This window comes from Castor canadensis, chromosome 1, assembly GCF_047511655.1.
Source record: "Castor canadensis chromosome 1, mCasCan1.hap1v2, whole genome shotgun sequence".
Classification (NCBI taxonomy): domain Eukaryota; kingdom Metazoa; phylum Chordata; class Mammalia; order Rodentia; family Castoridae; genus Castor; species Castor canadensis.
In genome coordinates, this window is record NC_133386.1 from 185,726,073 (window position 1) to 185,798,161 (window position 72,089).

At 38.3% G+C, this 72,089-nt stretch overlaps 2 pseudogenes; one reads left to right on the forward strand and one right to left on the reverse strand.

The window, feature by feature from the left end:
• Nucleotides 1–40,677: 40,677 nt before the first annotated feature.
• On the reverse strand, nucleotides 40,678–41,669 carry LOC109676660 (olfactory receptor 4C16-like; annotated as a pseudogene).
• A 24,968-nt stretch (nucleotides 41,670–66,637) lies between these two features.
• Nucleotides 66,638–67,764, forward strand: LOC109676661 (olfactory receptor 4C6-like; annotated as a pseudogene).
• The last annotated feature ends 4,325 nt before the right edge of the window (nucleotides 67,765–72,089 follow it).

Consider the following 72,089-nt stretch of genomic DNA (forward strand, 5'->3'; position numbering starts at 1 on the left):
ATTTTTGTATTACTAATGTTTCTACAGAGGCACAGAAGATAATTTCATAAACCTCGGCAGCAAATAACTAGCTTATTCAAACTTGACTTCTGCCAATCTTCTTATAACTGAAGAGTATTAGCACACTTTATACATAGAAGGCACATAAGAAATATTGCTGGATTTTCAAATTAATAAACAAAATAAAATAATATATTAAATATTTCAAAATCATTTCTACATTTTATATTATATAGCTAAGATTCAAGTACAATTCAGACTCAAATTAATCCAGAATTAAAGATTTATATTATATGTAGTGTTTTAGTGCATTCCTCTAAGAACTGCAACAGCAACAGAATAAATTAATAAGAAAATCTTTGTTATACTAATTATACCATAATGATAATAAACAATACAAGTTATTAATTCTTAAGTTTTTCCTGAACTACAATTATACTAGTGTTTTACTCTTTACATGATTCTATCATTATCCTTTGTATGTCAGAAATATTGCAAGGAGAAATTATTTTTTTGAATATCAAATTTAGGAATGTTGGCATGTGTATGCCAGTAGGCCCATATACTTGGGAGGCTTAAGCAGGAGTTCCTGTCTTAAGATATGTTTGTGTATCAATAGGAATAGAAACAGGATCAAAACCTAATTAGAAACACATTTAAAGTATGTGAAAGACAAGTTTTATACGAGCTACAAAGCCAGTCCAGTGATGCACTGTTGCTTACCACATCAGACTGTGCAGCTAGCATACCTAAGTTAGAATCTCTGGTCTACTGTTAACGAGCTGTGTGAATTTGGGTTCAATGCTTATCTCACTAGAATTCAGATTCTTTATTTTTACAATAAGAACTTATACTTTATAATATACAAAAAGGGATGCATTATATACACCATACACCATGATAATTTTAAAAACCTTCTGAAGCAGTTTGTCAGTAGAAACATAGCATAAAGCATTTGAAAATGTTTGAAAGACAAAACATTGAAAACAAGAGCCAAATACAAGAGTAATTCATTATGCAAAACTAGGTGAAACTGAAATTTCTGATCCTTGTTGTAGGTCTTCATCCATGGATTTTGCTTATTCATCTGTACAGATAATTTATTTTAACTGACTCAAGTTATATGATAAATATCATATATTCAGTTGGAATACATAGTCATTTAAGTGGATATAAATACTTAAATTTTTCCAAATATTCTTTTTCATATTTATGGAAATGTCATCTTTTCATAGGTGACAGTTTTGGCCATTTTGGGCACATTTAGTAGAAAGAGTAAAACCTGTCTTCATTTCAGAAATAATGAGCTATTCATTCTCTAATTCTGTGGTGAAGCTATATTTCAAATATACTTTATCATGTGATAGATGAGAACCTTTAGGCTTAATAGTTATTAATAGATTTATAACAATAGATGGCCTTAGAAAGACACAGGATAGTGAATCTGGTCAATTATGAGGGATTAATTCTATAAATTTGGGGGCAGAATTGAATTTTTATGGAATATAGACTAGCTGATTCATCCAAATGTGGAGACTGTGTATTCCTCTTTCCTTCAGTTGAAGACAAGTTTCTATTGATATGTCTCTGTATTCATTAGTCTGCTATCTTAACCAGAATACAGAAAGTCTTAGATTTTTGAAGCTGATGAGAAAAAGTTATTTGGACTCTCTAAACATATATATTAATTTGGTGTTTAATATGTGAGTAGTTAGGCAGTATATTTCTATTGTGTTTTGAGAAAAGTCCTACAAACTGCTACTTTTTATATATGCGTAGCAGTATGTATTGCTTTGAATATGAAATGTCTCCCACTGACTCACTACAATGAAGTCTTACTGAAACTAAAAATCTGTATCAGAGATGTAGGATCATTGATGTGACTACCTGACCATATGGTATAGAAGTCTTTGAAACTGGTTTGCAGGAAAAATCTGGAAAAGTTAGGCAAAGTGAGCTAGAGAGTGGTTCTGGTGAGAGCTTTGAAGCACAGAATGTCAACAGAAATATTCTCTACAAGCACATGTGGCCAAGTGACCATCGACTGAACACTCTGGAACCATAAATTAAAAGACTTTTCTTTCCTTTAAGTTTTATATATCAGGTACTTGGTCACAGCAATGATAAAACTGAATGGCACACAGTGGAAAACACAATCATGATGTGTAATTGGTGGGTGACATCTGGGAAGCAGAAAGAAGAAATAGTACAATTCACAGTGAGATTTTACTTAAACCTGGGACATACTAAATGAAGTAGTTAGAAGTAAGATTTATTCTTTATTATTGCAGCAACTCCCAGAATTGCTGTTAGAGAACTTTCTCCCTCTTACAGAATTTACTATGAAATCTAGCTTTAAAATTAAGTTTGCTTTGTTTGCTTGTTGGGCTTTGATAGTTTTGATTTTTTTCATTGTTTCTATTGATATTCTGTATATCTGATTAAAGTATCTTTATATTCTATTTCTTATTTTCCCATTAGCTCTGCTTTTCCTCTTTTCCTTTCCTATGCAGTCATGATATATTAACCATGACCCCTACTTAGAAATCATATCCTCTCCATCATCTCTATTGCCCTTTCCCACTTATATTTTTATTCTGTCTTCAATTAGAACTTCTTTCTCACTCATATTTTGGCCTATCTCTATCTCTTTCTCCATCCATAATCTTTCTTTACTACCTACATTTTTAATTTAGTCTGTAGATCATCTTTTTTTTTCCAAATTATTGCTGCTTGTTGCTTTGTTTAATTTCCTTTACTTCTCTTCCTCCTTTTCCACTTCACAACATTAACTAGAGCTTTCCTACCTACATCACCTCAATTTCTCATAAACCCCTATTAGTAAGCTAAACTTATAAAAGTAAACAAACTGTATTATTCATTAGTGTTACCTCACCCATCTAATTCCCATTAACATTTCTATTAATTTAAGTCTTCTTTGATCATGAACATTCTTCTTTACCCCTATACTTCTCTAAATATACTAGAGCAGAAACAATGATTACACTGCATCAGGGTTTACATAATATCAATGATGGATGACACACGCAGGTATTTCAGGTGCTCAGGGTTATTGAGCCCACTCTGAGAATGAATGCACAGGCAGACTCCAATAGCAGAGGTCAGAAAAATTTTATTTGTAGAGAAGAGAAGAGAAAGACTGCATATTGGAGAATGCAGGAGGACCTGGAAACCAGTGATCCCATGGGTCACTTTGGGGATTGGGTTTTATAGCCTTTTTCGCATTGCCTGAATGCAGAGATGTCTCTCAGGTCAGACAGATTTCCTGCGAAGGAGAGGTGTCTCCTTGATCACTTATCACCTTTTGGGACCTCCTGCAGTCTGTTCTTTATTCCTTCATTCCCCCCCGCCCCCAATGGTAGCCCTCATGGCCTAGCTATGGTGGAACTCTCAGGTCAACATTTTCTCCCTCTCTCTCTGGCTTGTTAAGGAGGGTTTCTTCCTTGGGAAACTGAGGAAAAGCTCCAAGCCCACTCCAGCTGTATGGCAGGCAATCTGAGGAAACTCAGATGCCAGGCAGAGGTTTATATTGAACTGCCAATGCTACGTGGGCGGAACTCGAGTTCAGTGCACCAAAGCTATTAGGAAAAACACTGCTCTCAAAGAAAGCTCACGAGAAAACTCACGTCCATAGAGCAAAGTTTAATGGCAGGCCTAAACTGCCACGCTGGCCAGGGTAAAGATGGTGCAGCCCCGAGCCCGGGCGAGCAGTAGCTTTTATAGAAGGGGGAGGGTAAGGAAGTTATTACAGGTGCAGTAGTCTCTGGTAGGGGTGGGGCTGTCTTAGAGCACAGGAATTTGTTTAAGGGCGAGGTTGCCATTTTGGCTGATTCACAAAATGGTGACATTATTGTTCTATCATTCCCCCATTTTTTCTTTAATAATGATGAGGGTAGGGGCTGAGGATCAGGAATTGGGGTGAAGCATCGATCTCTTTAACTGATTCCTGCTGGCAGGGGGCGTTGTATGGAGCAGGATCCTCAGGCTCCTGTGGTGTCCTGAATGGGGCCTTCACAGTAGTTTTCAGGGTGGTTTTGGAGAGGTTGGTATCCCTGGAAGTACAACTGGTTAAATTTTTGATTAGCAATAACAGAAATGCAGTATGATACAAGGGAAGAAGCTTAAGAATAGGAGAGCAGAACATAGGCATTAGGATGGGCATTGGCCAGAAGAATCACTGTGAAATGTTCTTCCCTGGACAATTTTAAGAGTCCTCCAGCTACAGAGAGAGAAATGGGTGGCCATACACTATCTAAGACCCAAATAGGAATATTAGGAGGAGCATTAAAAAGGGGTCTGTTCAGGGACTACATATCTAGGGATCTAAATTCTGCAAAATCCTGTAACTGCCAGGAAAGCTGTAAGCTGTCTTATGGTATGGGGGTTGGGAAAAGAAGATTGGGTTGATGCATTTATGACTCAGGGAGTGAGTCTGTCCCTTTAAGGCCACACCTAGGTAGGTGACCTGTGGGAGGCAGGGGCTGTCAGATTTAAATGTAACACTCTTGGATAAAATAGAGCTTTAGCTCATTATTTGATATAATTGAAACTTTTAACCTTTCAAATGTTTGTACCATATTTAGATAAAGTATAATATATAATATAAATGTTACAAGGTGGTCATTTAAGACACATAAGCAAATATGTAAATAAGCTCTGACTTAGTAGTACTTAAAAGCTTGACAAGATCAGCAGAAAACACAAAAAATTTCTTTGATAAAATCTTTCTCTGTAATGGTTTTTTGTAGATGTTACTTAGAGCAGAACAATATTAGGACAACCTTGTTATTTTATAGACATAGAGGATTTGATTTTAGTTTGACATGACCCTAAAAATCATTTAGGCAACTCTTAGATTATATTCAAGTTTAACTTTATCACACACTGAAGTTTCTTATTATGCACTTTTAAAACTTACTTAGATCTGTATATAACATACTAAACATTTTGATGGCTTGTTTTTATCCCTCCTATTTGAAAAAATCTTTAGGATAAACCCTTTTTTAAAAAATCCCTTCTCATCCTAAAAAACTTTCCTTTTTTCCTTTAATTTCCAAAAAATACATTTATTACCTATCTATATCCTTTCCAGTTGTTTACTTTGTAACTTGTATTTTAAAACTAACTTTTATAAGAATTTTTAATTTATTATAGGGGCTGGAGTAACTAACTAGTAGCCCTTATTGTTTTTAGAAATAGGCATAAGGCCTCATGTCCCTCAGGCTTGAGGGGACATTGTTTTAGGTGTGGAAACTGTGAGGGATTTTTGAGTTTTATTTGAATAGAGAGGGCCATCCTAGCTCACCCTACACTCATCTCATCAGTCCACACTGTGGAATCTCTTTGTTCCTGAAGGAGGGGGCAGCAGAGATAGCTGCCTGGGGGGAAGAGAATTTGAGCCTTTAATTGAGATAGTAAATCCCATCCCAGAAGGGACACTGGTACTATGGGGAAAAAGTGACAGAAAAGGAGGTCTCCCCAAGAGCAGGCCAGAGGCCAGGTAAACTATTGCTCTAGGAGCTAGCCAGATTTGCCCCGAACGATAACTTCTGTCATTGGACCGGGAACCAGGAGAAAAAGGTAAAACAGAGAAACAGGCTCCACTGTCTAGGAGGAAAATGGCCTTTTGTTTTCTGCCAGTATGGCTCCTCAACATTGATGCCAAGAAGTGGAGTGTGGCCCGGAGGCTTGGACCCATCAATCCATAGGAAGGTGGCACCTCGTCTTCCATCTGGTGACGGGGGCACTTAGACTTCCAATGCTTACCCTTGCAGAGGGCAGGGTCCTGGTTGGGGGCAGGACTGTCTCCCGGGCTGTCCCCCCTTAAGCATTCTCTGCAGAAGTGCCCCTCCTGTCCACCATGGTAGCAAGTTCAGGATACAGGCCCCAGTCAGGTGAGGCCCTCTCTGAGAGCAGCAATGAGGCCATGGTGTCTCTTAACTTTTTCTCTCCTGTTAGTAAGGTCCCGGACATACAGACATAGCCATAAATACAGACATGGCTAGCTATATTACTTGGTTCAATGACTTTTCCCTTCAGCCACTGTCTGAGTTTTTACGAATATCTGGGGCTGACTGTTAGAAATTTATCTTTGAGGAGAACCTCTCTCACCTGTGACTCTGAGTTCACCATGGCATGCTTTCTAATAGCATCCTTAAGATGCTGTAGAAAGGTAAGAGGATTTTTTCTCTTTAAGTTGTTGCTGTAAAGTAAAGTTGTTATTTTACATTGACACCTGACACTCTGGAGAGCAAACCTCTGAACTGTTCTGGGCCTCAGTTTCCTCGCTTGAAGAATGAGGGATCCGGTTTAAGTTAAACTATGTTTTTCTACTCTGAGATGGCTGAAGTGACATTAATGCCACTTATCTTCTTTACCATTTTTTATTTTTTTAGTAACGCTGGCCACTTATCTTCTTTACCATTTTTTATTTTTTTTAGTAATGCTGGGGAATTGAACCCAGGGCTTTGCACATGCTGGGCAGACATTCTTCCATTGAGCTACTTCCTCAGCCCCAAATATTATTATTAGTTTTTTTTTTTTTTACTTTGGCTGTACTGGGCTTGAACTCAGGACTTTCTGCTTGTAAAGTGGCACTCTACTGCTTGAGCCACATAATCCTTTCCAACCGGAGTGGCCTGGGCCCGAGCCCATTGCTTTTCTAAATAGAGAAATTTGTATAGGGGACCTCAGTTTACTTTTTTTTTTTTTTTACTTTTATAGAAAAGGTCTAATTGGTGTATGGTATTGTAATTTAAGGAACCCTGTGAAGGCCACTTCTCTTGGTCACCCAAGGCATACTGAGGCCAGGCCTCAGTACAAAGCTTCCAACATCTACCAGCCAGAAGACTGGAAGGTGCAGGGATGCAGGTCCCATCTAGAAAGAACAAAACATTAGGACCCTGTTTTTTAGCTAACAGCAGGCAGCCTCTTTAATAAAGGCTACCTTTTTAACAAAGAAATCATTTGTAAAGTTAGAGAAGGGCATTCAGAGGGCATTTCAGGCCAATAACAGTGCCATACAGGACAACTAGTGTTAATATTTGGAGAGAAAAATTTATGCTGAGGCCAAAGGTATAGAAAATTCTAAATGAGAAATTTGGAGACCACAGTAATGTCTATTTTGTTATTTCTGGATCTATAACCTCGAGCTAACAATTGGCTTACAAGGGCTGGATCTGATGCCCTGAGGTGTGAGGTGGGGCTAGGAGCAGGACTTGTGCAAGGTGCCACTCCCTCTACACACACCTGGTACAATTGACCCTGACAGCCTAGGCCTGATTCTGTGGCTTGTTGCCCATCCTCCCTTCCTGTGTACTCTCCATGTGTTTATTCTAGGGGAAGTGGTGGCAGGCTGCAGTCATCGCCACATGTGGCTGGCAGCCCAGGGTGTACTGGGTCCTCTCTATGGATTTTTCTAGCTATGGCAGGCATTTTTGCTGTGTCCAGGAGCTGGCATCCTGTGCACAGGTGCACCTGTTTGCTTCCCCTCCTCCCCTTGTGGGGGTGGAGTTAGAGTGTAAGCATGGCAGCAGCAGTTTTTTGTAAGCACTTTTGTGAAGTGGCTGATTTAAAGTTACTTTAGACTGAGAGGCCTGGCAAACTAGTTGGAATAACTTAAGTCATAAGGTACCATGCTACAGGTTTTTCATGGGAGGCAGGGTCCCAGTAAGCCCAGGGAGGGGAAGGCAGACAGAGACAAAGGATACGTGGTGGGACCATGGAGGAGGCAGAAAGGTGTGCTGACATCTTAGGTAAGGGAGGGGAAGGCAGAGCCTGGAGGCATGACACATGCTTAAGGGATTAGCCATCACCTGTGTCTCTAGGTTTCTCCCATTGATTGGTACTGGCAGGCTTTCAGCAAAATGAAACCTCCACTCCCCAGTTGCCAAATAAATCTGGGGCTTTATCTTAGGAAACAGGAAGGGAGCATGAGCTCTCCAGAACTGGAACTGCATTGAGGCCAGAATTGGCAAGGAGTGGCTTGCTTAACTCCATGAAGTGGAAAGTTTTTCAGGAAGATAGGAGGAGATAGGTATGGTAAGTAGTGCAAGAAGTCTGCTTACATGGGGAAGGAGGAGGTTTGGGAGAGGAATTGGCTGATTTAGAAACTGGTTTACAGGCTAACAGAATCTGCGCAGGGGAACAGAAAGTACAGAGGGAGGGTTTGATGTAGAGATAGGGAAGGGATTGGATGTAGGAAAGTTCCTTCCATTTACCAGCATGCTCACAGAGATTGTATAAATCCCTTAAAATATTGGGATTGAAAGTGCCATTAAGTGGCCATTTGGAGGTATTGTCCAATGGATATTGGGGCCAGGCCTGATTACAGAGAAAAATGAGCTTTCGTGGCTTAAGATCAGGGATTAGGCAGAGGGGCCCAAGGTTGGCCAGGAGACATCCAATTGGGGAGTCTGAGAATTTGGGATGGTCCAACTCCCATGGTGAAGGCCTGACCTGAGGAGAGATATGACAGGCGTCCCCGAAATATTAGGTCCTCAGGAGAAAGAGAGAGAAATGTGGAAAACAACCCCTAGAAGGAACGTCTTCACTACCAGGGCATCCACAGTCTGAAGTGACGTACTCAGTTCCTGGGACGAGAGCGAGCTGCGACCTAGCACTAGGGTTTTCGAGGAAATGAGAGAGAGACCACAGCTCTGTGTGCGAGGAGGACTCACCGAGGGAGAGAGGACCTTAAGGGAAGATTGGCCCGTGGTGGATGGTGGTTGGAGGCACGTTGGGGAGGAGGAATTTCCCTGTGAGCTAGTGAGAGAGTGATGCTTTCTAGGATCAGGGGCTCCAGTAAAGCAGCTCAGATCCCAGAGGAAAGCCGGGAGAGCAAGGTCAGTGTTAGGAACGCAACCCGATCCTGGGTTTCAGCACCAAATGTTAGGAAAAATTCCACTCTCAAAGAGAGCTCACGAGAAAACTCACATCCATAGAGCAAAGTTTAATGGAAAGCCCAAACTGCCAGGCTGGCCAGGGAAAAGATGGCGCAGCCCCGATCCTGGGCGAGCAGTGGCTTTTATAGAAGGGGGAATGTAAGGAAGTTAGTACAGCTGCAGTAGTCTCTGGTAGGGGTGGGGCTGTCTCAGAGCACTGAAATTTGTTTAAGGGCAGGCAGGACTGCCATTTTGACTGATTCACAAAATGGTGACATTATTGTTCTATCAAAAGCTTTTTCTTTTTTCCTCTCCTTAAATTCTAACTCCCTCTTTCAAGATCTGACCAGCTTAAGGGGAGGTCCAAAAACAGCCAGGGGAAAGGAAAGTTTGTCTTCAAGCCACAAAAGGTGTTCTGGCCAGGGCACTCCCTGGTGTCACCCAAAGGCTGGAGATGCAATTTCCTGACCCACCCTGAGGCTCCAAAAGTAGCTAAGTCTTGGACCCCTCCAGCCATGTCTGCAGCAAACAGACAATCAGATCTCTTACACTTTTTTCATGGTCTTCGTGTCCCAAAAATGGAAGTCACCTCTTGCTTCCAGTTCTCCAGTACTGCCTTTGGTCAGGATTGACCTGGACAGCAAGGATGATCAATAATCCCTCATGCAAGGAGCTTGGAAACTCTCTTTTTCCCCAACCCTCAGCCTCTCCTTCCCCTTTCCTAGGCAGTTCAGGATGAGTGTCCCCCTCCCTGCCTTTGCTGTAATAGCAGAGAGCTTCTTTCTTTAGGGAGTTTGGGAAAAATCCTTACAGGCACCAGAAAGTGCTAGTCTCCAATTTAGGCTTAACTGTCTTTGTCAAACATCAGGTTAACTGGTTAAACAGTTTCTGCAGCCTGCCTTCAGGGAAATTAAAAAAAAAAGAAAAAACATTTAAAAGGCTAAAACCTCAGGTCTCCATTCTTGCCCCTTACCAGAGCAAAAGCTTCCAGGTGCTCTCTCTCTCTCCTTTCATAGAAAGCATATATGCCTCATAGGATATGTAGGGGGAAAAAAGACTACTTCATCAGGAGTCTCCATCCATGCCTCTAAAGGGGTCCTCCTACTGGCCATGCAAGTCCTCTTTGTTACTTTGATAGAGTTATTTTTTAATTACAAGCGTTCAGCTGGTAGAAGAGAACTAGGCCTACGTGGGTCACAGGGCAAACAGGCAAGTCAAAATAGATGAGAGATTGGTCAAAGATCATCTCAGAGGGGTGGGTGCAACTGAGATATCTATCTGTAAATCCTCCAGGACTCTACCCATGAGTGGTAGTGGAAGGAGCAAGGGAGAGCGGGATGCCCTCTCCAACAAGAGTTTCTCCTCATCTAGTGGTACTTAGATAAAAGGAGAAACCTCTGTTAAAGTGACCAATTTTCCCTTTTTAGATGGGAAATCAAGCCTCAAGGATCCAGGAAGGATACCCCCTTGCCTGCTTATTAAAACATTGGAAAGATCTTGATCCAGAAAGTCTTCAGCAAAAGCGACTAAAGTTTTACTGCATTCAGGCTTGGCCACAGTATCCTCTGGGAGATGAGGAAAGATGGCCAGAAGGAGGGAGCATTAATTATAATACCATTTTTCAATTAGATATATTCTGTAAAAAGGAGGGAAAATGGACCGAAGTTCCATATGTTCAATTGTTCTTTTTCCTAAGAGATCACCTAGAATGGCTGAACAAATGCAGGTTACATACACAGACCATGGTAACTCTTTGCAAAAAGCCCCCAAACTCTCTTGAACCAAAGTACCCATCTAATGCTCCATCAGCTCCCCCTCTTCGCCCTTATCCAGCTACTTCACACACTGGACGCTGTCCCACAGGACTCTACCCCCTCCAGTTAATTCCTGGAGGGGACAGAGCTCATGTTCCTTTTAGAGTGAGTGAACTTAAATAAAAAAGATTTAGGAAATTACACAGAAAACCCAGATCAGTACATCCAGGCATTTAGAGAAGTCAGCCAAAACTTTGAACTGAGCTGGAAAGATGTAATGTTATTGCTATCTCAGACCCTCACTTCTCTAGAGAAACAGCAGGTACTAGATCAGGCAGTCACAGATGGAGACAATTATACTTCAATAAAAGTGGCCCTACTGCAGCCCTGTATGGGCCCTCACAGGAGGAGGAGAGGGAGGGAAAAGAAAGACAAACACATTGGATACTTAGAAGGGAGCCTCAATTCCCAATTCCAACAGGAGATCAGGCCTTGACTAAGTATGACCCTAAATGGGACCCTGAAAATGACAAGGATGAATGGAGTCGTAACCATTTCATCCACTGCATTCTTGAGGGTCTAAGGAGAGCCAAGGTAAGACCTCTTAATTACTCCCAAGTCACAGCTGTACAGCAAGCACCCTTAGAAATTCCAGTAGCTTTCCTACAGAGACTTAAGGATGCTTCACAAAAGCATACCAACATTATACCAGAGTCGCAGGAAAAGGAAATCATCCTAAAAGATAAATTTCTAACACAGTCAGCACCAGATATCTGTAAAAAGCTTCAAAAATTGGTGGCTGAAGGGAGCAGAGATCTGGACCAATTGTTCTGTGTAGTCACATCTGTATACTGTAACAGGGACTTAGAAAAAGAAAAGAAGGACCTGGAAAAGGGAAAGAGAAAGGATAAGTGGCAGGAGGCCCTGACTGCGGTGCTCAGAGAGGCTCCCCTGGGGCAAAGTTGAAACCCAAGGACATGCTTTCAATTTGGACAGGCAGGCCATTTTAGGAGGGAGTGCCCACAGAGAAAGCTATCTCCAAGACACTGCCCTATTTCTTGGGGAAAACATTGGAAGGCACACTGTCCCTGGTTCTCAGGGGAACTGAGATCAGAGCCTCCCACCCAATGAAGGGTCCTGGAGCCTCCCAAACAGGTTTCTGTGACCGCCATAAAACACGGGAGCCCCAGGTTTTACTCACCATTGAAAAGCACAAGGTCAGCCTCCTTATTGATACTGGAGCCAGTATCTCAGTTATTCCTTTCTCTCCTGGACCCAGGTCCTCAAGGAAAATTACTGTTCGAGGCATATCAGGCTAGCCTCTAGAGCATTATTTCACTCAGCCTTTAGCCTGCTCCTGGAGACATTTCCATTTCTGTCACTCTGTTTTAATTGTCACAGAAACCCCTACATCGCTACTAGGGTGAAACCTTCTATCTAAATTGGGGGCACAGCTACTTTTACCACCAGGAAAGTACTTTTGCTTGCCCCTAATAGAGGAAAAAGTAGACCCCACAATGTGGAAGGATGGACACACTGTGGGACAGGCACAAACAGCTGCCCCAGTTCTAATTCATCTCAAGGACCCCTCCTGGTTTCCCCATCAAAAACAATATCCTTTAAACCCAGAAGTTAAGGAGGGACTAATTCCCATAATCAAAGACTTAAAGAGACAGGGACTGCTTATAGAATGCTCCAGCCCGTATAATACTATTCTTGGTGTCAAGAAGGGACCTAACAAATGGAGGCTAGTCTAGGATCTCTGCCTGATCAATGCAGTGCCTCTCCACCCTGTAGCTCCAAATCCCTATAGTTTTTTAGCCCAAATACCTCCAGGTACTGTTTACTATCTCCTGGATTTAAAAGATGCCTTCTTTTGCATTCCCTTTACACCCTAAAAGTCAAACTATCTTTGCCTTTGAGGACCCCATAAGAAAGTCTGGACAGGTCACTTGGACTGTCCTCCCCCAGGAATTCAGAGACAGCCCCCACCTCTTTGGGTTAGCTCTAACCCAAGACTTGGCAGAATGGCAAGCTACTCTGCTACAATATGTAGATGACCTCCTGCTCTGTGGACCAAATGAGCCTGTCATTTCACGAGCCACTGAGTCCTTACTAAACTTCTGAGCAGATAGATGTTATAAGATCTCTAAAGAAAAAGCCCAATTGTGTCAGTCTAGGGTTACATATTTAGGTCTTGTCCTGGAGAAAGAAATGAGGTCTCTAAGGAGAAGACAGAATCTGTCCAATCCTGACATTTCCTCTACCTAAAACTCTAAAACAATTCAGGGCCTTTTTGGGGGTAACAGGATACTGTAGAATTTGGATCCTGGGGTACGCAAATCTAGCCAGGCCTTTATATCAAAACCTTAAGGAAGCACAGAAGGATACCCAGCCCTTTAATGAATGGGATGACAAATCAAAAAATGCATTCCACAGGTTAAAGAAGGCTCTTATGACAGTTCCTGCCCTGGGTCTCCCAATACAAGACAAGTTTCAATTATATGTCTATGAAAGGGAGGACTGGACTTGGATGTGGTGACTCAGCTCTGGGGCATCACTCCCCAGCCAGTAGGTTACTTAAGCAAAGAGTTAGATCAGGTCATCAAGGGATGGCCAGGATGCCTCAGAGCAATGACTGCAGTAAGCCTTCTAGTTCTTGAAGCTCAGAAACTTATCCTAAACCACCCCCTAACGGTTTGTACCCCACATGACCTAGGGGGAATTTTAAACTCAAAAGGAGAACTTTGGCTATCTGACAGCTGTCTACTTAAATATCAGGCCCAGCTTCTGGGAGGGACAGAAATAACTTTAATGACCTGCCTGAGCCTAAATCCTGCATCCCTTCTACCAGAGGCAGAGGGAAATCCTGAGCACTCATGTGTGAGGTACTTATGGAAAATTATGCTGCCTGACTTGACTTAACTGATCAGCCCTTAAAAAACCCAGACCTAGAATTATACACTAATGGCAGTTCCTTTGTCAAGAATGGTGTCAGACATGCAGGATTTGCAGTTGAGACAGAATTTGGCACCTTCAAATCAGGTCCTCTTCTTCCTAATACAAGTGCTTAATTGGCAGAATTAGTGGTCCTGACAAAAGACCTAAGACTCTCAAAAGAACAGAAAGTAAACATCTCTGCAGATTCTAAGTATGCCTTCCTGATCCTGCATACTCATGCAGCCAACTGGAGGGAAAGGGTAATGCTAACTACAACATGGCCTCCCATTAAGCATGCTTGTGACATACTAGCCCTCCTAGGTACTGTTCTATTGCCTAAAGAGGTCTCGGTGATTCATTGTAAAGGTCACCAAAAAGGGGAAGATAAGATAGCAAAGGGAAACAAAGCTGCTGATGAGGCAGCTAAATGGGCAGCCATGCAGGAATATATAGCTGGTCCTCTCCTCTGGGAGAGGACTCTCCTTCTCCCAGAGAGACCACATTATCGGTCAGAGGAAAATAAGCAAGCCTCAGACCAAGGGTACCAATTAGATCATTGTGGCTGGTGGGTGTCACTGGAGGAAAGTTATGGTTCCCTGAGACACTCCAATGGAAAATTCATAAGACTCTCTATCAACTCTACCATTTGGGCTTAGACAATACTTTGGTTTTGGTCAACAAAATGTTTGGGGGAACTAAATTAAGGGACACTGCCCAACAAGTTGTACAGGGATGTGAAACATGTCAAAGAAATAATTCCAATAATAAAAGACTCCAGGTGCCAGGAACACAGAAACAGGGATACTATCCTGGGGATGACTGGCAACTAGATTTTATCCATATGCCAGGGGGACCAAAGTCAAAACTACTGTTAGTATTTGTGGATACATTCATGGATTGGTGGAGGCTTTTCCTTGCCTCCCTGCTAGGGAGGTGGTCCTAGTTCTAATCACAGAAATAATCCCTCACTTTGGCCTTCCCAAAAGCCTTCAAAGTGATAATGGGCCTGCATTTAAGGCAGAAGTAACTCAGGGACTCTCTAGAGCACTAGGCATAGAGTACCACCTCCACTGTGACTGGCGTCCCCAGTCATCTGGAAAGGTAGAAAAAACAAATGAACTTTTAAAAGGACACCTAGCTAAATTGGCCCAAGAAACCCACTCCCCCGGGACCAAGCTCTTCCCTATGTTCTCATCAGGCTCAGAAACACTCCAGGCAAACAGGGACTGACCCCTTTTGAATCTGTATATGGCAGGCCCTTCCTAACCAATGACCTCCTTGACCAAGTGACAGCTCAGTTAATTTCCCATGTCACTCAACTTGCTAAATTCCAACAAGCACTCTGGGAGATCAAACAAGCCACCCCCAGAGAGGACATAAGGGGACCCCCTCTCTTTTGCCCTGGTGACCTAGTCCTAATAAAGTCTCTAAATCCAACCCAGGTTTTAAACATCCCACTCTGGGAGGGGTCATATCCAGTCATTCTGTCTACTCCAACAGCAGTGTGAGTGGCTGGCCTGGATTCCTGGATCCATCACTCAACAGTTAAGAGCTGGAATTCCTCTGCAAACATCACATCTCCACCTCCAGACCCAGAATTGGAGCCTGCCTCCTTCTCATGTGAACCTTTGGATGGATTAAAAGTGCTGTTCGAAAAGAAAACACCTACAAGATACAAATAATTCATCTTCATATGTCTTCTTTATCCAAACCCCCTAATCAGTCTATTCATTCTGCTTGTAATCACTTTAAAAATAAGGCTAGCTGCTACAGCCCCCTCTAGTTAAAATAGAACCCCAAAAGACAGCATCAGCATGTTCCTTTCATTTGCTAACTATATTGCTATAGGGTTTGGTCTTCTAGGAACATTAGCACGCCCATATGGGAAGAGCTATAGCCCTTCATGGAAAACCAATGGGTTCTTAAATCTCTCTAGAGCATTTACCCTTCCAAGATCTCCACAAAAGGACTCCTGGGTTTGCTATGAGAGACCGACAGCTGCTCACCTGCCGACATTGGTCCTATTAAATTTCACTCAGGGTCCCTTCCCTTTGTTGATATTCTGGCCAGATAATTTCTCTTATGCCATGGTTCCTCTTACAGGGGTCCCATGGAAGAACCAACCTAATATGTCTTACTCTTGGCTTGGGTTCATTTCTCAGACAAAAATTCAGATGTTTAACATTTCTGTCCCAGATAACTATATACCAGTTTGTCATCTGTCAATAAAAGACCTAGGGCCTACATCCCAAAAAGACATTTTTGACTTCACCACCCTTAAAGGCGATTATCATCTCACAACCAGTTGGTGCTGTATGAATAACTCTAAGAGCCCCACTTTTATGGTCCCAGTATGCTTAGGGCTAAAGCTTGTAATAGGAGCCTTGTCTCCAAGCTAAATGAGCCCTCAAACCTCACTGGTAAAAACTCTTATTGCATACTTATGACTGGCCATCACAAATGCATCTTAACAAAATATACGACAGGATTAGGAGAACTGTATAACTCTACCTTTTCACCCCCTGTGTCTCCATCTTTTACCATCAGCCTTAATGTCTCTGACTACTTGTTTCCAGGAGACACCCCCAGGCCCAGGTTAACAACACCCAAGGTATTTTATGCCTTGAGGAAGGATATCTCTTTGTAGGGAGGTCATGGGAAAGGGACCAGGTATGGGGGCTGCCATATCTGCACCCAAATCATACTAGAGGAAATTGGACAATTGCCCAACTTATACCAAATCCTAAACATATATCTTTTTGGAAAAATACTATAATACAACAAACTGAATTTTCCCAATGAACAGGAACAGCTTCTCATAGGGATAAAACAGTGGTTACTTTAATAATTTTAGGGAAAACAGCATTAGTTGCAGCCCTTGCTGGAATCAGTTATGTGGTGATTGCCAATCATGTAACTGCAAAAAACCTAACCACAGTGGTAGAGGACAACTCAGACCAGGTAGGCCTTGCTATTAAGGACATGCAAAGGTCTTTGTCATCTCTTGTCTGTATGGTAGTGGACCACCGCCTGGCCCTAGATTTTCTTTTGGCCAAATAAGGCGGGGTATGTGCCATTGCCAATACCTCCTGTTGCACATATATAAACACTTCAGGCACTGTAAAGGAATGTGCAGATTACATTCTCCAACAGGCTAAAGTGCTCTGGGAAAAATCTCTTGAGACTCAGGTTTCGACACAGGTGTGGGACCAAATAAAATCCTGGTTTCCCTCTAGAACTTGGTTCCTACCCCTTCTGGGGTCTATAGTTGCCATTATTCTCTTGCTTGTGTTTGGGCCTTGCATTTTAAACTTACTTGTCAAGTTTGTTTCTTCTCACCTGGAATCCATTACACTACAAATGCTTCTGCTGGAGATGAAAATGACCTACTACCTCAGTCTCCTTGATGACCCCTCTCGTGGTCAGCCCTGATGCTGCAGGCCCCTTCATGGCCCCCTGTCAGCAGGAAGCAATTACTGAATAGACCTCATAGTCCCTATCCCTAACAGCAGTTAGGGCGACCATTGGGGGGGGGGTGGAATGAAGGACTAAAGGACAGACTGCAGGATGTCCCAAAAGGTGATAAGTGATCAAGAAGACAGCTCTCCTTCCCAGGAAACCTGTCTGCACCTGAGAGACATCTCTGCCTCCAAGCAATGCAAATAAAAGGCTATAAAACCCAATCCCCAACCTGACCCACAGGATCACTGTTTTCTGGGTCCCCCTGCATTCTGTAATATGCAGTCTTTCTCTTCTCTTCTCTACAAATAAGATCTTTCTGACCTCTGCTGTTGGAGTCTGCCTGTGCTTTCATCCTCAGAGCAGGCTCAAGAACCCTGAGCACCTGATATTCTTGGGCATGTCATCGTGCATCATCAAGACAGTGATTTAATCATTTTTGATAGCTCTTGCACCTAAGCTTCCCCCATAGTGGAGGAGGGAGCTGCACTCATCATCTTGAACATTAAAGCCAAATGTTTGACTATTAAGTCACATATCACCAGTCTAGTGCCAAGAAAATATAACACAACCCAGTAGCTACATAGCCTTGAAAAATTATATGAAATCCCTAAAAGAAAGAGGATGGAGAAGATTGAAACCCTCAACCTAAAACTCAGCCACAAATGTGAAAATCCAGCATAAAAAATTCCATGATAAAACAATCAAAAATGCCTTCTCCAAAAGCCAAAAACTCCACAGTAAAGAATTCAAGTTGATAATGAAGAGGAAATAATCTCAAAGAACAAACTCAAAACAATAATGATCAATGAAATAAAACAAGAGATGCATAATTGAGTGAATGAATTCAAAGAATACACAAATAAACAATTGAACTCAAAGAAAATTCACAGAAGTGTAATGAATACAATACAGGATATGTAACAGGAATTCAATAAAGACATTGAAATCTTGAAAAAAATTGAAATATTGGAAATGTAAAGCTTCATGTTGGAAATAAAAACTCAGTAAAAGTTTTGTTAAATCAATTCAAAATGGATTAAAGATCTTAATCCAAGTTGTGAAAAAGTAAAATTAATCCACGAAAAAATGGGGAACACATTGGACCACATAGGCATAGGTAATAATTTTATGAAAGGAATGCTAATAGCTCTGCAAATAAGAGAAAACATTGAAAAATGGTACTGCATGAAACTAAAAAGGTTTTGTACAGCAAAGCAAACATTCATCAGACTGAAGAAACAGCCTACAGAATGGGAGAATTGACTATACAATTCTCAAAAGAAGAATCAAAAATGGCCTATAAACATATGAAGAAATGCTCAACATCCTTGGGCATGAAGAAAATGTAAATCAAAATTTGAGATTCTTCCTCATCCCAGTCAAAATGGTTATCATTAATAACACAAACAACAGCAATTTCTGGCAAGGTTGAGAGGATAAATGAACACTTCTACATTGTTGGTGGGAAAGTAAATTAATAAAACACTATGGAAAGCAATATAGAGGTCCCTGGAAAACTAAAAATAGAATTCTATACAATCCAGCTATATCAAACCTAGTTATTTATCCAAAAGAATGTACTGTAGCATATGATAGAGCTACCAGCACACCCATGTTTATTGCAACATTATTCACAACAGCCAAGCTTTCAAAACAGCCCAGATGCATTGAGAAAATGTGCTGGAATTCTATTCATCCATATAGAAGAATGAAATTATGCTGTTTGCAAGCAAATGGATGGAACTGGAGAACTTCATGTTAAACACAGTAAGCCAGGCTCAAAAAAATCAAAGGTTTCATGTTTTCTCTCATAAGTAGAAGCTAGACCTATAAGTTATATATATATATATATATATAAAGTTATAACGTTATATATATATATAATGTTTTATATATATATATAAAACATTTTATATATATATATATATAACATTTTTGTTCTCTTTCTCATATATATGAGAAAGAGAACAAAATTTTATTAGTGAATTCATCTATTTGGGCTATGGGAGGTAAGAAAGAAAATAAAAATGATAAGGAATAAAAAATATTGAAACAACCCATCTATATATGAATATAGCATACTGCACTGTATAGTCAAATGTTGAATATTAAGGGAGTATGGTGATAGAGAATGAGTAAGTAACAGAGGGGAGGATCTTAATTTGATAAAATCTCAAAATATATGGACTTGAAGTACCCAGGTGAAACACCCTTGAATTACCAATTTATTATTTCTTTTTAAAAAATGAAGGCCAGGAGGGAAAAGTAAATCATTTCTGGGAGTTGGTACCACTGGAAAAGGGTTGGCCCAAAGAAAAGGTGGGTGAGGTAGTATATGGTGGATGTATTTTGTATCCATGCATAGAAATAGAAAAATAAAATCTTTTGAAATTGTTCTAAGAAGGAAGGGGAGAAGAGAGAGAATGATGGAGAGGGTAAATACTATGATATATTTTAAACACATATGTGAGTACCACAAGATATCCCCTTGAACAAATATTATATGCTTATAAAATCTTTTTTAAAAAGTGGTTAAACTGGGCACAAGTGGCTTAAACCTGTAATCTAGCTACTTGGGAGGCTGAGATCAGGAGAATTGTGGTTCAAGGACAAATATGTCATGAGACCCTATCTCCAAATAATCAGAGCAAAATATACTGGGGCTGCCACTCAAGCAGTAGAAAGTCTGCTTCGCAAGCACAGAGCCCTGAGTTCAAACCTCAGGCCCCACAAAAAAACATCTTGATAATAGAGTAGAGCATGTGGAAAACAGAGTAATGGGAATTGAAGATTAAGTAGAAGAATTAGATCCATCTGTAAAACACAATGAAAATATACCATAAAAATAAGAATGAAACATGGAAGACTTCTAGGTCACCACAATAACACCAAACCTATGGATCAAAGATACAGAAGAGAAGATCCAAGCTAAGGGCATAGATAAGTTAATAACCTAATACCAGAAAACTGCTCCAATCTTGAGAAAGAGAGGGATATTCATATACAGCAGGCTTTCAGAACACCAAATAGGTAGGATTAAAAAAAAAGGGACAAATTATAATTAAAATGTTAAATATATTACACAAAGAAAAAATACTGAAAGTGGCAAAACAGAAACAGCAGGTCACATTTAAAGACAAATCTATCAAAATTTCAACACAAACACTAAATGCAAGCAGGGCATGAAATGATATATTTCAAACCCTGAAAGAGAACCACTGTCAACCTTGACTATTCTATCTAATGAAACCATTCTTCATAATTAAATCAGAAATTAAAAACTTTCACAATAAAAAAAAAAAAACTAAAGGAATTCATGACCACCAAACCAGCACTGCAGAAGACAATTAACAGAATTGTGTACAATTATGTGGAAGAGTGACACAGTCAGGAAAATGCAGGAAAAAATAAACCCCACTAGCCAAGTAGGTTAGCAGTGAAGGAAAAGGGAAAAGGTAAACATCAGAAAAACAACAAAATTACTGAAAATGTAAGAGGTGCTCAAACTGCTTTTGCTGAAAAGCACTGACTCCTTGCATGGGCCCACAAATTAACTAAAAAAAAACAAAAGCTTGCAGTCCCTGCCTCCATTTTGTATCTGTCTTTGCTCTAAGCCATTTTCTTTACAGTCACTTTATGGTCACCTTGGATTCTAGTAAGGGCAACTGAAAACATCTTTATGACAAGGGACTAAAACTTCCCTTGGAAGAAACAGTGAAACTTACAGGACAGACCATCCCTCCAAATGAAGACAATTAGCTGTAACAATGAGACTAAACCCTGGAGCAGGTGTATTCACCTCATGGGAACCAGATTGCTCCCCTCAAGTGATGAGAGTAATAACATCTTTACTGGAACCCTTGTGTGAACACTTGAACTGAGATAATGGTCAACCATTATCTCATGTTCAGAACATACCTGTGACATGGACTGTTTAACTATGCATACTTTTGTCCCCCACTCACAGTTCTTCTGACTACTTCACCCCATAGCCCATGTCTGTACCCAAAAGATGGCTGAGGATGAGCTGAGAGCTTAATCTGCCTCTTCCCACAGCTTGTCAGGAGTGCTGTAATAAATCTCCTTTCTCTGCCTTCACCATGCCTCTTTATTTGGCATTTCAGGGTGGGTGGCTGGACCTGGCATATGGAATCTTAGGAGTTTGGGCCTTGGGTCCAAGACTCTGGTATCAAAAATACTACATTCCTTTCAATATTAAAACTGAATATTAGTGGCCTAAATTCACCAATCAAAACACATAGAATGGTGAGTTGGATTATGAAGCCAGACCCAACAATTTGTTGTAAGAAATTCACTTCACTGACAAATGTTGCCTTAGAGTGAAAGGGTGGAAAAAGATCTATGAAGTAAATGGACCCTGAAAACAGACAGTAGAAGTAATATTCATATCTGATAAAGGAGACTTCACAACAAATTAGTCAGCAGAAACAATGAAGTTCACTTCATATTAATAAAGAGAAGAATCCTTTAAGAGAGAATAACAGTTCTTAACACCTGTGCAGGAAATGTTGGTACATGCAACTGTACCAACAGTTGTTTTCTTTTGTTTAAAAGAAAACAAAACCTATACATGTGTAAATGTAAAAGTGATAAAATTTTTAAAAAGGCTCTGTGTGTAAAAACACAGATAGGGTCAAACATAATAATGTAAAAGGTGCATAAACTGCTTTTGCTGAAAAGGAATGAATTCTTACTTGGGTCCATGAATTAAGTAAAAGCTGGAAAAATGCTTGACATTCTCACCTCAGTTTTGTATTACTCTTTGCTCTGAACTATTCTCTTTGCAATCACTTGCCAATCACGTTGGGTTCCAAGAAGCACAGAAAAGGTAGTATTTTTTCTGACAAGAGATAGAAACTATTCCTAAAGAACAGTAGAGTCTCCTGAGGATAGGTCACCTGTCAGGCAATAATGACTGTGTGAGAGGTTCTCCAGAACCCTTCCCAAAATAAGGACTGGGATAATGATCAACTCAGTTATACCTGTGACTGAGATTGCTTAACTATGCAAACTTTTTTTTTTCCTCTGCCCAAATTCTTTGTCTATTTAAAGCTAAAGCTCATAACTGTACTCTAAAGATCATTGAATAGGCACTAAAGGCTTATTCTGCCTCTTCCCATAGCATGTACTGGGCCGTTTAATATATCTCCTTTCTCTGCACTTTACAATAGCTCTTTATTCAGCATATAGAGATGAATGGCTGGACCTAACATGTGGAAGCCCAAGAGTTTGGGTCTGGGGTTCAAAACTCAGTTTCAATAATTGTAGGAGACTTCAAAACACCATTCTCACCAAGATAGGTCATCAAGGCAAAAAATCAGTAAAGATATCTGAAAATTATTGGACAAAATAGAACAAATGGACTTGACAGGTTATTTCATCAACCACTTTACAACTCACATTATTCTCAGAAGACCATGGAACTTTCAACAAAGTAGACCACATTTTAGGAAACAAAGAAAGTCTTAGCAAATATAACAATGTTGACATAATTCTGGAAACTGTGAATATGTTAATTTACATGGCAAAAGGAGAATTAAGTTTTCTAATCTGCTGACTTTAAAACAGGTGTTTTATATTGTGCTAGCGTGAAAGAAATGGTCCTTTTTATGAAAGTGTGTCACCATCTTAGCTGTTTGCAGTTCCAGGTTCTTGTTCACTGAGCTCCATTTTTGTGCCAAAATTACTACCTACCCCACCTCCAAATTCAAAGTGTAGCATTAGCCAATAGTGAACAGATTGTGTATGAAAACTTGACCAATCCAAGTAGGGGAAGCAGGGGCCTCTCTGTATCAGAGATTAAAGGCAGGCTTATGGTCTACTCTGTGTCCTTGCTGTGCCCATGTGCTTGCACACCCTCCTACAGAAGTAAATTTAGCTTTGCTGAGAAAATTCTCTGTTTCTGTGTCTTCAATTGTGACTCTCATGGTTTTCTGGGTCATATTTCTAACAATGTGGAGGCTTGCCTTGGATAATTCCATCCAGAAAAGGTGCTTGGAAGCCCCTTCTCCTGAGGGAGACACATCCCTCTGCCTCATTGCCATGGTTCTGAGTTATTGGGCAACTGGTGCTCTTAGACCGGAAATTCATTCTTGGCCTGAATTATCTCAGCAGTGCAGGGAGAAACTGTCTTCATAAGCACCACAGCAACCAAGCAATTCTGTGCACAGACCAAGGAAGGTAAGAAATGCCACTGACTGGCAAATATTCTTTGGTAGTCTGGGAGAATCTTGGAGTTTGTGTGAGAGTGAATGAAACATGTTTTAGACACAGAGTGAGTGTGGAGTCCAAGTCTGTGGTTCCATAGATATCCAAGTGAATACACATGGCTTAATGGCAGTTCATAGGGCCTAATGAGGACTTATACTGACCTGCTTATTGCCAAGTGTTGCCACCAACTGGATATCATCCTATGAAGGAATTGGTCAGAAACAAACAAAGTGGGTGGGGTAGTGTGCAAGACACCTCTAAGAAGTTAGAGAGGTTGAGCTTCTACCAGGGATTCTCACAAACCAGGTAGACTGGGATGGGGAGTGCTACAAATGAAAAGAGCTCTAAAAAAGATGGAACCAAAAATAAAATTCCATCAGACAATCCACTAGGACAGATGTTAAAATAGTGCCCTGATAACCCTCAGACCAAAGGCAAAAAGGTGCAGTAAATGATCATATATTGCATTTATCTGGACACAGGGTCCCATTATCAAACTGGCCATTTTCTGGCCAAAATTTGGATCAGAGGAGGACTGGATCTACCAATTATTTATTGAATATGCTAATGACAAGAGTTCCAGGTGTCAGGAAGAGGCTGAGTATACCATTTATTGGAGACAGGAACACATGGTTCTCTTTCCCTTAAAATTAGGAAAGGGGGACAAAACTAAGCCTAAGGAAACCCCTTCCAGTGGGACCCTTTTTTCTGTTTATCTCCACCTTAAAATCCAGAGGCCTAGGCTTCTCAGGTGGACCCCCAAGATTGGGATGGGAACTCCAATCAGGGCTTCTGGAGGCCTAGCCTGAGCTCCTTTCTGAGCCCCTAAGTGACCCTCCATTGGCTTCAACCTCAACTTCAGGTAAGAGTTAATCTTTTTGAGGCTCAGAGGGAAGTCCAACAGTGTCAAAGTGATATTCAGAATCTCCCCTTTCCCCTGTCACCCAAAATGAAGTCACAGATCCTCTACCCACTCAGAGAGGTCCCAACAGGAGGTGAAAACTTTGCTTTTGTTGAATGCCCACTGACTAGCACAGAAATTCAAAATTTAAAGAGAGAATGAAAGCTCGTTTTAGAAAACCCACGGAGTTGCTGATCAACTTGACCAGTTCCTAGGCCCAAAAATTTACACCTAGGTTAAACTCATGTCTATTTGGGGGATTTTATTTTCTTGGGAGGAGAGAGCTATGATCAGGAGGGCTGCCATGGACACATGGGAAAGAGCATACCCACTAGGCCCTGAGGTTCAACACACAGATAGGAAATTTCCCCTTATGGACCCCCATTAGAATAATAATGACCCTGCTAACAGAAGGGAGATGGGAGATTTGAGAAATATATCATTAAAGGAATCAGGGAATCTGCTCCCCAATCCCCAAACCTAGTCAAAACCGTTGATGTACAACCAGGAAAGGATAAGGGACCTGTTGACTTTCTTCACAGGCTAAAAGACCAAGGAGAAAATATTGAGGTTTAAATTTAGATTACCCCTGGGACAGGGAATGCTAAAACTTCACATTGTGACAAATAGTTGGCCAGATATCACAAAGAAATTATAGAAAATAGAAAACTGGAAGGACAAAGCTTGGATGAATTATTAAGAGAGGCCCAAAATGTTTATGTGAGACATAATGAGGAAAAACAAAAACAAAAACCTAAGTTCATGTTGTCCACAATCAGGCAGATTACTCAGAAGAAGCAGCCTTTGAAAATTTTAAAAGTAGGACCCAAAGGAAAAAAAGTTTGTTTTGGTTCACTCTGGAGCAGGACTATCATCTCTTACCATGGTCCCCCAGGCCTATCCCTCTCCTCCAGATGACTCCCAACTTCTGGAATAAAAGAAGACAAATTTCCTGTCCCTCTCTTCAAATGCACCCCAGTGAAATTCCAACATCAGGTGGCAGAGGTTAGTCTTCATTTTGTACCTGAGAGTGGGATAAATCTTATCGGAAGAGACTTAATGTCTAAGCTGGGCATAGCAATAAAAGTTACGGAAAAGAATTTTAAGATTTCATTAAATTTGATGACAGCACAAATTAAGGACCAAATTCTCCCTGAGGTCTGGACCAGGGATGAGAACAGAGGAGGGTTACAGATTCTCCCAATTCATGTTCACCTGAAAACTTGCAGTGGAACAATATGAAGGAAGCAATATCCTATAACTCATGAAAGGTCTAAAACCCATAAAAGAGGGGTTATTAAAGGACAACCTTTTGGAACCCTGCATGTCCCCTTTCAATACCCTGATCCTGCCAGTTAGGAAGTCAGATAGATCTAATTGGCTGGTACAGTATCTCTGGGCCATTAACCACATGATTCACAGCAAGGACCCACTCATCCCAAACCCCTATACCCTCCTCAGTAAAATTCCTCCAGATCATCAATGGTTTAGTTTTTAAAATTTAAAGGATGCATTCTGGGCATGCCTCCTGGTGGAGGGTAGCATAGACATCTTTGCTTTTGAATGGAAGGACCCTCAGACAGGGATAAAGCAATAATAAAGATGGAAAGTCCATCCACAAGGTTTCACTGTCTCCCTTAACCCATTTGGCCAGGTCTTAGAACATGTTCTGGAGGAATTTACCATTCCTTCACAGATGAATTTATTACAATATGTGATGATCTTCTATAATCTGGACTTACTGAGAAAGAGGTGACAGATACTACAACCAGTCTCCTAATCTTCTTGAGCTGCCAAGGATTAAGAATCTCAAAAGCTAGGTTACAATTTGTTGAAGAAGAGGTCAAATATTTGGAATATATGAGTAGGAAGGGAAAATGCAGATTAGGTCCAGATATCATAAAAGGGATTGCTAGTATGCCTCTACCAGAGACCAAAAATGAACTCTGAAAATTTCTGGGTTTAATTGGATATTGCAGACTGTGGATAGATCCTATGCACTCAGGACTAAAACCCTTTATTCTAAACTTTTGGAAGAGGAATCTGATCCTATATGTTGGGTGCCAGAGGACATTCCAATAATAGAAAGCCTTAAACAACAGTCCTTAGTCACAGCTCCAGTATTGGCCTTACCTTCCCTAGATAAGCCTTTCCATTTATTTGTTAATGTAGATAAGGGAGCAGCCTTTGAGGTCCTCCTCACTCAGAAGTATGGAGGAAAGATACCACCTGTGGCTTAGTTATCCAAATTCCTTGACCCTGTACCTTGGGGATGGGCAGAATGTATGCAAGAAGTTGCAGCTACAGCCCTATTGATGGAAGAAAGTCAGAAACTAACTTTTGGAGGGTCACTGATAGATAGTATACACCACCAGGTCAAAACTAATCTTCAGCAAAAAGTAGGAAGGTGGATGAATGACTCCAGAATATTAAAATATGAAGCCATCTTTTTGGAAAGGGATGTCTTGATCTTCAACACTAAAAACTATTTAAACTCAGAAGAATTTCTGCTGGGGAAAAGTCTAAGAACCCCATGGGATATTGCTGTCTGGATCTTATTCAATTAACAGATTAAAATCAGAACTGATCTCAGGGAAACTCCCTTCCTGGGTGGACTTATGTCGTTTGGGGATGGTTCCTCTACAGTTAGTCAAGGAAAAAGACATAATGAATACTTGGTAGTAAATGGAGTCAAATTAAAAGTTACTGACTCATGGAGGTTACCCAATAACTGGTCAGCTCAGACCTGTGAACTATTCATAATCAATCACTAAAATTCTTAAAAGACAATGAAGGAATGAACTATACTAGTTCTAAATATCCATTCAGGGTGGCACATACTTTTGGAAAAATATAGATTAAAAGAGGGTTGGTTAATAGTAAAGGACAGGACTTGGTAGACAAGGAGCTAATTATGAGATTGCTGGAGAATCTTACGCTTACTGAAGAGATTGCAATAGTCTGTGTCCCAGGACATTAACTAGGCAACTCCCTTGAGGCACAGGAAACAACCTAGCTGAGGAAGCTGCAAAGGAGGCTACCCTTCACCCAGAGATACCAATACTTCACCTCACACCTGTTGTCGAGACTCCATCCTTTACCTCTGTTTTCACTCCCCAGGAGAAAGCTCAACTTATTAAGCTGGTTTCCTCCCAGACCTTGGAAAGGAAGGGGCTCCTCCCAGATGGGATGGAAGTACTCTCCAAACCTATCATGATGGAGATATTAACCCAATTACACCAAGGAAGTCATTGGTTTGTATATGCTATGTGTGATGTCATCCCGAGTTTATGTGTGTCCAGGAATCTATACTCTAGTAAAACAGATTACTGGAGGCAATACTTACGGGGCAGAAATCCAGGCCTGAGGCCTTTTCAAAGTGTTCAGGGGAATTACGTTGAATTACACCAGGTGTGGCATCTGAAGTATTTACTGGTTATGGTAGACCATTGAATTATAATTGGTTACAGGCTATACCTCTAACTAGTGCCACCACCAATGGGGTAGTTAAAATGCTTTTAGACAACATAAATCCTGGGTTTAGACTTACTGAAAATATAGATTCAGATTTGCTGAGTCACTTTACACCTAACACAATCAGAGAATTGGTGAGTCATTAGATATCAGGTGGGAACATCATACTCCATGGTACCTACCCTCTTTGGAAAAAGTTGACAAAATGAATCAGACTTTAAAAAGGCAACTGACTTAGCTAGTTCTGAGATCAGGTTACCCTGGGACTAGTCTTACTCAGAATTAGGATGCCCCCCCAGAAGGATATAGGAATCTCTCCTTATGAAATGTTATATAGTTTACCTTATTTAAGCCAGCCATCTGTCTACCCCTCTTTTGAAACCAAAGATCAGTTTCTCTAAAATTATGTGCTCCATCTCTTCAGTTCCATCATCCCTTAGGCAACAGGGACTGCTGGCCCTGACTCCATCATTCAAGTTTCCAATGCACCCACACCAACTGGAAGATTACATCTTGATTCATGCTTGGTGTGGAGAGAAGCTCAAGCATCCTGGGAGGGACCTTATCAGGTGCTACTCACTACAGAGATTAATACATATGACTGAGAAAGGATGGAGCAACTACACCTGATCAAAATGAGTTCCCATGGAGGAATGATGGGCTGTGTCTTTAAGTCCTGGGGACACAAAAGTAACCTTAAAGAGAATGTAATAGGGCTATTATTCATTTTCCATTTGGGAAAATAACTAGTATTGGTATCACTCAGACCTCTTTCCTTGTATCCATTGAATTACATGCATGTGTTGTAATAACTTGTAGGGATCTGAGAATCAGTGTTATATCCAGACTAGGTCTGAGACTATATGCATGTGTGCAGACTTCACCTCCGGTGAAAATAGTAGTTATGAAGGTGGTTACTGTCCATGTTATTCATGGGACATGGTAGTATGGATGACACCTGGGAAATATATCTCACCCATCTACTACTACTCCAAAGAATTGGGGAAAGGATAATTGGGGAAATAAATGAAAGGATAAAATCCAGTTTAAGAAAGTTACTCCCTCTTCCTGTTGTCAGTCTTTTCAGTGCAACCTTCTTAGGCTGATCATAAATTATCTATGACCACAGAGTCATCTGTTTTAAGGAACTATGGATTTGGAGCTAGCCATAATGGGTCCACAGGTCCTATTGGTTCATTTCTCTTAGAATTGTTTCCTGCTCCCACAGTGTCCCCTAGTGCCATGTATGCAACACTGCACACCCAGTTTCATCAAAATCAGACTGAGATAACTGTAGTGGAGGTCAAACACCTAAGACAGACTATAGCTATTGAAGCTAGCTATGGGGAAGTAAATGCCTGGCTGGAATGGATTAAATATTCTGTTTGCACTTTAAATATAATCAATTGCTACACATGTGGAATTGGAAAAATGGAACCCCAGGTTGTCTCTTTCCCCTTGGCTAGACCACTGACCTGCTGGTATTGCATGCATGGTTGCCCTCTCCCAGGAAAGGACAGCCTGCGGCAGCTCTTGCAGGACCTTGTCACCACTGTTTCCCAGGATAAGTGACCATGAGAGGCTAAAGCCACCTTGGTCAATCAGACCCCCAAGCAAAACTCTAACTTTGCCTTTTGCCTCTAATAAGTGAGGGGAGGGGGTTAGAGTTTCTGGGATATGCATCCAGATGCAGTGATGGCTGATCCTTTGAAGAAATGAGCAAAATGGCTGCTCTGTCACCATGGCAGATGTCTGGTGATATTGTGGTGGAATTTTTCTTGAGACTCTTCCAGTCAAATGGAGTGGACTTGCACTCTAGTTTAGTTGGCTATCCCTTTTTGTGGGGACTAGGCATGGACTGGGAAATACTGGAAGTTTCAAAGTCTCTTCAAAGTAGGAACTTGCAAAGCTCTCCTACTGTCATTCTTTCTGGCACCTGGTGCTGTGATCTATGTCCCCACATCTCCTTTGAAGACAATAACTGACAATATTCGCATACCAGCTCCCTGAGGGAGAACTAGATAAATTACCAGAGCTGTAAGGAAACTGTTAGGAAACTCCTTGACACTAGATTAATCAATAGTTTTAGGTGTGATGTCCTGTGTGCTTTGATGATTTCCAGACCAGATGTGTTGTCATTAAGATTCAATAGCCTGCAGAAATTTAGCCCACCAAACCACATTCCTTTTACCTTAGATCAAAAGAATAACTGATATATGTAAACTTGATTTTGTATGATGCATTTCCTTGTACTGACCTATAAAATAAACACTCTGGTTCAGGTAAGCACCTCACATATCCCACCAGGAACATGTGGTCCTCCCATTCCCAGCTTTGCGTCTTTATGTCTGTATGTCTTTGGTTCTCATTCCCCATCTCTCCCAATCAGGTTCAGCAGTTTAACCATGAAGGTTGTTGGAGCTGGTGCCCAATGTGGGGCCTGACTGTGTGGGACCTCAACAGATAAGGTGAGGGAGTACTCTCCAAGGGACACATCCACAAGGAAGATAAGGTAAGGGGAGAGCGCAATACTGAATACAGTAGGGTGTAATAAATATCTGACAAACTGGATCTAAGGAAAGAGATATCTTTGTACAGATACTTAAAGCTATGCTTAAAGCTACAGGTAATAAATGTAAGTCTCTTCAACATATACAATTTCTAGATTTTGTTCAATATACTTGTCCTTGGTTTCCTGAAGAAGGGACAGTCAATTTAGAAACCTGGTAAAAGGCAGGAGAAAAATTAAAAAGCTGCTACATGGCAGGAGCTCAAAGCATGCAAATTTTACCTTTGGTATGTGGAATCAAATTCAAGACTGTTTAGACCCAACTGCAATTCATAAAATAAAAATTAAGTCCTTTGAGTCAAAATCAGGAGGCTACAAAAAATCAGGAGATGGCAGTCATCTCAGTTTTAACCAGTTTCAGCTGTCACTGCCTCTAGTCCCTACAGGTCCTCTAGCAGATCCCCAGCTGCCTTTCTTTAAACCTAATCCACCCCCTAGTGACATGGACTCCAAAAGTGGATCCAAATCAGAAGACAGTGACAATGAGGAAGATTATCAGGATGCTTTGCCTCAACCATTCTAAAAATCATTTTCATCTATATCTTCTAAAAAGAATCTATTACAGTATACTTTGGCTCTGGCATGAAAGTTAAGAGAGGAGAATTCTGGTTTTAATATATGCCTTGGTTTTGAGCAGACTGACACAGCTACAGGACAGCCTTGGAGGCATTATGAAGGAATTCCATTTAAAACTTTAGAAGAACTCAAACAAGCTTGTACTATGTATGGGGCTACAGCTTCATTTACACAATTAATAAACAACATCACTATTGGTTTTGCTTTCCCTCCTGATGATTGGATGGCTATTGCTAAAGCTTGTCTTGGCTCTGGAGATTATTTATTATGGAAAACTAGCTATACTGAATTATGTAAAGAACAAGCCACTCACAATGCTGCTCATGGCATACCAATTACTGCAGATATGCTCTTAGGTCAAGGAGACAATACAGGCTTGCAAAATCAATGAAATTATCCCCTACTAACATATGAACAATTGGCTATTGACACCTGCTGAGCATGGAGAGAGCTACTCACTAAAGGAGATAAGACCCAAGAAATTACTAAAATACTTCAAGGTCCTAAAGAGCCTTTTCAAGATTTTGTGGCACACCTATTACACCATATGGGTAGGACAGTTGGGGACCCGGAAGTGGGTACTCTCCTTGTAAAACAGTTAGCCTTTGAAAATGCTAAGAAACATTGTAAAGAGGCTCTCAGACCTTATAGAAAAAAGGCTTCCTTACAAGACACGATTTGGCTTTGTTCAGATGTAAGTGGAGGCCCTAGCAACTGCCTTAAAGGAAAACTTAAGCTCTTCAGAAAGTAGTGTCTGTTATACTTGTAAAAAACCAGCTCATTTTGCTAAAGAACGTCATAAAGGCACCAAGGCAAATGAACCACCTACTGGATCTTTTGGTCAAGAACTAAAGCCCCCCAGAATATGTCCTCACTACAAATGTGGCCACCATTGGACTAATAAGTGTCACTCACAAACTGATGTGGAAGGGAAATCATCACAGGGGCAGCAGGGAAACTCCTCATGGTGCTGGCCTTGGCCCCATCAAGCAGTGACATAATAGTGACAGCCGGGTCACTATTATGGACCTCTTTCGTGCCACCCCCGGAAGCGCAAGACTGGATCTCAGTCCCTTTACCCAATACATATTAACTCCTGACATGGGAACTCAGGTCATCCCTAATGGTCCATTTCCAGAAGGGACAATAGGATTAATTCAGGGAAGAAATAATATAACATTAAAAAGTATTCAAATACATCCTGGAGTTGTTGACCAAGACTATACAGGAGAACTTAAAATTCTTGCTCAAGCTCCTCAGACATTTGTAGCCATTGCCCCTCAGACAAGATTGCACAGTTAATAATCTTTCCCAATGAAAAGGTAGGAAAAATGCTTACAAGTGCCCCACAGGGAGAAAAAGGGTTTGGACACTCCAATCATGCTTACTGGGCACAATGGGTCACTTCTGACAGCCCTGAGATGGGTCTATTTTTAAGTGGCAAGCAGTTTATGGGGTTATTAGACACAGGAGTGGATGTTTCTGTAATTGCAGAGTGACTGGGCATCCACATGACCTTGTGTCCAAGCTACAGCTGATCTGAAAGGTGTTGGCCTTGCCACAGCTCCTTTACAGAGTGTTTGCACCATCTCTTGGCATGATGAGGAAGGACATTCTCGCACTTTTCTGCCATATGTGCTAGATGATTTGCCTGTAAATTTATGGGGAAGAGATGTTTTACAAGAAATGGGGGCTATGTTATATAGCCCCATTACTAAGATTTCACATATGATGTTACAATAGGGTTTTGACCCTTGTAAAGGCCTCAGAAAGAGTCAACAGGGAAGGAGGGAAGCCATCTCTTCCATACCCTGTCCTCCTCTAATGGGATTGGGATATGAGACATCTCCTAAACATTTTTAGAAGGGGCCCTGATCAATAACTCAGATCACTTGGCTCACTAGTGAGCCAGTATGGATAAATCAGTGGCTCCAAACAGGGGAGAAATCAGCAGCAACACAGGCCTTAATACAGGAATAATTACAAGCAGGACATATAGAAATATCTGATAGTCCATGGAATATGCCCATTTTTGTTATTAAGAAAAATCAGGCAAATAGCATCTGCTACAGGATTTAAGGGCCATCAATAAGGTTATGTAGCCAATGGGATCTTTACAACCTGGACTGACTTTGCCCACCACCATTCCCCTACAAAATTATCTTTATATTATTGATTTAAAAGATTGCCTTTTTACTATTCCATTATATGAGGAAGATAGAGAAAAATTTGCCTTTTCTATATCCATGCCTAATCATTAGGCTCCATGTAAACATTATCAATGGAAAGTTTTGCCTCGGGATATGGCAAACAGCCCTACTATGTGTCAAGAGTTTGTTGCTTCAGCCTTACAGCCTTTAAGACAAAAATTTAATCAAGCTTACATTGTTCATTATATGGATGATATCACTTAGCCACCCTGATTTAGATATTCTTCAAAACCTATAAGCTCATGTGCTTGAACAATTGCTGAAATGGGGTCTTATCGCAACCCCCAAAAAGGTACTACATTTACCTGTTGATTAATGATGATAATCATAGCTAGCAGAATAGCAGGAGTTTCTTCCTGTCCCCTTAACAGCATTCTTGGCTATATCTACCAAGCACTTTATTTGACTCCAAGTGGGGGAGGAGGGTAGATCTCTGGATTGTTTTACCGTGTTTGTCAATGTGATGATGTTTCTTCTTGTAGGACTGGTAAGGGTGGTTCATTATTGCTTTCAGTGGCAGGACCTCCATAAGGTTGGTTCTTGGTGGGTTTGGGCTCCTCTCCTCCTCTATCAGGGGGACCTTTGGCATCTGATGGCTGATGGGTTCCAAGGGTCTTCATGACCCATGAGGGTACCCAAACTGGGTTTTCTGCACATTCAGGAAAAACACAAGCATGGCCTTGGCCCGATAACAAGACTGGGCTGGGGCATTGCCAGGCCCCAGTCATTACATCTTTGTATAATACCTGTGGCAAATGTTTTTTGTTATTCTGTTCCCACTGCTTTTCAGCTGGAGTAAGGCCAGATTCAGAGCAATTTAAAAAAAATATAAAGTAAAAAAAACTTTATTAATTTGAGTAGCCAGGAAGCTATCTTTCTCTTTTTGTCTTTGTAATTGAAGTTTTATAGTTTGGTGAGCATGTTCCACTATAGCTTGGCCTTGTGGATTGTAGGGTATTCCTGTGGTATGAAGAATTTGGTAGGAGGAACAAAAAGTCTTGAAGGCAGTAGATTTATAGCCTGGGTAATAATTAATTTTAATATGTAGTGGCTTGCCTATCACTGCAAAGGCAGCCTAACAATGATCTATGACATGGCATGTTGCCACCCTTGATCTTGGAGAGGAAAAAATGAAACCAGAGTAAGTGTCAATATTAACATGGGCATAACACTGTTATCCAAAGGAGGGAATGTGAGTAAAATCCATCTGCTATAATGTTAGATGGCAAAGACCACGAAGGTTAACTCCCTCAGTGGGCATGGGCAAATGAGGAGCACAATTTGAACATGATTTAACAATTTGATGAGTTTGTTCTTGTGGTAATATTGAAATGTTTATGAAGAACTCTCGAATTTTGGTGGAATTGAGAATGACTTTGTATGGCCTGGTTTACTGGTGAAGAGGTATCCACCTGTAAAATTAATGGAGAAACCAAGGCATCGGCCTGGCAGTGGCCTTCTACCAATGGCCCAGGAAGGCCAGAAAAGGACCAGAGATGGCCCACAAAATAAAAATGTTGACAGTGTTGAAGTAATACCAATAACTTGTAAAAATATGAAAAAGCTGGTCATTGCTGGTGTGTCCTATATAGGAGGTTTCAATAGCTTTGATAACACCACATACATAGGCACTATCTGTATACAAATTTAAAGGAACATGAGCAAAATTTTGACAAGCCAGTAAAACTGCCTGAAGCTCAACATGCTAAGCAGTGGAAAAACCTGTTTGTACATTTTGTCCCTGAGAGGAAAAGTAAGCAGCAGTTCCAGAACCTGAAACATCACAAAAGCCTGAGGTATAGGATCCTCTCAGATGTGGTGAAATATAAAAGCATGTTGAGAAGCAAAATTAAGAAGTGTAGAGGAAGGCAAATGTTTTCTAAGCTGTCCTGTAAAGTTAGCTAATTCATTTTGCCACATAGTATCAGTACATCATAGGCAGGCCTGTTGTTTCTTGGTGAATGGGACAACAATAAGTGATGGTTCTAGTCCTAGCAGTTGCACAGTGTGAAAACCTCCCTTAGATATTAATTTTGTTACCATACTATGGTAAGGGGTCATGACCCTAGCAAGGGAGTGAGGTAAATGTGACTACTCTAGCACTCCCTGAGACTGCCAAAGAACTCCTGTGGATAGACTTGCAGTAGGTAAAATAAAAAGTTGTATTGGTTGAAAATAGTCAACACAAGTTCTTGGAGAGTTATGGATAGCTAGTTCAACTTAGGAAGAGCCATACGACCCTCTGGTGTGAGATATCTAGGAGATGATGGTTGAGTGTCTCCCTGTAAAATTTTAAAGAGAAGAGATAGTTCACAAGTGGTAAGTTTTAAGGCAGGACACAGCCAATTTATATCACCTAATGATTTTTGAAAATCATTTATAGTTTTTAGATTTTCTTTACACATTTCTAGTTTTGAGAGGCAGACAACACATCAACAATGTCAACATTGTTATTTTGTTGCAGGAGACTAAAGCTTAGTACTTTGGAATTTTGAGTCTCATCCATGTCTGTTTCATGCAGTCAGCCTGGAAAATCAGTCTATATCACTTTTAACTAATGACTCTCAGTTTGTAGGGGTCCACTCCAATAGATACCTGGTTTCTACTTTCACTAATTATAGTTTTACAGGGAAAGCTGTTGCTTTACCCACATGTCTGGGAAATCTGCCTTATTGTCTCCCTCTCACGCCTATTTGGAAAGTGCTCTATTATGGAATGGTACTCAGTTTCTTGATGAAAAACTAGAATTTTTTTGGCTTTAATGCCACTGAGCCACATAATGCTACACATTGGCCTTACATTCTCTGATGTCATGACAAACACAATCCCTGGCACCCCCATAAGGGAGCCTCATGGGAACAATGTATATTTGCTTCTCCAATGGTTATTAATGTTACAGGTTATAAGCTTGTGTATTGGTCTTATAATAGCACTTCTGAAACCAATATTGCAGGGTACTGGACAACCCCTCTCATGGGACCAAATGGAAGGACCCTTCAGTCAGACATATGGAAATTAGGAGCCAGTACTGCTACTATTAATCTAACTAGCCATTCAGGCAGCCCTTTTGTTAAAGGCTTACAAACTTGTGTTAAACAGCCTTTTCCTTTATTGGCTGGATCAATTAACATTTTTAAAAATGGAACTGTTTTTGATATCTCTTGTTCTAATTGCAATTTAACTTCATGTCTAGACAACTACATAAATGACAGTTTACATATGTTAAACAAAGCCCTTATATCCTGGTACCTTCAAAGTTCACAGGAGCATGGTATCATGAAAGGGGATTACAGGTAGTCAAAGAAATAAAAACATTACTAGTAAGGGAAAAAAGATTTGTAGGGCTTTTTATACCAGGCATTGTAGTGACTATCACTTGTATTGCCACCATGACAATGGTGCAGTAACCCTCTCCCAAAGCATTCAAAATGCTCATTATGTTAATACTGTAAAACAAAATGTTAGTTATGCCTTCCAACAACAAGTTTCTATAGATGAAGAAATTGATATCTGCTTAAATTCTCTAGAAACTGCCTTGGTGACTATGGGAGATGAAGTTCAAATGCTGAAATTCCAACAGGACTTACTGTACCAGGCAGCCTTCCAACATATATGTGTTACCTTACAGTGCAACAGACTTCCCATGGAAACTCATTAAAGCAAATGTCATGGGATCCTGGGAAAATAAAAATAATTCCCTTAACTTACAAGTCTTAAGACAGCAAATTTTAGCCATGCAGTGAGAGCATGATCAGGTGGTCACTTCTGCGGATATAGCAAAATCTATCTTAGATGAATTACAAGGATTTAACCCTTTAAATACTTTAAAACATCCCTTCTGGTATTTCATTGGCATTATATTATTAATAATTTGTTGTTTTTGCTTATTTTCAGTTGGAGCTCAAAAGATCAGAAAACGACTCTTCAGATTAGATGAAAAATGCATTGGGAGCATTTAAGAAATAAAAAAGGAGGAGTTTTGAGGGACTAGGCATGGACACTGGACTGGGAAATATTGGAGGCTGCAAAGTCTTTCCAAAGTAGGAGCTTGCAAAACTCTCCTACTGTCATTCTTCCCAGCACCTGGTGCTGTGATCTGTGTTCCTGCATCTCCTGTGAAGAAAATAACTTACTGTATTCACATTCCAGATCCCTGATGCAGAACTAGATAAATTACTGGAACTGTTAGGAAACTTCTTGATGCTAGACTAATCAATAGTTTTAGATGCAATGTCCTGTATGCTTTGATTTCCAGATCAGATGTGTTGTAATTAAGCTTCAATAGCCTGTGGAAATTTAGCTCACCAAACCACATTCCTCTTACCTTTGATCAATAAAATCACTGATGTATGTAAACTTGATTTTACCTGATGCATTTCCTTGTACTGACCTATAAAATAAACACTCTTGTTCAAGTAAGCACCTCACATATCCCACCAGGAATGTGTGGTCCTCCCATTCCCAGCTTTGTCTCTTTATGTCTGTGTGCCTTTGTTTCTCATTCCTGTCACTCCAAGTCAGGTTCAGCAGTTTAGTCAAGCAGGTCATGGCACCCTTTCATCCTGGCATTCCTGAAAGTCAAATCTTCTCTAACCTAGGAAAAACAGAAATCTTCTCTAACCTAGAAAGACAGAGGAAACCTTGTTTCCTCTGGAGGGTCATTTGACTCCCAAGTTTATATAGATGCCATTGGGATCCCATGAGGAGTCCCTGATGAATTCAAAGCAAGGAGACACATAGCAGCAGGATTAGAATCAACACTATTCTGGTGGTCCACTATTAATAAAAATGTAGGCTGGATTAACTACATTTATTGTAACCAGCAGAGACTTGTCAAGTCTACTAGGGATGGTATGAGGGGAACTGCAGAACAAGGCCGGACCAGTAAGTTGGCATGGGAAAACCAAATGACTCTAGACATGATTATGGCAGAAAAAATGGAGTTATGTGTCCTTATTGGGGATGAATATACAGCATTCATCACATTCAACACAGCTTCTGATGTGACCATAACTAAGGCTCTCCAAGGCCTGCCAGCCCTGACAAATGAACTGGCTAATAACTCAGGGATAAATGACCCCCTTACTAATTGACTAGAGAAATTGTTTGTGAAATGGAAGGGGGAGGAGACCTCAATTTTAATATCTTTCCTTGTTGTCTTTGAAACAATGGGTTTAATTGGGTGTTGTGTTATACCCTGTATACAGGGAGTAATCATTAGACTCATAGAAACTGTCTTAACTAAATAAATTCCAGTATCATATTAATTATGGTCAAGTATACCTGAAATAGAGAGTCAGATAATGTTAAATGATTTTGAAGAAAAGAACAGAAAATAAAAATTGGGGGGGGAACTGTGAGAGAAACAGTCATTCTATGAAAGTGTGTCACCATCGTAGCTGCTTCAGTTCCAGGTTCTTGTTCACTGAGCCCCATTTTCATGCCAAAATTACTGCATACAGCACCCCCAGATTCCAAGTGTAGCATTAGCCAATTGTGAGCAGATTGTGTACCCAAACTCATCCAATCTGAAGAAATGCATTCTCTCCAAGAACCTCTAGAAATTAACACTAGTCTGCTCACTTTAATTTTGTCTTGGTGGGATACCTGTCAGCCTTCTAAACCTACATAACTGTAAGATTTTAAATATTTGATGCCTAAAATCATTAAATTTGTGTTAATCTGTTAAAGTGGCAATATAGCATTAATAGATCTACCATCTTGTATATTCTTCAAAGATCCAGATCCAAATGGCTATATAAAGATTCCTAAGACTGCCATAGTAAAATATCACACTGGGTCACCTAAATAAAATAATTATCATCCCACAGTTTGGAGCATGATATATGAGATTGATCCACTCTATGTCTATCTCCTGACTTCTGGTTGTTTGCTGACAATATTTGTAGCAGTTACTTAGCTTGTAATTCCTTGGACCTAAACTCTACCTTCATTTTCACACTTCCCTGTGTGTTTCAGTTACTGTCTTTATGAAGACACCACTAATAAAAATTTAAATCTTGTTATAATTACCTCATTTAAATTGATTACCTTCCTAAAGATGTGTCTCTAAACAATGCCAGGTTCTGAAGTACTTGGTGTTAGAATTCCAATATACCCTATGTTTGTGGAACACAATTCAACTCACAGAAATGTCAAATTTCATGTCATAGAACAGTGTTTTATGTTAAATAAATTCCTAACATATATTATACCATCCACTGTTAACACCAGCAAGACCTGTTTCCACAGTGAAGTTTTCCTCTGGATCACACATCCACATATAAGCAAATCTTACAACCTACTCACTTGTACATTTTGTTCCTCCAAGAAGATTACATTTTCCTTCTTGGACTTTCCTGGGACATACCCTGGTTATCTGCTTACAAAGAATGAGTATAGAGGAGGCTCCTGATTAGAAAAAATACCATAGCATGAAAACATAACAGCACAGTTGTTAAGAAGGAAAGATTTTTCTTTTTTAAGGGAGAGTGAGCTACTTGTGACAACCCATACTATATAAGGCAATTTAGGAATTCATGGTACAAATCCTTACCTACAGTATATGTATTTTAGTTCTCACATTCCCAATATTGTCTACCAGAACACTGACTCCAGCCAAAGGATCCAGTGAGGTTGCACATTCAGTCTTCCTTGCATATTCAGTTTAAAATTTTGAACCTGACTTAGAGTTTAATCTCATCTGTAAGAGATGTGCTGACACACAGGAAGGTAAAGGTGTCCTACCTAGTAAATCTAGCCTATTGCCTAAGGACAATTTCAAAAACAAAGCAACTAACTTTCCCTAGCAGATAGCTAAAGTTATAAAAGATACTTGCAAACTGTTGATACTGAGCAACCCTAGGGATTTGAAGGGTTTCAGCTAAGGGAGTTCTAGGATTCCCAGCCAGTTTCTGAAAGCAATCTACAGATTCAATTCAATCCCAATGTCATTCTTTACAGAACTATAAAAATAAATTCTAACATTTATATAGAAAAATAAAAGATCCAGAATATCAAATGCAATTTTGAGCAATAAACAGCAAAACTGGAGGTATCAGAGTACCAGACTTCAAATTCTACTACAGAACCATGGTAACAAAAACAGCAATGTACTGGCAGAAAAACAAACAAGCAGAGCAGTGGAACAGAAGACCTGAAATCAGCCCACACAGATACAGACATTTGATATTTTACGTAACAGCCAAAGACATACTGGAGAAAAACAGCCTCTCTGACAAATGGTGTTGGAAAAACTGGCTAGCTACATGAAGAAACAACTAGTAAAAGAAAACATCTGGAAGATGGAAAACATGTCAGCTGTGGATAAAAGCTAAATGCTTAGAGGTAGGATAACTATTAACAGAGAATACCAGAAGTCAACCTGAAGGGAGCCAAAACATTAGAACAGGAACAAAAATGATACTAGGTACATAGGAGCAAAAAACAGTGAAGTCAATGGTTCTTACATAAATGTTTGTACATCCTGCTATCTTTTCTGCTACAAAAAATAAGTCAACATTGATCAGAATCTGTGTTTGCATTTCCTATTTTCCCAAAGGAACTTACCCTCATGTACAGGATCATAGTGAATACAAAATGAAAAGAAAATAATTTCTGTGTACTCATAAGTCAATACAAACCATGAAGAAGGATTTTAAATTTCCATTTCCATTTCATCACTGAAGATTGATTTCTTTTTCCATAATTTCCTTATGGCATTTTTCACTTCTGCATTCCTCAGAGTATAAATCAGAGGGTTGTTCCAATTGTATAAAATGCAACTGTTTTATACAATAGGTGTTCCAATTGTATAAAATACAGCTATCATCTTATCCATGGGAACATGTTTGCAAGGTCCAAAGAACAAGACCAGGATGATGTGGGAGATACAAGTGGAGAGGGTTTTTCTCGGGCCTTCAGCACTGTGGTTTTGTAGAGAATGCAGGATGACAACATAGGAGAACATCAGCATGACAAAACTCAATGTGCAAATGGCCTCACTATTAGACATCAGAGGTAGGTTGACCACATAGGTGTCTGAGCAGGCTCCAAGTAACAGAAATAGTGATCAATCACATTAAGACTACAGAAAGGCAAACTCAAGGCTAAAAAAATCTGAGTTAAGGAATGCACACAGGATCCCACCCAGGCTGCAACCACCAGCACACCACAGACTCATTGGCTCATGATGGTCATGAGTAGCTCTTTGGCTGCTTTGTAAAATATCAGATGTCTATAGCTGTGTGGGCTCATGATAGTCGTGTAGTGCAGATACTTACAGATGGCCCCATAGTGGTCAACCACCATGAGGATGAAGATAAAGATCTATAGGCAGCCAAAGAAATGTAATGAAAATACTTGGATTATTTACTCATTGAAAGAAATAGTATTTTTTTTAATCAAATGTGCATCCACTCTCATTCTAGGGGCTATGGAAGTAGACAAATAGGTATCAGATAAGGATAAATAAAAAAGGATTGCACTCCTAAGTGCCCAACTAGTCATGATGGTAACAATAATCAGCAAGTTACCAAACAATGTCCCCAAATAGAAAAACAAGAAAGTTATAAATACTATTTTCTTTTGAACAGGGTCCTGTGTCAATCCAAGTAGAATGAACTCAGTCACATTAATTTTCAGCTGCATGGCTTCATGGGCAAGAAGAATAAGCAGATGTAAAATGTTTTAGCTCCAAAAAAAAAAAAAAAAAAAGAAATTAACTAACTCACTGTGTGTGGTTGTGGTTTACTAATATATCACTTCAATACTTTGTTCTTATAATTTTAATGAGCACTTCATAAGGTCAATCCCAGTCTCAACTAAGCTTCTGAATGTGCTAATTTTAATTTTGTTTATTAAAAGAATTAGAAATTAGGAGATGTAGCTACCTCTATTATTTTACCTTTTTTTATCTAATAAATGTTGAGGACTCATGATTTTCACAATACATATATCCACTTTTAAGATATAGTCGATTGTCGTTAAAGATTTATAATGCAGTTGTAAAATCATACATTACCTTGATGGACTAAAATATCTGTTTTCATATTTAAATATTACCTACTCATTATACATATATATATATAAAGGTTTATTATACTCAATATTCTGTATTCTTTTCTAGATATTATACCTTGAAAAGAAGGATCAGAAACTAATACGCTGATACTTTGAAACAATTATGATGTTTTGTACCTGGCATTTATTAATAAAAAAAGACAGCTCTTTTGAGGAAACATCTTATGTATGTGCATTTTTTTCTAATTTGTTGAAAGCATATTTTAGATTATCCCAATTTCCTGAGATTGTGTTAAAATGAACGAGGTATATTATAATAGTAAATAGTTCATTCATCTTCTGTTACTTCTCCTTATCTCCCCTTCTCCCTTATAAAACAATTTTAATGGATTTCATTATTCTGTTTTCATACATATGAATAAAATGCTTCAATCATACTGTCCTTCCCACTTTCCTCTTTCCTCCCCCCTCCCCCACTGGTCCCCAACCAGTATTAGCAAACAGACTCTTGATATCTTAATCATTGTATTATGGCCATTTTCTTCTTTATTCGTTTGAAAGCATGACCCATCATCAAAGATGTGTAGTTAATAATGTGGTAGTATCTGAAATCAAGATGATGTTAAAGAATCTATCACCTCTTTTCCATTTTTAACTTTTGTTTTGTTTGTCCTCAATCCCAATACACTGTCCATATTTAGAACAAGGTTATTTTCTTCATATGGTAAAACATACATTTTAATATAAATTAAGAGTCACAGACACATACTTCATTAACATGATAACAAATGTGGGTCCTCATCAAAAAAATAAGGAATAGTTAACCAGTGTTTTATTTACTTCTAAGAATGTTCTCCCATTTTTAGCTACTTTAACTGTCTCAAAATTTGAGGATCCAGCTGCCAAGAAACTTCCTCTAGGTATCATGAATATATATAATTCCCTTCTGAAAAACAAAAGTTACTTTGTTTGTTTCTAAACCCTTTCTTTACATTTTTCACATAATTTTGCATCATAGTATTTAAATGCATCTTTGTGTGCACTTATTTTAGCTTCCTTCCTATAATAAGAATATTCTTTTCTGGAAATCTATGTGTTATAAATCTCGCTTTTCCATAGAAGCAAATGCATTGTAGAAGTTCAGTGAGTGTTTAAAATGGAGCATTTTCTTATTACGTCTTAAAATATAATACTTATTTACTTACCTTAGTGCTATTCTGGTTCTAAAACTCATTCCCATGATCAGTTTGTATGGGACTTGTTTCTATCATGGCTAGTAAAACAACAATTTTGTTCTTAATTTTAAAAGGCAGGAAAAACAAAAATGAAATTGAGATTGATTGGAAAGAACTTAATGAATCAGCTCCATGACCTAGACTAGATATGCTCTGCACAGGCCACACTTTATGAAAGACATAAGGAGTACAATAAGCAGGTAAATGTTCTGTTTATTTAATTAATGAATCCTTGGCCTTTAAATGATGCAAGGAATGAAAGGAGATCCTTGACTTTTTTTGTACACTCTTGCTGTGGGTGCTTGATTTTGTTCATGTCTTTGGCTATGATCCATAACTATTTTTTTTTTTTTGCCTGCAAGGAAGGATATATTTCACCACATTCTCAAAAGAATCAAAAACAACAATAAGTTACACTGGTTGAGAAACATAACAGCACATTAATATAGCATATCTTCTAGTAAGTACTGTAATTACCTTCACTTTCCAGACAAGATGAGACAACTTTAGGACTGCTACACTGGTCAAAACAGTAATAAAATATAATGTATTGGTATTGGAGGTGATGGAGAAGAGTTGAAAGAAAAGAAACCGAGAAGGTAGACAATAGGCGAGAGTGGAATAGACTGTCAGGTGGCTCCTTCTGTGCTTCTGTGCTGTGTTGCAGAGGTGACAGTTAGAAGCAGTGCTTTTCTTAATGATGGACACTCACTTAAAGGACCCATGCCTTTCTATGTCAGTTACATTAACTTTTCCCTTTGGACATAACAGTTTGTTTCTGCGTAGAATTTGCCATATGCCTGGCTTTCTCAATCTCCTTAACCTATAAAAGCTTAAATTTAAGATTGATAAAATCGACACTCCTGGAACATCTCTATGTGTGTAACTGAGTCTCTGATTCCTACCATCTGGTCAAGAGTTTCTATGCAAAACAGCCTGGACTGAGAACCAAAACTTTATCATATGATTTCAATGTTGGTTACATAGGGTTACATAGGGAGGAAGGCATATTTAACAAAAGCGATGATTTTAATCCATAATATTACAGCAAAATTTCCACCCAGCTGATCTTTCATGTTCATTATGTTGTTTTAATCCTTCCCAACCATTGTCATTTTTGAACTGAAATTTATGAACGAAGCATTTGTCAGTTACTCAAACTAAATCTCAGGCACATGCCAATTACAATTCTTTACATTTTATATTATTTTAGAAACATGCAAAGAACCATTATGCTGAATTATACAGTATTGCACTCAAATATGTCACTTGGAGATGGAAACACTGACATCACCTAGAAAGAATCCTTGTCAAGATCATTATTGTCTATTAGCACTTCCCTAGTTTGTTTTTGAGATAGGAAGATGTCATATCACCCATGCCCTTAAGCCTTGATCTTTTGGCTCAGCCTCCAAAGTGCTGGATTACAGGCAGCAACACCACACCAGCTTCAAATCTCTAATCTTCCATCAGACAAGAACTATCCTAATTTTCTTTTACCCATAGCTCTTAATGAGATTTATCTTGTCAAATGAGCTTGCATGAAAAGCATTCAGAAAGTTTCTCATACTATGCCATCTCAATAAATTGGAATACACCTTAACATGTTGAAGGTATCTTTCTCTTCCTAAACAACAGTGACCACATTTCAAATAACTGACTCTCATAATTTATTTGTTGAATTCAAAGATTTATTTAATTCCAAAGATTACATTATTTTGTTTATTTCCTCTAATAATTATAAACCTTTAAAATTATTGATTTATTATTTTTTTCTGCTCCTTTTTAAGAGGATATTGGAGAGGTATCATCACATAGTATATAAAGTACATTAAAATGATGCTGGAATAATCTGTAATGATTCACATCTGAACTCACAAATGGAAATAATTTGTCACTTATCTGTTAGAGGACTCCATCTCTTAGCTTTATCTACTTATGCCATTTTGATAGAGCCATTCCCATAGGATGAGGGAAAAATTATTTCCATCCTCTGGAGGCAATTTTTTGACCCATAATGATATAAGATATTAGTATTTAAGACATTATTATTCCCCATAGTTTCTCTTCCTCTGCTAATTAGAAATATCTATACGTATCAAATTTAAATTGTCATTTGTCTCCTTTGACTATAAGAATATCAAATAACCCTCCTCATACTCAGGAACCATCCAGTGAGTATGTCTTCAGCCATACCAAAGATACTTTGGAAAAAAGAGGAAATTGATAGTAGAGATAGTAGAGACGATGACAGAAAACAAACAAACAAAACAAACCCAAAAATCTCGCTGGTATACCAAAAAGGAATTGGATTTTCAAATAATAGCTTCTAAACAGTGCCCTAAATTTTTCCTCCTTCAATGACACTTGTAATTTTATGCAAGTACAGTCCATGGAATACAATGTGGTGCCCTAAAGCCAGAAGTTCTGTTACTGAGTTATAGATATTTCCTTTTAAACCCTCAAATTTTTAACAAGTAAATTTAGGATTAATATATGACTGAGCACTGAATCTCATATTTTTAATTTACGTTTCTATTTGTTTTACTAACTCCTGTTTGCAAAAATAGACTTATAATGAATGTACTTTTATTAAAATAATTTTGTTCTTCCAAATAGTTATTCAATGCCATTCATATAACAGGCTCTGTGTTAATCACTTAATATATTTGACTTTTAATTCATGTAATTACCCATGAAGCAGATGTTAAAATGACATTTTCATATTAGAGAAGTTAAAATTCACAGAAGTTAAGCAGTTTGTCATGGATATATATTGGACAAGATTAAAACTGATATCTCTACTAATGACTTTCATTTCATGATCTTTCTCTTTCCACAATTTCCCTGTACTAAATAGGCCACATAAGTACTATCATCTTAAACTCAGACATGTGTAAATCTTGACTGAATTGATCAATACATCAATGACTAAAGAAATAAAATATGGTAATATTTTGCAAAAATACTACACTGAGAAAATATATTCTATTATTTTCTCAAACATTTAGCAAGTTCTGTGAACTATAAGCACTGATGGAAGGGACGGTGACTATCTTCCTTCTCATCTACCATAATTAAAATTATAAACAATCATATTTAGCATACATTAAATATCCAATTCTTAACTATGCCAATGATTAATAAAACAAAAGACATTAGGGGGAAAGACCGTTAGGAATAATTCAGAATTTGTCTTTGCTCAAAAAAAAATATGAAATAAGTAAAATATTCTTCCTGAACTATACCAATAATGCTCCTATAGAAAAACAATACATCAAAGTGAGGTTGGTTCTTGAAATCTCTAGAGGACCCATTCATTTCTGTCTTTGCATTTATATATATTTGATGCTCTAGGAAATATCAAAGTAAATCTTGAAGATATCAGGTTGCATGCATATTAGAATACAATAGTTTTCACTATCTAAGGTGACATGTAATATCAATAATGGAGACAGAGCAATCTTTGGGGGACACTTGTTTTCTTTACAATATCTAAACAATTTTCATTCTATTTGTCTCCTAAGAATACTAAAATCAAGTTTTAAAATGTTTTTGTAGGCTCTATCATATCTGACTCATAACATGTGACTCACATGAGACCATTTCCTTTCTTAGAGTAACTGAATCCTGATTTTCTTCTGAGTAACCATAGCTCTTCTATTTACAGTATTCAAGTTGTAGGCAGTATTATTTCCCAGAAGTGAACATGGACAATAACTTGCTGGGTTTAATTAGAAAACATGCTCCTAAGGTGTTACTGATTGAATTAGGTACCTACTGACACATGAACATAAAGTCAATATTCTTCTTTGGACTATTGAGAAGAAGGATACTATTTGTTCCCTAAGAGATTTCTAAGAGTAACCTACTCAGGAATCCTGCCTATTATCTTACTGTGAGTAGAGAAAACCAACAGACATGCAGAAAATGACAGTTCTTACAATAAGATTTCAACTGTACTATTCACCCATTTTCAAGCAATTTGATTGTTTAAAATTTATTCTGTTACTACCTTTTAAATTTATTTCAATAATATAACAAATACATGCAGTCACACAAGTCATCTCAAGTGCTAAAATATTACCAATAATTAAATCTATTTTTAACAATTTCCTCCCATGCTGATCCCTGCCTCATTTTAAAGGTGATAACTATCCTGATTTTTTCAATATATAATTATGTTACTGCTGAAAAATAAAATACCTTTACCATATCTGTATATACTTTTTAGCTTTTCATGGTTTTGAATTTTGAATAATTTAACATTAAGAATTGCTTTTATTTTTTTATTTAAAATAAAATTGTTACATTTTATAATGAAAGAGGAGTATAATTATAGATTCATGTCACTGCTGCAATTGCTATATTACCTTGAAATTATTTCAAAAACTTTTTTACTTCGTGTCTTTTTAATTTATATTTGATTCCAATGAGTATTGCAACATGGATAGTTTTGAACATATTTCACAACAGGTCTGTTACAGTTTAGATCATACAAGTCCTCTAAAGTTCTTGTTAAAAGAACTTAAAAAAGGTTATTCCCATGGTGGTGCACTGTGCCAGTTTGAAGTGTTGTAGGCTGGTGTCAAGCTTCCTTGCCTTCATAGGACAGAGAACTGGCTTGTGAAGCAGCTGACTGATGAGACAAAGCTGGTATATGCAGTAATGTTTATTAGAGAGAAAGGAAAGGCTACAACTAGAACAGTGCAGCAGAGCCTGAAAACCTGTAGCTCGCTGCTCAGGTGAAGGGTGGGGCTTTTATGGGTGTTTTAACTCTGGGTTAGGTGAACTCTTTTCACTGGTCATGGATTTGCGGGCTTTCTTAGATGAACTGGTCTATTTGCCCCTTATTGGGGGAGGGGAAACAGTATTGAGAGCATTTTGCTCATCGCCCTGTGGCAGATCTATCAGGCCCTGGATCTCCTCTTCAGGAGTTAGAATGCAGATTTACAACTCCTTCTAAGGATGCAGGAATGCAGAATTACAACTCTTTCTCAGGGTGCAAGAATGCAGGTTCACAACTCCTCAGGATGCAGGAATGCAGAATTACAACTCTTTTTCAGGGTGCAGGAATGCAGGTTCACAACTCCTCAGGATGCAGGAATTCAGGTTTATAATTCCTTCTTAGGATGAAGGAATCATACTTCTCTCCAAGGGGTGATGGGATACTCACTCATCTACCTTAGGTCTCCAGACCAAACAACTTCCTGCTCTGAGACAAGTACCAAACTGCTGTTGGGGAGAAGGGCAATAACTCATGTAGGTGCTTCATGCTGACAGTGGGGTGACAGGAGGGTAGGAGAGGTGGCACTTGTTCCTGAAGAAGGGAGCATCAGAGTTAGTCACCTGGGGGGAACAGAATTTGAGCATTTAGTTGAGATGGTAAATTCCATCCCAGCAGGGGCACTGGAGTTTCAGGGACTAAGAGAAAAGTGTGACAGACAGAAGTGGAGTTCTTTCCAAGAGCAGGCCAGAGGCCGAGAAAAATAGCACTCTAGGTGCTGGCCAGATATGCCCTGAATGCTAACCTTGTTATTGGACGTGGAACCAGGAGAGAATGGTAAGACAGAGAAACAGGCTCCACTGTCTAGGAGGAAAATGACCTTTTCCTTTTCTACCATTATGGCTACCGAGGCTCTTCAACATCAATACTAAGAAGTGGAAGCTGAACAGGAGGCCCCAGGGCCCATCAATCCATAGGAGGTGGCCTCCCACCTTCCATCTGGAGACATGGACACTTAGAGTGGTTACCTTTGCAGAGAGGACAGGGTCCCAGTAGGGGCTAGGGCTGTCTCCCAGGCTGTCCCCCTTTTTGGCATTCTCTGTGGAAGTACCCCTCTTGTTCACAATGGTAGCAAGCTCGAGGTATAGGCCCCAGTTGGGAAGGGCACTCCCTGAAAGCTGCAATGAGGTCATGATGTTTCTTTATCTTTTTCTTACTTTTTAATAACTTCCTGGTTATAGTATATAGACATGGCTAATCGCATTAGTTGGTTCAATGATTTTGATTCTTCAGACAGACTTTTGGAGTTTTCTGCATATATCTAGGGTTGATTGAGTTAGAAATTTATCTTTGAGGAGAACCTCTCCCACCTGTGACTCTGGGTTCACTGTAGTATCGTTTATGATAGTGTCCTTAAGATGCTGTAGAACAGTAAGGTGGTTTTCTTCAGAGCCTTGTTATGCTACAGTCACCTGGGAATAGTTTAGAGATGTGACTTTGGCCCTTTTTAGCCTTTCTACAGTAAGATAGAAGAAGGGCTTCATGTCATTCATCCTCCTCACCATTTTGATTCCAATGTGTATCTGCCAAGGGGACTGCCTGTGCCCCTGTGAGTATAGGCACACTCATTCCCTCATTTCCAGGTGCCATGTGTATTGGAGCTTGTGGTAGATAGAAATTGTCTCCAACTTGAGTGACTTGTGTTAAGACCCATTGCTTTCCTAATGAGGAAAGAGTATGTCTAGTAGAAGCATAAGGTCCTTCCTTGCCAATTCAATCAGTTTGGATCACAGAGATAAAGGCTTGGATGTATTGGTCTGTGGCTTCAGTATAGCTACCCAGATCTTTTTTGTTTAATATCCCTTAGATCTGACAACTGCAAGGGGACATAGAGTTGCCCTCTTCCTGCCATTGCCTGTTGAAGTGGGAAACATCCATTATGAGGTTCTGAATATTGGTGTGCCTTAGAAGATAGGGCAGAAGGTGATGCAGTAGGGACTGGAGCCTTGTGATTGGTAAGGGGCTTTTCTGGTCCTCCTTTTCCATGTTTATCCTGTGGCTTGCAAAGAATGGCCAGTGTTTGAGTATCTAGATACCAATTACAGATCCATTCTGGGTAGTCTTGGAGATAAAACAAAAGCTGCATATGAGGTACCTCAGTCGACTTTTCCTCCCTTTTACAGAAAAGGTATAATTGGAGTATGGTATTATAATTTAAGGAACACTCTGAAGGCCACATCTCTTGGTCACCCAATGGATACTGAGTTCAAGCCTCAGTACAAAAAAAGATGAGGGTTTTTTGTTCTTGAGATGAATAGGGTCAAGGTCCTTTCAATGTTTCAATAGACAGACCAGTGGAGACTGCTTTGGTACCGAGGCCAGAAGAATGGAAGGGGCAGGTCTCATCTAGAAGAACTTGTCAGACTCCTCTTTTATCAGCATCCCAACTGGGGATCAGACCTAACTAAAGAGAGCAGGTTTCCCTGTCTCGTGATTTCCTTCTGCTATCTGTGACCAGGACTAAAGGAAGTGACTACATTGGAATAGGCCATCTGACTGATGTACTGAGAGAAAAACTCTAAGATATTGCCTTTTATCCAAAAGCAGGCAGCCTCTTTAACAAAGGTATGCATCATCTGGAGAAGTGCCTGTAAGGTTAGATAAGTGTACTCAGAAGGGGTCACCCAGGACAATCATTGTGCCACAAGGGATGAATAGTGTCAATATTTGGAGGAAAAAAATTTTTTATGCTGAGGCCAAAAGTATAGGAAATTTTAAATGAGAAACATAGTAATGCCCATTTTGCTGTTTCTGGAAGTTTATATTGGTTCTTCTTGGTACCATAACCTTGAGATAAGAATTGGCTCCAAGGGCTCAGTTGGTCAGGCCTCAGGCGTGAGGTGGGACTGGGAACAGGGCCTGCACAAAGCAACACTGCACCGCCCCCCAAGCCCAGGAGGAGTGACCCTGCCTCCCCAGGTCTGCCCTTGTGGCTTGTCACCACTCCCCTAGTGTATTCATGCCTGCATACATTTAATTTTCCTCTCATCCCCTTTTTGAGAGTGATGGTGGGTTGCAGTCCCTGCTGTGTATGGCTGGAGGCTTTGGACTTCTGCTGGGCCCTTTCTATGGATTGTCTTAGCTATGGCAGGTATTACCACTGTGCTTAGTGGCCATCATCCCTTTTCACACACATGCCTGTTTGTTTTCCGTCCTCCCCTTGTGAAGGTGGAGTTAGAGCATGTGTGGTGCAGCTGCAGTTTTCCACAGGCACCTTTGTCTCCACTTGCACCCAGAAGCTGATTTAATGCTTCTGTGGACTGAGGGGTCTGACGAACTAGGTGTGGGAGTAACTTAAGAAGGTCATAAGATATAATGGTGTTAGTTTTCCATGGAAAGCCAGGGTCCCAGTAAGCACAAGGAGGGGAAGGCAGACAGAGATGAAGGACAGGATGGTGGGACTGTGGAGGGAGTAGAAGGGGTGTCCTGACATCTTAAGTAAGGGAGGGGAAGGCAGAGCCTGGAGGCAAGGCACATGCCTGAGGGATTAATGATAAGTGTGCTTCCAGGTCATTCCCAATAAGTGGTACTGGAACACTGTCTCCACATGAAATCTCACTCTCAGGTCACTGCCTCTGCCAGAAGGGGTGTTTAACAGGTGGGAAAAGACAAGAAGTCATCAGGTACCACAACCAAACAGGTCTCCTCCAACATAGCTTGGTCTTGGCCTGCAGGGAGGGAGCAAAAGTACCCTCAGAGCCAGAATCATCATGAGGCCAAAATTGGCTAGGAGCTGTTCGTTTGATACCATTACGAGAAAGATCCTCAGGAAGATTGGAAGAGACAGACAGGATAGGATCACAAAGAAAAATGAAACTCCTAACTGCTCCCTTATGAACGCTTACATCGTTACTAAACAATGAAATCCTATGTTTTCTTTTGCTTCAAACTAATTAATAAAATTATCTGATTGGTCTAGAAGAATTATGTTATATTTCTGTGCATCCACACACATAAAACTACATTAAGGTGTACAAAATATGTGTTTTAATATGTATCATTAAAGTATTTATTTAGTCAGCTTTTTGAGATATTAAGAGTTTTTGTACATTTTAATGGGTTGCATCATGGTAATTTTTCATCCATAAATATACTTTAAACATATTCACCCATTACTCTCTCTTGTAGATACTACCCCCTCTCACTTGTCCTTTTTCTTTTTCAAAGTAGTCCCCCTGTATTTTCATATATTTTAAAATATAAATTCCACATGTTGAGAAAACATGTAATCTTTGTCTTCCAGACTGGCTTATTTCATTATGGTCTCCAGTTCCACCAGTTTGCCTGAAAATGACATAAGTTCATCTTAATGGATGAACAATACTTCTTAATGTATCTTCTCCATGTTTTCTCTCAATTCATTGTTTGGTGGCACCTAGTCTGATTACATATTCTGGCTATTGCAAATAATACGATGATAAACATGGGTTTTTCTAGTGTATACTGGCTTGCATTCCTTTGAGTCTATACCTAAGAGCAGTACAGAAGGATCACATGATTGTTTTATTTTTAAGTGTTTTGAGTAACCCTCATACCAATTTCCACAGAAACTGGGATAATTTATAATCATACCCATTTCCCTGCATCTGGCATTTGTTGCCTCCTTTTTTTTTTCTTTTTAATGATAACAATTCTGAGGTGAAATGGAACTTCAATATAATTTTATATTTCTCTAATGGCTAAATATGTTAAGATTTTTTTGTGCTTTTTATTTTGAGGGGTGTGTGTTCAATTCTTTTGGCCATTTATTAATTGCATTGCTTGTTTTTATGATGTCTAGTTTTTTTAATTCTTTATACATTCTGAATCTTAATTATTTGTCAGTTTTGTAGTTGTAGACAGTATCTTCACTGTAGTAATAAATTCTTTTGCTTTGAAGAAGCTTTTAATTTGATAAAATCCCATTTGCCAATTCCTGCTACTATTTCCTCATCTGTTGACGTTCTATTCAGAAAGTTCTATATGTTTACATTTTCAAATGGTTTCCCTGTTTTTTCTTCTAGTAGTTTCAAATCTTAAGGTTTTTCATCCATTTTGAATTCACTTTTGTACAAGGTGAGAGACAGGGATCTAGTTTCAGTATTCTACCTGGGTATATACAATTTCCCCAGAACCATTTGTTGAAGAGGCTGTCCTTTCTCTAATGTGTATGTTTGCCAAATTTGCTCAGAATCAGAAGATTGTAGTTTGGTGGTCTTATATTTTGATCATCTATTCCTTTCTCCTTTGGTCTTCATATTTGCTTTGGGGACAGTACCATTTTATTTTTATTCTTATAGCTCTATAGTATAATTTGAAATCTGGAATATTGATACCTCCACCACTACTATTTTTGCTTAGGATTACTTTAGCTATTTTTGGCCTTTTGTGCTTCAATATGAATTTTATGATCAGTTTTCTATTTCTATGAAGATTGTCATTGGAATATTAATGGAGACTGCAACAAAACCATAGAACACAGCCAGTAATTTGGTGAATTTCACAGTAGTAACTCCATAAATCCATGAACATGGAAGGTTTTTCCATATTATAGTTTCCTTTCAATTATTTAAGCTTTTGCTTTATAGTTTCTATTTTTGAGGATTGTCCCCTTCTTGATATTTTTTGTGGCTACTGTGAATAGGATTGTTTTCATGATATTTTCTCAGAATTATCATTACTGGTAGATAGAAAAGTTATATCTTGTGCCTTAATTGTTAGCCTCAAAAATTACTGAGATTATTTATTACACTTGAATTTTCCAATGGAGCCTTTAGGTCCTTTTAAATATAATATCATAACATCAGCAAATAGGAATAATCTGGTTTGTTCTTTTTCTGTTTGTACTACTTTTATTTCTTTTTCTTTCCTCATGGCTTTGGCTAAAATTTTAATCACTATGTTGCATGAGAGTAATGAAAGTGGACACTCTTACCTCTTCTTTAACTTATGGGGAATGTCTTCAAAATTCCTCATTCAGTATAAACTTGGGCATAGATTTTCCATGGAAGCATTTATTATGTTGAAGTCTGAGTCTTCTAATTTCTTTGGGGATTTTTGTCATGAAGAGATGTAGAATTTTGTCAAAGTTTTTTCTGAAGTGTTGAGATGATTAACTGATGTTTATCTTCATTCAATTTATGTGCTATGTTATGAATATGGATTTGAATGTGTTAAGCTGTACTTGTATCCCTGTAGTGAAATTAATGTGATCATTTTTAAGTGTTAGTTAATTCAATTTTAAAGTATTTTCTTGATGATTTTTGTATCTGTTTTTATCAGGAAATGTGATATGCTTGTTTGGTTTTGGTATCAGGGTAATACTGGCTTCCTATAATGACTTTGGAAGTGTTATGTTACCTCCCTTTGTATTTTTTGAAATACTTGTACAGGTTTAGTGTTAGTCTTCTTTAAATATTTGATAAATTCTCCTTTCAATTGATCCAGTTCTGGGTGTTTCTTTTTTAGAAAATTCTACATTAATGTTTCAATCACATTATATTTTGTCCTCATTAATTATCACATATTAACTTTTAAGGATTCATTTTGAGTTACTTGGAATTTCAGACGTGATTGGACCATGAGGGTTCTAAGTTTATCAGTGGATTAACCCATTGATGAATTTATAGTGAAGAGTCTACTAGGAGATGGAGCTTGGTGAGAGCAAACAGTAACTGTTAGAATGCCTTTGAAGGTTATATATTGTTCCCATATGCTTCTTCTCTGTACATTTGCCACCTGAACACCCATGAGGGGAGCTACTTTGCTCTACCACTTCCTCCATGATGTTCTGCTTCACTACACATGAGCCCAGAAGCAAGGGAACCACTTGACCATGGGCTGAAACCTCTAAGATCATAAGAGAAAATATTTCCTTCCTTTAGTTATTTTCTCAGGTCCTTAATCATGACAACACAAGTCTCACTAATGGAAAATTTCTTCCATATCAGTGGAGTTGTTGCATGACTATTTGACCATTTGTTTCAGAAGAGTTTGGAACTGGCTTATGGGAGGAATTTGGAAGAGCTTGGTGAAACTGCTTACAGAAACACTGGAATGCTGTTTCTAGAATTGTAGAGATCCTAGAAAAGCTTAATTTGTGATGCTGGTGAGAGTTCAGAAGGCCAGGATATCGATAGGAATGAAGACAGTAAGGAATGTGCTCATGAGGTTTCAGGTGGAGACATGTACTCTGTTGGGAATTGGACGAGAGACATTCATGTGACATTCTACACTAAACTTATTTTCAATTTTTTTATGCTCTGAGACTTGTAGGAAACTGAATTTGAAGGTGATGGGCTAATTAATCTGACAGAGGAAATTTCAAGGCAGTAAATAATTCAGACTGTGGCAGGGATGTTGTTGCCTGATTTAGTCAGGTTTACAAGAAGAATTAGGAACCAAAAGCAGATCAGAGGATGTGCAAACCTTGCAGTTTACCCAGTAAAGTAACACATTTAATGTTGGGGCCAATCAGGATGTGGCTGCTAAAGAGATTTGCATCATTAAGAATATATCATGTTCTTTGTATGGTGACAATAGGAAGGATGATCTGAGGGCACATCAGGAATCAGCGAGACACCATCAATTGCACGGTTAATAGTGTAAAAATGGAAATACAATTAAAAACTTTCTGTTGAGAAGATAGCACTGACAGGGCACCCTGTTCGCATAGGACTTGCTATTAAGTTATTTATCCAGAGTCAGTTTCATCCTTTCCTTCATCCAGGCACTCAAAGTCTGCTGAAGCTATGGTCAAATGGTTCCTGCTATTGATCAAGGTACTGGAAGATCTTAGCATGATCCATGCGATGTTTGTTTCATAAACAAGCAAAACAAAGAAGTTGTGGAAAGGCTTCCCTCCAGATTTCAAACCAAGGCCTGGAAAACCAAGCAGAATCAGAATCCCTGACAATGTGATGTGTGAACTTGTGAGAGCGAATCCTAAAGTGCAATGGAGAATTCAGGAAGTTAGAGATTTGAGGAATGTGGCTGAGAAAAGGCACAGACAGTTTGTATATCAATCCCAGGAATAGGCCTGGTGGGTGACATGAGCATAGTAGCAGAGATGCTTGATCCCTTTGGAGCTCACATTGTTATAAAGTGAGATGAAAGTGCCTACACTATTTAATGCTTACACTATTCAATGTTGACTCTACTGAGTGTTAGTCTTATTTTCATTCTATTCTTCCTTTCTTTGCACCCATTCTGCACTTGCGAAGTGGAAATATGTCACCTGAACTTCCAGTGAATTTGGAAGTATGAATTACAATTTTTTTACAAAGACTAACAGTTTGAGTTTGTTTTGAGTCTCAGAGGAGACATTGCAGTTGAACTTTTGAAAATGCTGGAACTGTTGAGACTTTTGGGGGGTTGCATGTGATGGACTAAATGCATTCTGCATTTGGGCGCCACAGTTAAAATGTTATTGCTTAGATATAAAATGGCCTCCAAATTCTCAAGTGTTAAAGGTTTGCTTTGATTGAATTAGGCAGGCTGTGATGGATTATTAGGAGTTGGAGCCTGTATAAAGGAAGTAGGTCTCTGGGGGACATGCTTATGAAGGGACTATATTGTCCCCAGGTCCTTCCTCTGTGCCTTTCTCCCTGTTGTCCCCCATAAAAAGACATTATTTGCTCTACCACATGGTCACTGGCAAGATGTTCTTCTTCACTTTGCATGGGCCCAGATGCAATAGAATGAAGTGACCATGTACTGAAACCTCAGAATCCATGAAACAAAATAATTTTTCCTCCATTTCTCTCCATTTTGAAAGACTGATGAAAATGTATGTTAGTACAGATTTCAAAACAACATATTGTTTAGAATAAGTACAATTTGAATTTAAAATTAATTCCAAACAGGGAAAGAGCAAGAGTGAGGGAGAGAGAGAGAGAGAGAGAGAGAGAAAGAAAGAGAGAGAGAATCATGTATTAGATATACCCAGCACTATTCTGCATCTACAAGAATCTGAAGCAAATCATAAGCCTTATACTTGCAAGGAGATGTGGGTTGTGTGGAAAAGTAAGAGAGAGCAATAGCCTATGTAGATAGTTACAGAGTAGGGGAAATCCATAAATATTTTTTAAATATTTTAAAAAGCCAATAAATGGCTTTAGATTTTTGGTACATGGGTGAAAAACTGGTACAAGCTGAAATATTTGTGTGCTGATACTCAACACAATAAAGAGAAATGTTGGAAATAAAAGGAAAGGAAAGAAAGGATCCTAACCTAGAGTACTAAGTCAAGCTGTAGGGAATGATGGGAATTGCCCAAAGACAGCTGCAAAGAATAAAAGGAAAGCCTCCTGTGGAGAACCCACAGGTAGACAAGTTTGCAGTGTGTTAAATTTTAAAGTTGGAGCTCTGCATCTTGAGTAGCAAGCAGAGTCTGAAGAAAGGGGTCTTCTAAAATTCTTACACCCTCCCTGATACTGTGGAGGTGGGAAATCTTAAGAGAAATATTATATATGAGACTCTGAGACAGAAAGAGCAGACTACTGTGCATTTTCATGTATCCAAAACTCAGTCTTCTCGCTCACCTCTAAACAAGCTAGTGATCACCCTAAGAATCTGTGTAGATACAGGAAACTGGTTGTGACATCAATTTAGATTCATAAAAACAGAACTCCCAAGGTGGGAAGTACAAACTGGGAACTAGGAACTGATGAGTGACAGAGAAGAACTGAAGGTAATGCCCTGCTACAGAGTGCAGCCAAGTGATACACCATGGTGCAGAATGAAATTTCACATGAACACAAGGGGGTAGCAGCAGTCTGAAGTCTGTGGGTCAGAGATTGGAGAAAAGTCCCAGAACTCTGAAGGGAATCAGACTGCACACAATCTTTTATTGTCCAACCTGTTTGAATGAGAGAAAAAGAGAGAGAGAGAGATGCCATGTTCCAAAGAAAAATCCAACAGACAAAACAGGGATGAATATAGCCTTCTACTCACCAAGGAAGAAACATTGACTGGTGGGAAGATGTTTTTACATTCATGCAGTTGTGGTGATTTTTTTGCTTTTTTTTTTATTCTGACTTTTTTTCTTTTTCTCTACTCATTTTATTATATTCCGCCCATTATTTCTTATACTTTCATACTATATACTTGTGCCCTCTTACTTCGATCTTCTTTTTCATTCCCAATCCCCCTTCTTTTGCTACACCAATTATTAATAAATATACCCTTAGTAACTTGTACACTTCTAGTTTATCCTATAAGTATCATACTTTCTTTCTTTTTTAATCTTATTTAGGTTGTATTTAACATTTCCAACTGATTTCTCTCTCCCAAGATGCATGAGAGGTTATAAACACAAGAAAAGGATGCCCAATAAATAGAACCACATAAAATTAAAAACAAAAAAAGTAAAAAACATTTCCTTCCCAACAGATGCACAATTTTCAAGGTAGAAACACAAGAGGTATTAAAAAGCAAAGCTATATCATTTCTCCAAAATCTCATAATTCCTCAATAGCTCAATCTAATGCTACTGAAATGACTAAGATGTGAGATAAAGAATTCAAAAGTGTAGTCTTAAAAATTACCAATGGGAAGATGACAGATGGGGGGGCAATCAGAAGTACTGAGCTCTGATTTTTCAGAAATCACTTAAAGGTATAGTAGCAAATTTTTAGTAATTCTTATTCTTCTTAGCCAACTAAATAACCACCAACACATAGGGTACACATAAAATTCAAGGAATAATGTTTAAAACACCTTTTAATTGAACCTAGCAGCTGGGGAAATCCTGGTGCAGCATGACAACTAGGGCATGTCTGCCCTGGGAAAAGCTCCTGGCTGTTTATTCCTCCCCCGCCCTTTTTTTTGCATAAAGCAGAAGATAGAGCATCAAACAGAACCAAACCCTGTGACATACTGGACCCCTGTCCCATGGAAGCTTACCTATGCCCCAGTGGGCTGCACCCAGTCCCACTGAGTATCTGCTTTGAGAAAAGTTACCCTCCATTTCTCCCCACTGGCCCAGTTTCAAAGCTGCCTGCATAATCTGCAAACCCAACAGGTGAGTGTCATGCACCATATGACCCCACTCCCCAAGAACATAATTTAGCTCATCTCATAGGCAAAATGCACACCCATAAACAAAACTGAAAAACATAGGCAGCGAATTGTAATCTACTGGCAGAGGGGGCAAGGTGGACACTAAACCAACCTCAGAGAATGGGGGTGGGGCAAGAACCCAAACTTTGTGAGCAGGGGAGGATTGACAAACCACCTCCTGGAGTAAAGGTGTGGCAGATCACTGAGCTAACCTCACGGGACTGTGGGTCATGTATAAAACTGAATGGTCCCACAAAAATTTCAACCCTAGGATCCTCTACCCAGCAAAACTGTCATTCAAAATGATTGAGTAATAAAAATCTTCCAAGATAAACAGAGACTAAAAACTATGACAACCAAGCAACCACTACAGAAGATTCTGCAAGGAATTCTGCACACAGAAGATGAAAACAAAATGAAACAAAACAAAACAAAACCTACAGGAAGGATTAAACTTCAGGAGATGAACAGATAAGTACTCAGAGAGTTGCATTAAACCAGCTGCACACACTCAAATCCTTAAGTGACAAAAATAAATAAATAGCAGATATCACCACACACCTCTCAGTAGTAACACTTAGTATCACTGGACTCCACTCCCCATTCAAAGACACCAATTGGCAAACGTCATTAAAAAGGAAGATCTGACAATCTGTTGTTACATGAGACCCACCTGATTAACAGAAACAAACACTGACTTAGGGTGAAAAGCTGGAAGACAATTTACCATGCTAATGGCCCCCAAAATCAGGCAGAGGAATCAGTCAAAGTAGGCTTCAAAATTATATTATTCAAAAAAGACACAGAAGGTCACTTCACACTAATAAAAGGAGCAATATATCAAGAAGAAGTAACAATTATCAACTTATATTCACCTAATGTCAGGGCACCCAATTTCATTAAAAATACACTAAATGTCTTAAAATCGCATATGGACCAGAACACAATGGTAGTGAAAGACTCTACTACCACTCTGTCACCAGACAAAAAATGGATAAAGAAATCCTGGAAATAAATGATGCCATCAATCCTATGGACCTGACAGATGCCTACAGAATATTCCATCTTTGTTCAGTACAAAATATATTCTTCTTAGCAGCTGATGGAATTCTCTCCAAAATAGATCATATCTTAGGGCACAAAACAAGTATCAACAAATATAAGAAAACTGAAATAACCCCTTGCATACTATCTGGTCAAATGCACTGAAAATAGAACTAAACAACAAAATAAGCTGCAGAAAAGTGCAAATAACTGGAGGCTAAAAAATACATTGCTCAAAGAACAGTGGGTTATAGAAGAAGTAAGAGAGGAAATCAAAAGGTTCCTGAAATTTTATGAAAATAAAAACACAACTTATCAGAACTCATGGTACACAGCAAAGGGAGTCCTAATAGGAAAGTTTATAGCCATGAGTGAATATATTAAAAGGACAGAAAGATCTCAAATAAATGACCTAATGCTGCATCTCAAACTCCTAGAAAAACAAGAACAAGCAAAACCCAAAACAAGCAGAAGGAAAGAAATAATTAATATAAGGGCTAAAATCAACAAAATAGAGAACAAAAAAACCACACAAAGAATCTACGTGAAAAGCTTGTTCTTTGAAAAATAAACAAGACTGACAAACCCCTGGCAAATCTGACTAAAATGAGGAGGGAACAGACCCAAATTAGTAACATCAGAAATGAAAAAGGGGAGATAACATCAAACATCAAGGAATCATCAGTGACTACTTTGAGAACCTAGATTCAAATAAATTGGAAAATCTAGAAGAAATAGACACATTTCTAGATATGTCTGACCATCCAAAACTGAACCAAGAGGATATTAATCACTTAAACAGATGTATAGCATGTAATAAAATTGAAGCAGCAATAAACAGTCTCCCAAAAGAGAAAAGTTCAAGACTTGATGATTCTCCAGTGAATTCTACCAGAACTTTAAAGAAGAATTAAGTTTTTCCATGAAATAAAAAGGAAGAAACACTGCTTAACTCATTTTATGAAGCCAGTATTACACTCATCCCAAAACTTTAAAAGGACACATCCAAAAAAGAGAACTACAGGCCAATATCCATAATGAACATTAATGCAAAAATCCTCAATAAAATGATGGCAAACTGAGTCCAACAACATATCAGAATGATCATACACCATGACCAAGTCAGCTTTATTCCATGAATGCAGGGATGATTCAACATATGTGAACTATTAAATGGAATACAGCACATTAACAGAAGCAAACAGGAAAAACACTTGACCATTTCAATAAACGCAGAAAAAGCTTTTGATAAAATTCAACAGTATCTCATGGTAAAAGCTCTGATGAAACTAGGATAGAAGGAGGTATCACAATGCCCGACTTCATGCTATACTGCAGAGCTATAGTGATACAAACAACATGGCACTGGCACAAAAACAAATATGCAGACAAGTGGAACAGAATAGAGAACCCAAATGCCAATCCACTCAGCTATACTCACCTAATTTTTGATAAAATTGCCAAAAACATACGATGGAGAAAGATTCTTCAACAAATGTTGCTGAAAAAACTGGTTATCTGCCTGCAGAAAACTGAAACTAGATCCATGTTTGTCACCCTGTACAAGCAACAACTCAAAATGGATTGAAGACTTTAATATAAGACCTGAAACCATGAAGCTACTACAAGAAAAAAACAGGGAAATCACTGGAAGCAATATGCATAGGCAAGGACTTCATTAGCAGAATTCAAGCAGCTCAGCAAGTAAGAGAAAGGATTGACCAACTGGCCTACACGAAATTAGAAACTCCTGTGCCACAAAAGAAATGGTGTTAAAACTGAAGAGGCCACCTACAGAATTGGAGAAAATCTTTGCTAACTGTACAACAAAAGAAATGGTGTCAAAATTGAAGAGGCCACCCACAGAATTGGAGAAAATCTTTTTTAGCTGATAATCAGAACATACAGGGGGCACATCAAACTAAACTGACAAAAAAAGCAATGGCACAATAAAGAAATGGCCAAATGAACTGAACAGACTCTTTCAATGGAAGAAGTCCAAATGGCTCAAAAACACATGAAAAATGCCCACCATACCTATTCATAAAATAATGCAATGAAAACCACACCACGATTTCACCTTATTCCTCTTATAATAGCTACCATCAAGAACACCCAAAGCAACAATTGTTGGTGAGGATGTGGAGGAAAAACACTCATACAATGCTGGTGGGAATGTAAACTAGTACATCCTCTATGGAAAATACTATGGGGCCCTTTAATAAACTATTACTGCCATACAATTCCTTCTTTGTTTTTTGTGCTCAGGGTGTGGATTTACAAATTTCAAGAAAACTCATGGGTAAAAGGAAATCTGATTTACGAGATTTTGGTGTAGTCATTATGTTTTATCATGGTCACCAGGTGTAAACTGTATTGGTTTGTAGAACAGTGTGGGAAGGAATGAGCTGGGTATATTAGAAATGACCAGGCCAAAAATTACAAAGGTATTTCTGGATTTAAATTTTTGTTGGTTGGTCCTGAAAATTAATACTGAGGCTGTAACTTCCTTAAGCAAATTTACATGGAATGAAAATACATTATTTTAAATATTTAAGCATTACTAGAAAATCAGTTCATAAGAAATTGGTAATTATTTAATTATATGTTGTACCTAGATAAAATTATTCTGATCACAATGGAAACTTCCTGGGCTTACATATGACACTGGAGAAATCAAATCTAGACATGAGATTTGGTTCTGTTTCTTCCAGTTCTAATATTGTAGTTGCTTTAAGATTTGGGCCATTGCTCAATTGAAGTTCAGATTAAAGACAAAGGAGCAAATGGTTAATCTTGTGAGCTATGCTTCTGCTATGAAATAGCACATTAGCTTGGCACCAGGGATGTTACTTGGGGATGTTACCCTTGATAACATCCAATATTAAAGCAAGAAGATATGAGTGAATTGCATTAGTAATTAACACTTCAGTCTGTATGGATCCAGCCATAAAAGATGCACCTGGCATGATTCAAGTCAGTGGTGAGTTATAGCAGCTCATATGGGCACTCCATGTTCTTTCAGCCCAGGTCTGATACCCAGAGAAAAACATGCTTCCATGATCTCTTAAGCAGATAAACAAAAATTTTCCACTTTCACGTAAAGATACATTCAAGCGGAATTAGAAAAAGAACAGAAAATTAATTTGTAAGGCTCTTCTTGCCTCCCTCTTTAGGAACTGTTTTTAATTAGAGAGAACATAAATTCATTGGTGACCAGAAAAGTTAATTTTTAGCCTCACAATTTTAAGGCTTCAGCTTTAAGCATTTCTTTGACAGCAATACACATTCTGTGAATTTGATCAAAATGACACTATTGAATAACCTTCTCCTCTTCCCATATCTATCTCTGAGAGCATGCTTCCATAGTTAGAAACATCAAATTGTAATCATTTCACCATTTCTTTGCTATATGAAGAATTTTACTTCATGCAAATGTATCTTGGATGTGATTAGAAGATTATAGGTTATATCACAGAAGACCTGAGGGTCTTTATTTATTCTCCAGTTTTGAACAGTTATGAAAACTATGATTGAAAGATCATTATATTTTGTTAAGTATTTAATATATAGTCAGTATTCAATTGACAGTGATAGTGATGGTGATGGTGGCAGTGGGGGTGATGCTGGTGGTTTGCTCATATGGATGATAACAGTTATATAGCAGTATTCTGAGAAGACACCTGCAAGCTATTGTAGACACTCGTTATTAAAATTACATATTATGGCCACTTCAACCATGAAAAAGTCTATTGGAATTAGTTTCACTCTCACCAAGTAGCTATTAATTGTATGAAAAGATAAGGGAACTGGGACGATATTTGTATTAAAAGAGTGTTTTAAAGTCTTTCAGTAATATAATTGGCTTTCTAATTGAGTGATCACAGAGCTTCATAGGCTTTATAGGTACTCAAATTTCACTAGAGAAAAACAATTATTTTGAAAAGTAGATTGATGAATCTACTTAGCCCTTTATTTAATAGTGTAAAGCCCTGGAATCTAAACTGTGCTGCACAATGATCCCTTTTTCCCACCTCTGAGTCTTTGCTCATACTGCCTCCTCTTCTGAGAATAGCCTCTAGTCCATTTAGTCACAGTACAGATTCAAGGCTTAATCAAATCTTTTTCTTTCAGTTCTTCAATGTAGTTATTTCTATTGGCATTATTTAAAATTTATGAGTTCTTCTTCTTAACCTAAGTAAATGAATCACAATCTAATACATTTTGAAATACTAATTATCTATATACATGTACCTAGGGACAGTGAAGGAAGTAGACTGACAAAGAAAAATTGGAACAGTCATTGTAATTATCCTTATTTTCACTAAACATCCCTTTTAAAGATGAAACTTCGCTGACACAGCAAGAAAGGAAATATTACAAAGGCTGCCAATGTTGCCATTTCACACTGAACTGGAAGTTCAAGGTACTGTTAATTTATTGGTCTTGGTGTAATCATGACTGGCAAAATAAATAGCAAAAGATGATAGCCAATAAATGGTGTTATTGAACCTGCTTGACAGTGAAATAGCAAACAGACTCAGAAAACAGATTTATTTTAAACCTGGAGGATGAGCCAGTAAAAGCATTTCCTGGGGTTCACAGCTCATTCCATTTTCCTCCCAATTCAAATATAGCTCTTGGATTTTATTGGGACCTGTTATGTCTTAACTGATCTTTTAGGAACAGAGAAATGAAAAATAAGTAATAATTCTTAAGCATTCCTGAATAAAAATAAAAGGCACATGTAATAAACACAAAATAATGATACAAACAAAAATGTTTATGAATTTTTGGAATAAATATTTAGACTGCTGATGGCTAAGGTAGCAGTTAGGAGGACTAATTGGCAGAAGGCATAGAAGTAATCAGTAGGTAAGCCTAGAGTATGCTAACCTGATGACATTATCAGAGAGCAATATAAATTCTACTTTTCCAGCCATTACAAGTATTACCTCTTTTAACATTCATAGCAATGCTCTTCTGAGTCAGGAGGTGAAAACATCATGGAGAGTGGGCTATAAAGCATGGCAATTAGGAGCCTATGTGTGTAATTATTCATATAACTAAAAAAAAACTGTGAGGAAACTTTGTAATTTCTTTAAGCTTCAATTCCTCCTTTGAAAGATCAAAATAATCATAATACTTCATATGGATGTTTGTGATGAAAAAATAAGAAAAAGTCATAATTATTAAGTTCAGCAGTCATGGTTGCTATGGTTTCTCATTTATTAATTGAACTGCTGCAGAAATTGAGGGCTGGGAGGTTGATATTACAAAGCCAGCTCACGTAGTCTGGATCTGGTGTCACTCTATGAGAAAAGAAAGTCATGAGTGGAAAGCAACAGGTTGTGAATGTAGCAGATAGCGAGTTGACAATGCAGTAAATAAACTTTGTAACACGAAGAAGTAGAGTCCAATAAGTAAGGGAGAAGAGTACTGATGATGGAAGTGAAAATCAGGTGGAAGTAATTTTCTCATGTGTCAATATGGAATCACTCTAACTTCCCAGCCTTAGGGAGACAGAACAGATGTTTTAAAAATAATGTCCACATATGAGGGAGAACATACGATTTTTGGTCTTTTGGGCCAGAGAAAAGGTTAGATCAAAAAGAATTAACCTAGAAGGTAACACACATGCACAGGAAATCAATGTGAGTCAATGCCCTGTATAGCTATCCTTATCTCAACCAGCAAAAACCCTTGTTCCTTCCTATTATTGCTTATACTCTCTCTACAACAAAATTAGAAATAAGGGCAAAATAGTTTCTGCTGGGTATTGAGGGGGTAGGGGGGAGAGGAAGGGGGCGGAGTGGGTGGTAAGAGAGGGGGTGGGGGCAGAGGGGAGAAATGATCCAAGCCTTGTATGCACATATGAATAATAAAATTAAAAAAAATAATAAAAATAAAAATAAAATAAACCACAACTTTAGAAAATTTTACCCAGAGTCCAAAACAATTGTTGTAAATTAGAAGTGAGTATTTGGTTGAAGAGAACAAAGTCTCTCCTGTTCCTTCAAATCCAGTCAACTGTTTTTATTCAGCAGATATGGAAACCAAGGCTCAGAGATGCAGGAGCATGTGCTTCTGATGGATGATGTTAATAAGGCCATCTATAAAATCCTTTTCCTTTTCCCTCATTCCTGAGCCAGAGCTTCTTATATTACACAGGCTGTTACACTGGTTAAGTTTCTTAAACTTTGAGTATCAGTTCCATTATCTGAAAAAAAGTCAGTTACAGAATTATTCAAGTGATTGGAATGAATAAGTTTCTCATATAAAGTTAACTACTACAAATAATAAAAATCAGAAAGGTGGGAGGAGGAAGGGAAAACTATTTAACTTGAATGGTGACTCAACGAATAAAACAAACAAGTTCCCTTGGGTCCTCAGAATAAAGGAAACTAATTCATCACTAATTATAGATCTATCATATGTTGCATTTTTAGGTGTCTCAGCTATCAGGTGGCACTCATATAATTGCCAAATAAATGGAAAACCAAAACAACATCACAGAATTAATTATTTTGGGTCTTACAGAGAACTCAGAAACTCGGAAAATATTTTCTGCTGTGTTTTTCTTTTTTTTTTTTTTCATTTGTATCAACATCTTTTTGTTGTTTTTCTTTTTTGGCAATACAATTTTTCTTTTTTCTTTCTATTATTCAATGAGTATATTGTTTGGGTCATTTCTCCCCCTTGCCCCACTTCCCCACTCTTCCCCTCACTTCTAGGCAGAACCTATTCTGCCCTTATCTCTAATTTTGTTGAAGAGAAGACATAAGCATTTTTTAATCATGTATAGGATTATAATATTGGGAAATGAACTCATTGTGGTAACAATCATCACAAGCCCAAGTTTGAGACGACCTATGTACTTTTTTATTACCTTCTTGTCTATTTCTAATGTCACCTATTCTTCTGTCATTGCCCCAAGTTGATTGTTGACTCACTGTCTGAGAACACTGACATCTCCTTTGAAGGATGCATGACCCAAATCTTTGCAGAGCATTTCTTTGGTGGTGTGGGGATCATCCTTCTCATTGTGATGGCCTATGACTGCTACGTGGCCATATGTAAGCCCTTGCACTACATGACCATCACCAGTCCTCAGATGTGCTGCCTAATGCTGGGAGGAGCTTGGAATGGGAGATTTATTTATGCAGTAATTCAGCTTCTCTTCATGTACCAAATTCCTTTCTGTAATTCCAATATCATAGATCTCTTTATATGTAATTTGTTTCAGTTACTGACACTGGCCTGCAGAGACACCTATACCCTGGGTCTCTTACTCATCCTCAGCAGTGGCATGATGTGTGTGGGTAGCTTCCTTATTCTAATTGCCTCATACATTGTCATCCTGTGTTCTCTGAAGTCATAAATCTGAAGCATGACACAAAACCCTTTCCAGCTGCAGCTCTCACCTCACAAAGGTTGTGTTGTTCTTTGTGACATGCATTTTTTTGTATGTGAGGCCAGTGTCTACTTACCCCATATACAAGGCAGTGGTTGTATCTGATTCAATTATCACACCCATGTTGAATCCCTTGATCTACACACTGAGGAATGCAGAAGTGAAAATGCCATGAAAATATTCTGGATGAAATATGTAACTTAAGATTTTAGGTCACAGTGATGCTAAGAACAATGTATGTTTCCTGTAAGAAGTAGTTCTTCTTTCAGAAACATGTAAGAACTATAACTGTTCAGTATCACTTGGCAATCACAGGGTTTATTATAGATAAAATTATAAAAAATGTTGTGATTTAGAGAATTTTCAATTTAGATTTTAATTGTCGGTTTATGTTTTGTAGGACTTCCCCCTCACCTTAGAAAAACCTTGCCTTCTATGAGATTTCTCTGATTCATCTTGCTACTCCAAGACATATTAAGTCGCTCACCATCACCTCACTATGTATCAGCCACACATTTTTTTCCTCTTTCTTTTTTTTTAATGAGCTGCCCTTTATCTTCTTCGTGTGATTGTTGCTATTTTCTGATCTAAGCAAGGTTTTACCACTGATGCCTTCCTCCATGACTGTTCAGAGTCATCCATTATTGCCCCAAATATCTTCATTTTCTTAGTAAAAATGACAATCAAAGTGCAAATATTTTTTGTATAAAAGCCATCTAACTTTCATTACTTTCCATGTCTCCCTCTGAACTGATTGACTGTGAAGGAAGGACTTGTTTGGCTTTAGTTTGGTAACTATTTGATCTTTTAATAACTATCTGTTAAATAATTATAGAAAACCAGAGCTATTTTTCCTGAATAAATTTATATAGTTAAAGGAAATAGGAGACACTAAGTGACTAGAGAATAAACAAAGTCAGACTGATCACTAAGGAAAATTTATGGAAATGGGTTGCTACAGTTATTCCTTGTAAAGTACTTAGTTCAATTAGCAGGCAATATTTCAGCTGATTTTATAATTCTGTTGACATTTCTCTATATAAATGATTAAGCATATTGATCAATAAATTTATTAGTAACAATTAGCACCAATAATTGACAAACAGGATTAGACAGAGACACCCATATGAAGATTAGTGGAATGATGATTCTATAGAAAAGCCTTTTCTGAAGCCCTAAAAATGAATGTCATTGTTACCTATTCAAAATGTTCCAAAATTAAGACTTCTTTCTGAACATAAGTTGATCCTGACTTTTATTTTATGGTGGAGTTGAGCAATTGTGTGAAAAGGTTTTGTAGTTTCTGTTTTTTCTTTAACTTTCAATTGTAGAACAAATTTCACAATACTTTCTTAACATTTTTCACTATATAGTATCCATATTAACTTTACATTTCCTCAATTTTTTACTCAACAAAAGAAAAAATGCATAATAATGTGGTTAGTTAAGTCTTTATGAAAACCACAGGATTATTTTCATTTTCCTATTATTATTATGTATATATTGGGAAGAAGCTTAGAATTAGGTACTTATTTCATATTTGTATATTATGTGAGGATTAATAACTTGGTAAGGTTAATACAATAAACAATGTAACATTATCTTTAGTTTTAAATCCCTTATTCGATAGTTGAGAATTATTTGCTCTATGCCATCCTATAATTTAGGATCATCTCCCTGTTTATTTACTTCTTTTCAAAGTATGACTAAAATTAGTTCTCTTTAAAAGGGATTCTCATTTTTCTCACTAAGCACATTTTACTGGTAAGATGTAGCATTTTTTTCATGTACTGCTATTTCTCCTAGGATCTTTGGTTTACTGATTTGAGCTAAATTATATTGGTTAAAAATACTATATCCAAGATGTTAAAATGTGATTTGATGAAGAAAAAATAGTACACATTAGGACTAAAACAAAGCAAACTAGAAATAGAGATGAAAATATTTAACTTGATAAAAGTTTATACTCCAGAAAACTAAGAGAATGTCACAATTGTTACTAAAGAAAACATACTTTACATTTGGGAATGTTCAAGACTATTTTTGTTACCACTATTGCCGTATGCTCTACTAAGGATTCCAATGTAGAGTTCTCAACCTCATTCACCTTCAGATATCAGGAAGATGAAATACACAAATTAAGCAAAAAATATGTGAAGACACTTGTTCTGAGCACTAACTCTGTTTATCCACAGGCATTTGCACAGTTTTAGTGTGGTATAGAATTTTTGGACTGCGTGTCCATTTTGGGATTCTATGCACAGAGTAATCATTGGTATTTACTTATGCTATTGTGGTCACAAAAATTCATCCCCCTCTATCTACTCCATTTTCTACTTTCCTTTTAGCATTTCAGTCTCTTTCTGTAGGGACCGTGGGTGATGGTTGTGACTTGCTTTGACTGATAAGATGTGCTAGACGTGAAAAGAATGCTACTTCTAAGACTATGCCTGAAGATGCCTTGTAGGAAAAACAAGCCAGACTGAGAAAGACAAATAGCACATATTTTCCAGATGTGGAATCTAGTTTTTAAAACTGAGGGACAGGAATGTAAAACAGCTCCTGTTTGGAAGTAAGTACCAGTGGGAGGGGGGAGAGCAAAAGAAGATGATGAGCAGGAAGGGAATATGGTCAAAGTACTTTATACACATATATGAAGATAAAATAATGAAACTGGTTAAAGTAGTTTTAAGAAGGGGAAAAGAGGATGAGGAGAAAGGATAGAGGGAGTAAATCTAATTTGTACATATTATATACATATATGGAAATATCACAATGAAACCCCTTTGTAAAACTATTCCATGCTTTTAAAATGTAAAACAAAATCATGCTTTGTGCACTGATGCTGTTTTGGCACCCAGTGCTTTGAGAACAAATCATAGATAATATACTGGATGACAATCTTCCAGGAAGAGTGCACCAATGTCAATTTCAAGATCATCTTATATCAGTCTATTACCAGCTAACTTAAAAATTTGTGAAGGTGTCGAACCAAGATAGTGAGCTACCTACCCAACCAAAAGTTGACTACAGATGCATAAGTGAGCACAATTCAAATTAGAAGAACCAAGAAAAAGACAGTATTGTCACATGTAGCTGAGATTACATTGTTATCTATGGCAGAGTAATAGTTAAAAGATTCAGGGTTCAATAATGGTAGGTATTATCATTATTGATCTTTATACATTTAGGAATTTTGAATATATACCTTGAGTCAGAAAACAATAAAAAATGGTGTTGGAGAGATATATACTGATTGGACAAGGTATATAAAGCTAGATAATTCAGTTTTAATATTGTAAGAAATTGACGTCCCCATAAAATAAAATGCAAAATGAAAATCTGGAAACCAGTACAGCTGTTTATATTTTGGCAAATATTAGTGTTAGTGGAAAGCAAAAGTATACATAAAATACCCATGTAAAACTTATCCAAGGTTGATACTAGCTTTTAAAAGCAAGAAGTTATGAGAGATATCCACTACAAAATGCACCAAAAGAGAGAATGTGAGAAGGGAGACAGATGAGAGGGACCTACTTTTCCCTAGAGAACTGGGGTAAGATTTAATTATTGTTAGAGAACTATTTTATATTGCTAAATAACTATTATTAATAATAAGTCTTTTAATGTTTATTTTTCCTTCAGTAATCTAAGGTATTGGAGAATGAGGTGATTAGAAACCCCACAGGCAATTACTTCCAATTGCCTTTGTGCTATGAAAAAATTAAGAACCTTTCAAACTTGTAAGTGTTCAGGTCTCTGTAATATTTATCTGTTGAATCTGATGTTCTCTAAACTGGGTCAAAGCATTTACATTTTAAGAACAAAACAAATATCCTTCAAATAATTTGATTCATACTTAGATTGAGAATTATAGAAGTAGGTCTTTCTTTGAACAGGTGATCTCACTGTTTTGAAATTTAGCCTTTCTGTCTCAAATGCTTGCCTTCCCTTATTCTGAGTTTTCTGAAAGAACAAAGTTTTATACACATATGTACACATGCCTAAATATGTTTCAAACATTGCTCATTCTATCTGTATATTCTAAAATCTGAAAAACACTATTTCAATACAACTAAGTGCTAACAATGTTGGAGATGCTTTCCAGATGAGAATCTCAGTTCGGTTCACACAGTTTTGTATCCATTTTCACTGACTTCTTTCATATCTAAAGTGAAACACACTTTTCAAAGTCTATTTTGACAATACTTTCCTTTTTCTTTTTCTGTTGATGATATCAGTTTGGTGATGGTCAATCTTTAAAAAGTCTGTAATAATTTAAGGCTGGTATAATTAGAGAAAACTCCATTTTATCCTCTTTTATAACACTTCAGTATTATATTACAATGGAGCCTTTCTGCCTATGTTATTGACATGGTACAAAATTTCTAATGGACTTATAATCAAAGAAGTGCTTTTATGCATATCTATGTTTGCATATATATTCTGAGTATCCTAGAGGATTTTTCTGAAAACATTATTTGTGAAGAACTTCCATAGTTTTGACATAAAACTTTATGTTTTTATTA